The 70,462-nt window shown below is 43.6% G+C and overlaps 5 protein-coding genes, 1 long non-coding RNA gene and 1 other non-coding gene across 11 annotated transcripts in view; 6 read left to right on the top strand and 1 right to left on the bottom strand.

Moving 5' to 3' along the window:
* The window catches only part of LOC139549086 (calpain small subunit 1-like), a 4,599-nt gene extending 2,262 nt beyond the window's left edge, over window positions 1–2,337 (top strand). Inside the window, exons 5-11 of the mRNA XM_071359204.1 lie at window positions 323–380; window positions 723–787; window positions 889–957; window positions 1,232–1,310; window positions 1,484–1,600; window positions 1,705–1,763; window positions 1,900–2,337. Of these exons, the coding sequence (XP_071215305.1) occupies window positions 323–380; window positions 723–787; window positions 889–957; window positions 1,232–1,310; window positions 1,484–1,600; window positions 1,705–1,763; window positions 1,900–1,926 (474 nt within the window). The 3' untranslated portion in view covers window positions 1,927–2,337. The remainder of the gene's footprint in view (window positions 1–322; window positions 381–722; window positions 788–888; window positions 958–1,231; window positions 1,311–1,483; window positions 1,601–1,704; window positions 1,764–1,899) is intronic.
* Window positions 2,338–18,047: 15,710 nt separating this feature from the next.
* On the top strand, window positions 18,048–28,355 carry LOC139549082 (synaptosomal-associated protein 25-like). 2 transcript variants are annotated; one of them, XM_071359197.1, is made up of 9 exons: window positions 18,048–18,353; window positions 22,166–22,240; window positions 23,009–23,188; window positions 24,024–24,065; window positions 24,296–24,344; window positions 25,216–25,327; window positions 25,632–25,769; window positions 27,169–27,313; window positions 27,409–28,355. In XM_071359197.1, the coding sequence occupies exons 3-9, from the start codon at window positions 23,105–23,107 to the stop codon at window positions 27,472–27,474; spliced, it is 636 nt and encodes a 211-aa protein (XP_071215298.1). In that variant the 5' UTR covers window positions 18,048–18,353; window positions 22,166–22,240; window positions 23,009–23,104; the 3' UTR covers window positions 27,475–28,355. The 2 variants fall into 2 exon arrangements, with proteins under 2 accessions (XP_071215298.1, XP_071215299.1); XM_071359198.1 differs by lacking the exon at window positions 18,048–18,353 and having other exon boundaries at window positions 21,137–23,188.
* On the bottom strand, window positions 27,995–29,349 carry LOC139549083 (uncharacterized). Its single transcript, XR_011669827.1, has 2 exons — window positions 29,274–29,349; window positions 27,995–28,924 (listed from the first exon to the last, which is right to left on the bottom strand). It is a non-coding gene; the product is annotated as an uncharacterized lncRNA (long non-coding RNA).
* On the top strand, window positions 28,410–28,482 carry trnar-ucg (transfer RNA arginine (anticodon UCG)). Its single transcript has one exon. It is a non-coding gene; the product is annotated as a tRNA-Arg (tRNA).
* Window positions 28,830–32,516, top strand: LOC139549079 (uncharacterized). 3 transcript variants are annotated; one of them, XM_071359193.1, is made up of 5 exons: window positions 28,830–28,959; window positions 29,927–30,144; window positions 30,352–30,813; window positions 30,934–30,987; window positions 31,079–32,516. In XM_071359193.1, the coding sequence occupies exons 2-5, from the start codon at window positions 30,006–30,008 to the stop codon at window positions 31,555–31,557; spliced, it is 1,134 nt and encodes a 377-aa protein (XP_071215294.1). In that variant the 5' UTR covers window positions 28,830–28,959; window positions 29,927–30,005; the 3' UTR covers window positions 31,558–32,516. The 3 variants fall into 3 exon arrangements, with proteins under 3 accessions (XP_071215294.1, XP_071215295.1, XP_071215296.1); XM_071359194.1 differs by having other exon boundaries at window positions 28,852–28,959; window positions 29,261–30,144; XM_071359195.1 differs by having other exon boundaries at window positions 28,886–29,402.
* Window positions 32,517–32,644: 128 nt separating this feature from the next.
* On the top strand, window positions 32,645–35,117 carry LOC139549081 (ras-related protein Rab-1A-like). Its single transcript, XM_071359196.1, has 6 exons — window positions 32,645–32,803; window positions 33,258–33,330; window positions 33,608–33,703; window positions 33,825–33,920; window positions 34,035–34,166; window positions 34,353–35,117. Exons 1-6 carry the CDS (start codon window positions 32,790–32,792, stop codon window positions 34,575–34,577), a joined length of 636 nt encoding a protein of 211 aa, XP_071215297.1. The 5' UTR covers window positions 32,645–32,789; the 3' UTR covers window positions 34,578–35,117.
* A 656-nt stretch (window positions 35,118–35,773) lies between these two features.
* On the top strand, window positions 35,774–65,352 carry LOC139549078 (mitochondrial import inner membrane translocase subunit TIM50-like). 2 transcript variants are annotated; one of them, XM_071359191.1, is made up of 11 exons: window positions 35,774–36,101; window positions 37,158–37,317; window positions 37,868–37,899; window positions 46,367–46,388; window positions 53,659–53,717; window positions 54,729–54,848; window positions 55,745–55,849; window positions 57,030–57,128; window positions 63,771–63,927; window positions 64,027–64,133; window positions 64,374–65,352. In XM_071359191.1, exons 1-11 carry the CDS (start codon window positions 35,805–35,807, stop codon window positions 64,470–64,472), a joined length of 1,257 nt encoding a protein of 418 aa, XP_071215292.1. In that variant the 5' UTR covers window positions 35,774–35,804; the 3' UTR covers window positions 64,473–65,352. The 2 variants fall into 2 exon arrangements, with proteins under 2 accessions (XP_071215292.1, XP_071215293.1); XM_071359192.1 differs by lacking the exon at window positions 55,745–55,849.
* Window positions 65,353–70,462: the final 5,110 nt, after the last annotated feature.

Below are 70,462 nucleotides of genomic sequence, written 5' to 3'. Positions count from 1 at the left end.
GTCACGTAAACACACAAATACACAGAGAACTATGTATTTGGTCCATGATTGTACACATAAAACACCTGTGGAAATGACCTATCATTTATTACTAAATGATAAAAATCTGTCGTTCTGCCCCTCAACAAGGCAGTTAACCCACTGTTCCTAGGCCGCCATTGTAAATAAGAATTTGTTCTTAACTGACTTGCCTAGTTAAATAAAGGTTAAATAAATAAAAAAGTTGTTTCAGTGTCCTTTTGTGAGCTGAGTTGTGACCCAAATACATGTAGGCATATACAGTGTATGAAGATTTAATTGTGTATCTATCTGTGTTTTATAGGACATGGAGGTGAGCCCCACTGAACTGATGAACATCCTCAACAGGATCATTGGCAAATGTGAGTCCTATTCTTACACAAACACTGTGCTTGTGTCTACAGTATACTTGTCATTGCATTCTTTTTATAGTGTTTATACCTCTGTGTGCATGTACCTTTTGTTTGACAGCATGTCTATGCATGCCTTTTTGTATCTATGTGCTCTCTGTACACACACACACACACACACACACACACACACACACACACACACACACACACACACACACACACACACACACACACGTTTTACTTGTATTTAGATTCCTCTTGCACACATAATGGAGTCTAAGCACAAGACTGGTTCCATGGAATGGTTTACGTTGTTCTATTGAAGCAGTGGTCTGTCTGTGTTCATTTCAGGTTGTGACCTGAAGACTGACGGCTTTAGCATCGAGTCATGCAGGGGCATGGTGGCTGTCATGGACGTATCCTTCCACATCAGTGTTTGTATTAGGATGGAGAACTATACTACACTATACTATCAGAGTAGTTGATATTAAGTTTTACCTTAACCCTGAGCACACAGAGCGACAGCACAGGAAAGCTAGGTTTCCATGAGTTCAAGTTTTTATGGAACAACATCAAGAAATGGCAGGTGAGTTTCAGTTCTCTTGTTCCATTTTTCACAATCGGCACTGTATTAACAATTGTGTTAAATCATGGGCATTTTTGTGAAACGTTTGCCTTGAACTACAAATGATTTACATGTATTTGCAAGGCATTCATATAACATCCCATACAACTTACAATAGTCCTCTTACTCCACTACTGTAAGAATGTTGTTTATAAATGTCATGTTAATACACTCTTAATAAAAGGTGCTGCCAACTTTGACCTCTCGGTGTAACCTTATTTCCGCTCTGTTGCAGGGCATCTACATATCAAATGATGCAGACTGCTCAGGGATCATCTCCTCACGAGAGCTGTCCGCTGCCTTCAAATCTGCATGTGGGCTTAGAAATCATGACAACCGGAACATAGAATTGCATATTTCTTTATCATAAGGGCTTTATAACAGCGTCATAACAGTGACAACAAACAGCTGATGAAAGCTAGCTTTTTCCCCTGCATATATGTATTTGGTCTCATTGGTGTCTCTCTCCTGTTATGTCCGTGTGCAGGTTTCCCTCTCAACGACCAGCTCTTCCAGTTGATTGTCCGCAGGTACAGTGACGAACAGGGCAACATGGACTTTGACAACTTCATTGGGTGCCTGGTCAGACTGGACGCCATGTGTCGTAAGTGAATCCTCAACATTCCCCTGCTCAGGCTAATTATGTTCTTGATTTCAGACTATTTACTTTTCATTACCCTTCAGTAATAGTGTTTTGTGCATTTTCAGGAGCCTTCAAGACTCTAGACAAAGATGGTAATGGAAGGATCAAAGTCAACATCCAGGAGGTAAATTAGTTTTCACTATTTGCTCTGCATTTAAACGGTGTGTTTAGGGACCATTTTTAAGATTAATGACTGGATATATGCACTGAAATTAAACCTAAATAACCACACCTCTTATTGTGTTTTGCTTTCTCCGCAGTGGCTTCAGTTGACCATGCACTCATGAAGCATCAGGGAAGGCCTACAAAAAGTCTGCGTTCATCTCTCTCTCTCGTTTTAAGATTTTTATTTCAAAGTACCATTGTTATTGTTTGCAGACATTCATACGTCGTTCAGTCATGAATGTTAATTAAATTCATCACTAGATGGCAGCATTTGAAGCAACACCAGGAAAGCACCAATCTACTTTCTCTCCATTAGGCCAAATGAAAAAAATATAGAAAGGGAGTTCAGTTTTGTGTTTTCCTTTTTTTCTGGCAACACATTTTTGGTCAAACATTCCATACTGCTATGTAATATATACATTCTAGTGCTTAATAAAGGGCCAATATTACGCAATACTTACATCCGTCTCATTACCATTTCTAAATTTTCTGCCTTTGCTCATTAAAGAATTGACCTCTCGTGTTTACTTTAATCTTTTTGTTGTATTGTGGTTATTTGGCTGACTTTTGAAAACCAAGTCAATAATAAAGTTGATTGTTATTCAGTTATCAAGGACAACAACCACCCGAGCCACTGCCTGTTCTCTCCGCTACCACCCAGAAGGCGAGGTCAGTACAGGTGCATCAAAGCTGGGACTGAAAAACGGCTTCTATCGAGGTCATCAGACTGTTAAACAGCCATCACTAACACAGAGAGGCTGCTGCCTACATACAGACTCGAAATCATTGGGCACTTTAATAAATGTATCACTACTAAATTTAATAATGTTTACATATCTTGCATCACTGATCTCATATGTATATACTGTATTTTATTGCATCTTGCCTATGCCGCTCTATCTTTGCACATCCAAATATTTATATATTCTTATTCCATTCTTTTACTTAGATTTGTGTTTATTAGGTAGTTGTTATGGAATTGTTAGATTACATGTTAGATATTGCTGCACTGTCAGAACTAGAAGCACAAGCATTTCGCTACACTCGCAATAACATCTGCTAACCACGTGTATGTGACCAATACATTTTTTGTTATTCATCAGCACCACTCTTGACTTCCACCTCTGCCGACTAATAGCCTATTGTTGGCTGCCTATTAACTTTATTTACACACTGCATGGGAAAAAGGAGAAGCACAGTGAACAGCGACTGATGATGTGAGAGCAACGAGAGAGCCGCTGTTCAAGGATAGGGCCACGAATTGGGTGAGCAGATGGTGATCGGGGCATGTCATCGACTGGGGACAGAGTGGACCTTGAAAGACCATAAATCTCAACGATGATGCTGAGGGACCGGGTCGATCAATGAACAAACAGGTGACGGATGTGCTCTGTTCATAAAGATTGGTGGACAAAGTCGAGGCAACCCCGACCACTCATAAGTTAAAGGTAAGTTTAGAGGGGAATTTAACTGGGTTTATCACTTTATAGATGTAGGCTTAAGTTTTGAGTGCTAATTCTAAGCTTGACCCATCGCATCAACACTGTTAATCTATTTATAGTGAACAAAAATATAAATGCAACATGCGACACTTTCAACGATTGTACTGAGTTACAGTTCATATAAGGAAATCGGTCAATTGAAAGAAAAATCATTAGGCCATAATCTATGTATTTCACATGACTGGGCAGGGGCACAGACATGGATGGGACTGGGAGGGCATAGGCCCACCCACCGGATGGACGTACTGCCAAATTCTCTAAAATGACGTTGGAGGCGGCTTATGGTAGAGAAATTAACATTTAAATCTCTGGCAACAGCTCTGGTGGACATTCCTGCAGTCAGCATTCCAATTGCACACTCCCTTAACTTGAGATATCTATGGCATTTTGTTGTGTGACAAAAGGCACATTTTAAAGTGGCCTTTATTATTGTCCCCAGCACAAGGTACACAAGAGTAATGATCATGCTGTTTAATCAGCTTCTTGATATGCCACACCTGTCAGGTGGATGGATTATCATGGCAAAAGGGAAATGCTCACTTACAGGGATGTGAACAAATTTGTGCACACAATTTCAGAGAAATACGTTTTTTGTGTGTATGGAAAATTTCTGGGATCTTTTATTTCAGCTCATGAAACGTGGGACCCACACCCTTTCATGTTGCATTTATAGTTTTGCTCAGGATATTTGATTATGATATCAGAGGGTGTTTGATTTGTTGATTTACCTCCCCGGTGCTTCTTTCCTCATCCCAGAGACAGTCATTCATGACACCTTGGTGAATTACTGTGTTACTATACGCACACGCATGCTCTATTGTCAACTTCTCTAACAAAACAGATCATCTGTATCTATTTTTTTTTTTAAAGATTTATGTATATAGAAGGATTTGTATGCAAACCCTGTCTGTTTTAGCCGCTCACCTGTTCATGAACTGGCTCAGTAAGCCTAGTCGGCTCCTCAAATTTGTTGAGGAAGAACTGTTACAGAAAACAAAGCAGAGTAGCAACCATTAGACAATGATACGCCATGAACACCTCCATAATATAGCCTCGCCATGAGCTGCATTGTATACGAAAATACTTACTCAGAATTACAAACACTTCCTAATGATCAGTTACAAGCTGCTATATTCAGGTCACACTTTAGTGAACAAACAAACTCAGGAAGACAACATGAAAGAGTGAGGTGGAACATATAATGAGGTTGTGGTATTTGCGGTATGCTTTTTTCCTGCTACTAGCGAAGTGCTTTTATTTAGAAACAAAGAAGTAATGCATAGGTCATGAATGTGTTATTAATCTCACAAAACCAGTCTCACAAAACCAGACGTGCAGCTTTGAATATTGCATTATGTGGCATTGCTGTAGAGTCTGGCTTTACTGTGTAAATAAAATGTTACCATGTAAATGCCGGGATATTTCTGTAAGGTACTGTAAAATAAAGTGCCACCATGCTTTCTTATGAGACCCTCCATTGCCACATACTGTACCTCGCTGAGGGTCATGGTCTATTTTCACTCAATGGCAGGGTACTGGTGGAACACATAGAACCCACTTCCTCCTTCCTGTTTCACATCTGTCGTCCTGAAGTAGCTCCCTGCCTTCAGAGGCTGCAAATCAAACAGGTATGATAAACTTAATAAGTATTTCACAAACAATCATAAAACATGAATGACACTGCGCTCCCTATCGAGACCCAAAATCTTTCATTGCCTGTTGTTAAATTGACAACAAGGAACTAGCTGAAAAAGGGAAATGTTGGAGTTTATGGAATACAACAGGTACAGTGTGAATGTCCAGCATGAATGAGCCCATTCAGAGTGCAGTTAGTTTTAAACGAGAGAGAGGAACTCACGTCGAGACCGAACACCTCGTCGAAGCAGCGGGAGCTCCTTAGGTACCAGGAGATGTTGAGTTTAACTGGAGGTTCACAGTGTTCCGTCAACCCTGAAACAGTAGACACATCTTATGAAAACAACTTAGTCACAGAGCTCTCACCAGATCTGTTCCTGACTGAGGGCCAGAGTCAGGGCCAGAGGCTACTACTTCCTCCCCCTACTACTTCCTCCCCCAACAGGTTTTCCCATGCTCTTACTGTATACTCAATAAAGTATCATCTTGTATACAGTAATGCTATTGTAACAGTATAACTTTAGTACGTCCCCTCGCCCCGACACAGGCGCGAACCAGGGACCCTCTGCACACATCAACAACTGACACCCACGAAGCGTCGTTACCCATCGCTCCACAAAAGCCGCGGCCCTTGCAGAGCAAGGGGAAACCCTACTTCAGGTCTCAGAGCAAGTGACGTAACCGACTGAAATGCTATTAGCGCGTACCCGCTAACTAGCTAGCCATTTCACATCCGTTACACTCACCCCCCTTTCAACCTCCTCCTTTTCCGCAGCAACCAGTGATCCGGGTCAACAGCATCAATGTAACAGTATAACTTTAAACCGTCCCCTCGCCCCGACACGGGCGCGAACCAGGGACCTTCTGCACACATCAACGGTCGCCCACGAAGCATCGTTACCCATCGCTCCACAAAGGCCACGGCCCTTGCAGAGCAAGGGGAAACCCTACTTCAGGTCTCAGAGCAAGTGACGTAACCGACTGAAATGCTATTAGCGCGTACCCGCTAACTAGCTAGCCATTTCACATCCGTTACACTATCATACAAATATCCTGCACTGACAGTATACCATCCTACATATTCTCGTCAGAGGAAGGGTAATCATTGTCTTACTATATGATATTCTATAAGGTTCAGTAAATAACTGAGTTTTATCCTAACTTGTAGAACATAAGAGAGGCCTACTTATATTTCAACTGAATGACAGTATTGTTAACATTGTCTTGATGAAGAGAAAAAAAACAGCTTATTCTAAGTCTCCTCTTTACACAAGCTGTGGCAAAATGTCAACGGTATTAGTACTTGGGGCCCACAAGTGGCACAGTGGTCTAAGGCACTGCATCTCAGTGCAAGACGTGACACTACAGTCCCTGGTTTGAATCCAGGCTAAATCCGGCTGTGATTGATAGTCAATATTCTGGTAAAAAGAACTGTTGGGTTTCAAATGATCTGAACAAAATAGCTGAATTGCTAATAATGAATTTAGCTAGACATGAGGGCAGGTAGTCTATGAATGATTGGATTAGATTACTTGTATTGTTTAGTCGTGAAACAAAACCCCATTGTAAAACCCCGATATGGTACAAGAATAAGGATACTTTGGCAGGCCTAATCAAGACAGAACGATAGTGTTACATTGTTTATAATATAGTGGAAGCTGTTACAATGTTACATTGTTGTTGTTACAGACCTTTCCAGAATGGTGCATAGGGCGTAAAACTAAAGAAAGGCAAGTGTTGTCTCAATGCCACCTTCTGTAGATTGCGACAGCATATCAACTATTGAAATAGATTAATCTGGCTAAGTAGAGAATGTTCTAAACAAGCTCTAAATATATGCCGATTATGTTTTGGTAGGACATGATGATACGCACAAGACAATACTATTTACACTGTTGACGTTTAAGATCCATTTTCCCGGCTCTGACTGCATGTAAAGGGCGTGTAAAGTGAATTAAAACGAATACAAATAGCACTTTTATCAAGTGCCCCGTCATTTAACACTGTTTCCATGGCGCTCGCCATTTGTACCAAGCGCTCCTGCTTGGTTGACACTAGTTACCACAGCCACAAATTTAAAATGGGCTATATCGTAAACATTTATGAAAATAAAAATGTATGTCTTGTCTTAATGTAAGGTTAGGCACAATGTTGGAAGTGTTGTTAAGGTCAGGGTTAAGGTTAGGTTTCAAATTAGATTTTAAGAAGATAAACTGTAGAAACAGGAGGGGTTTAGACATAATTATGACTTTGTGGCTGTGTTAACTGTGACGACCCTCCTGGTTGGGTCCTTGTTCTGACGTCATCATGTAGGCGGTCTTCTGTGGACACCAAACGGAAGAAAACGTTTTCAACTGGGGAACGAGAATTAAAGTTCACACAGTCTAGCTTCTTCTTTTTCAAACGCTTTCCCTCGTTTCAGACATCAACATTCCATGCAATTTGTAGGTTAGGCAAATAGGTCTATAGTCTGAATGGAAAAATGCCATTCTAACTAACATTTATTAGGGCATGAAATCACATGACAATTTTTTGTTAAACAGCATCAGTAAATCACTAAACATTAGGCCTATCGTGTAGGTTACTTTATGAAGACACGGACTACTTCTGTAAGTTTATACTGTTTAATATAAAGTAATAAAAGGCTTTTATTGAACACCCTTGCTGGCTAAAACATCCTTATTCTTATCCGCCTTCTCCCCGTGACCTCCTTGCCCCCTATGTTACTGCTCAACATTAACATTACCCCACATCTCCCTTTCTGGACAACAAAGGGTAGTCTAGCTTTGTCTCAGCAGGTCATAAGGGGTTATTCTGCCCATGTAAAACAGGCCTGTTCCTAGTCTGGCTTTTTAACTAAAACTCAGTATCAGGTGAACATTTAAAGCAAACTATTTCTCTTGAACTGTCCCCAGCACTATAAACTTTTATACAAGTTACTTTCAGTCACTCAAAAATCAAGCCTCTGGTTTTATCACTTCTCTGCCTGATCTCGTTCTCACAGAGGCAGGTGTGACCTGACAGTACATAGAGGTAGACACCTGAGTCTGCCTGGGAAGGGTAGGCATGTCCTCCTAAGGTAGTTGCAACTGTTGGCTGTTTTCACAGTTGGTCTTTGAAGCAGGCATAGGCACCAAATGATGGCAGTTTCTCCTGAGGGTGCCTTGTGGCTCGCTGATAAGGTAATAGCGGGGATTGCGATGTGCAAATGTCACTGAGCCCTGTGCTTTTGCTTCAATGATCCACACATTGTCTCCTGGTGACAGTCTGGAAAGGTCTCTCACCCGATGTCTCTTGTCGTAGCATTTTGCATCCATCCACTTCTTCTCTCTTTCCTTGACTTTAACTTTCCTGAGGTCTGGAAGTACTGGTTCCAATGTAGCTGGAAAGGTAGTGTTAGGTTCTGAATATCAGAGTAAGAACTCGATGGACACTATGAAAGCTTAAACCAAGTTAATTCATCCCAAAGTATCGAACAGCTGAACAGACAAAGACATGGTTCTACCAGTGGTGGTATATATACCCCCATTTGGGGTGGAGTCTTCTTCTTCTCGCTAAACATTGCATCTTTATTGCTAGGCAGGAAATTAAGTGATACGGGCAATAAACTGTTCCTTCTCCCTTAATGTGACCTGACCCCATCCATCACTAATCCATGGCTTTCTCCCCTTATCAGTGCCTGCCACATGTGATAATTTTTCCTACACTCAGTACATTCCAAGCTTAATTGCACACACCATTTACCTTCCTCCTACAGATAACCATTCACTTCTGATGTAAACCCTCTAGACCATAGCACTCAATGTTTCAATAGGATACCTGATAATTAACACTATTCCAAGTTTTAGGAGTCAGAACCCAGAATCCATCAGTAGGTAAGGTAGTGCGCGTAGGCGATGCCCCATAAGAAGTTCTGCTGAACTGTATCCGTTGCTCAGAGGTGTGGGCCTGTAGGCGAGCAATGCCAGATATGGATCAGCAGCCTTCTTCAGCAGGTTTTTGACCGTCTGAAAGGCTCGTTCAGCCTCCCCGTTGCTCTGGGGAAACCGAGGGCTGCTCGTCACATGCTCAAAGCTCACTAACCTAGTGCCCTGTGACAGAAGAGCCTCATGCTCAGCCAACAGAGCTCCCTCACTCCAGTAGTGCTTTAGTGGCCTGTCCAGTCTGCTGCCATGCCTCTATGCAGTGTTTCATCACTTCTGAGCAGACACTGTTGGCTATGTGCTGCTCCCTGAGCTCCCTCAGATAGTGACCACTCGCAGGTAAGTTCTCCATTATTGTGTCAACATAGATGTCTGTATCCTCCATCAGTTCCCCGTCTGTTTTTATAATGCACACCAGATGTGCACTGAAGACTGCAAAAAAAGGCAGAATAACTTGTAACAGGTCATAGTGTATTACAGTGCAATAATTGTATCCTTTTATCCTTAATGAACATTTCAGATAGTGAGTGATCACCACGAGGTAGCCAAGCGTTACATTAAACTAACATTGCTTCTGTAACCATTCCCTTCTGCAAACATTCAAATCATTGATTCTTAAGTTTTTATTTCGGAAGTTTATATAGTCGGGGGCCATAGTCGGGGGTCACACACACACACGCGTGCGCGCGCACACACACACACGCACACCTAGTCCTACTTGGCCTCTGCTTAATAAATTATCCTATGGATGTGGAACCTGATGGCTGCTTTTTTGACAATGGTCAGCCTTTTCATGGATGGGAGTAAGCTTTAAAAAGAAAAAAAAGCTTGTCCTCATCCAGAGGGGCCTGGATAGGGTCCTGGGTGGGTGGTGTTGATAGTGGACCCTCCGATGCCTTCCTTGCTACAACAAGGACCCCATTTCTTGAAAAGAGTCATTGGTTTCTGGGGTGGGACTCGTCTCTTGACAGAGGCTTGTGGCTCAGAACTGGGAGGGAGCACTGAGTTGCTTGTGGTTGACCACATCCCTCATCATCACTATCCTCACTCTCTGATGCTGCGGCTTCTCCACCGTCTCTCCCTCTTTTTCTCTTTGCCCTGCCGCTTCTCCTCCTCCTCCTCCTGCCCATGCTACTGCTGCTCCTACTTCTCCTCCTCCTCCTCTCCCTGCTACTGCTGCTCCTACTTCTCCTCCTGCCGCTGCTACTGCTGCACCTACTTCTCCTCCTGCCGCTGCTATCGCTGCTCCTACTTCTCCTCCTGCCGCTGCTACCGCTGCTCCTCTTCCTGCTGCTGCTACTGCTGCTCCTCTTCCTGCTGCTGCTAATGCTGCTCCTCTTCCTGCCGCTGCTAATGCTGCTCCTCCTCTCCCTGCCACTGCTACTGCTGCTCTTACTTGTCCTCCTCCTGACGCTCCATGGCTGTCCGTTGCTCCCCTACCCCCTTCAGCCATGTTGGAAGTGGTTTGGCGGGACTCAAGGAAGGGGTTGAGGAAACTCATGACAGCCATGAAGCGCCATGACTGGTGTTGCACTGCCCCTGCCCCACTCATCCTCAACTCCTCCTTGTTTCTTTCCTTGACGAAAGTGTCCCTGAGGTTCTTCCACTCGCTCCTGCAAAGTTCCTCTAACGAAAACAGGTGAAAAATGTAATTAAATGAAAGTATAACATTATCAAATGTAATGCACTGAATATTTTACCAGATGTATTATATGATCTAAATGATTCTTATTGTGGTAATAGATTGAGCATATGTTCTCACCGAAGAATGACATGTAAATGCAAGGTGATATCTGAAACTCATTAATGGCATGTAACACAGAGAATAGACTACATGATCAGTGAATATATTCCATGTATAGGCTACAATGTGGGGAACTCATGCTTGGTAACAACTACATGTAGCTACAGTACAGTTGAAGTCGGAAGTTTACATACACCTAGGTTGGAGTCATTAAAACTCGTTTTTCAACCACTCCACAAATTTCTTGTTAATTAACAAACTATAGTTTTGGCAAGTTGGTTAGGATATCTACTTTGTGCATGACACAAGTAATTTTTAAAACAATGGTTTACAGACAGATTATTTCACTGTATCACAATTCCAGTGGGTCAGAAGTTTACATACACTAAATTGACTGTGCCTTTAAACAGCTTGGAAAATCCCAGAAAATGATGTCATGGCTTTAGAAACTTCTGATAAGCTAATTGACATAATTTGAGTCAATTGGAGGTGTACCTGTGGATGTATTTCAAGGCCTACCTTCAAACTCAGTGCCTCTGCTTGACATCATGGGAAAATCAAAAGAAATCAGCCAAGACCTCAGAAAAAAAATGGTTGACCTCCACAAGTCTGGTTCATCCTTGGGAGCAATTTCCAAATGCCTGATGGTACCACGTTCATCTGTACAAACAATAGTGTGCAAGTATAAACACCATGGGACCACGCAGCTGTCATACCGCTCAGGAAGGTGACGCGTTTTGTCTCCTATAGATGAACGTACTTTGGTGTGAAAAGTTCAAATTAATCCCAGAACAACAGCAAAGGACCTTGTGAAGATGCTGGAGGAAACAGGTACAAAAGTATCTATATCCACAGTAAAACAAGTCCTATATTGAAATAACCTGAAAGGCCGCTCAGCAAGGAAGAAGCCACTGCTCCAAAACTGCCATAAAAAAGCCAGACTACGGTTTGCAACTGCACATGGGGACAAAGATTGTACTTTTTGGAGAAATGTCCTCTGGTCTGATGAAACAAAAATAGAACTGTTTGGCCATAATGACCACCGTCATGTTTGTAGGAAAAAGGGGGATGCTTGCAAGCCGAAGAACACCATACCAAACGTGAAGCACGGGGTGGCAGCATCATGTTGTGGGGGTGCTTTGCTGCAGGAGGGACTGGTGCACTTCACAAAATGGATGGCATCATGAGGGAGGAAAGTTATGTGGATATATTGAAGCAACATCTCAAGACATCAGTTAGAAAGTTAAAGCTTGATTGCAAATGGGTCTTCCAAATGAACAATGATCCCAAGCATACTTCCAAAGTTGTGTCAAAATGGCTTAAGGACCACAAAGTCAAGGTATTGGAGTGGCCATCACAAAGCCCTGACCTCAACGCTATAGAAAAATTGTGGGCAGAACTAAAAAAGCGTGTGCGATCTAGGAGGCCTACAAACCTGACTCAGTTACACCAGCTCTGTCAGGAGTAATGGGCCAAAATACAACCAACTTATTGTGGGAAGCTCATGGAAGGCTACCCGAAACGTTTGACCCAAGTTAAACAATTTAAAGGCAATGCTACCAAATACTAATTGAGTGTATGTAAACTTCTGACCCACTGGGAATGTGATGAAAGAAATAAAAGCTGAAATAAATAATTCTCTCTACTATTATTCTGACATTTCACATTCTTAAAATGAAGTGGTGATCCTAACCTGCCTAAGACAGGGAATTTTTTATGGGATAAAATGTCAGGAATTGTGAAAAACTGAGTTAAATGTATTTGCCTAGGGTGTATGTAAACTTCCGACTTCACCTGTAGTTATCATCTGAGATTTTTATATTCACGTTAACGGATGGTGACCACAGCTAGGAGCGAAAGAGCAGTATGGTTTGCCAGGTCTCGCCTTCCTTTCTTCCTTCTTCCAAGCCAAGTCATCTGCCCGGATGTCAAATCACTTGATCCCGTTGATTCTCCTCCGGTGGCTCTCCTTCTGTTCTTCCTGTGCCTTATCCAAATTCAGTCTCACCTTGATTGATAATAGAAATAAATGCAATTATATTTCATATTATTACAAATACATCTCTTACATGTCTCTTGAAGGGCCAGAAATTAAATTAACAGCAGACAATAATTTTTACCTTGTCAAAAACCTCCACTGTAACGAACGTCGTCGGGAGAAGGAGAAGAGGACCAAGGTGCAGCGTGGTAAGTGTTCATATTTTACTCAAATAAACTGAACACTGAACAAAACAACAATGAAACGACAAACGAACAGTTCTGTCAGGTGAACACACAAAACAGAAAACAACCACCCACAAACACAGGTGGGAACAGGCTACCTAAGTATGGTTCTCAATCAGAGACAACGATATACAGCTGCCTCTGATTGGGAACCATACCAGGCCAAACAGATAGAAATACAAAAACAAGGACAACATAGAACACCAGACATAGAATGCCCACCCAAACTCACGCCCTGACCAACCAAAATAGAGACATAAAAAGGATCTCTACGGTCAGGGCGTGACAGTAACCCCCCCCCCCCCCAAAGGTGCGGACTCCGGCCGCAAAACCTGAACCTATAGGGAAGGGTCTGGGTGGACATTTCACCGTGGTGGCGGCTCTGGTGCGGGACGTGGACCCGCTCCACCTTAGTCTTGGCCCACTTAGGTGGCGCCTCTGGAGCGGGGACCCTTACCGCCAACCCCGGACCCTCGGACAGGAGGGAGACTCTGGCTGCTCCGGACAGGAGGGAGACTCTGGCTGCTCCGGACAGGAGGGAGACTCTGGCTGCTCCGGACAGGAGGGAGACTCTGGCTGCTCCGGACAGGAGAAAGACTCTGGCTGCTCCGGACAGGAGGGAGACTCTGGCTGCTCCGGACAGGAGGGAGACTCTGGCTGCTCCTGACTGAAGCGCGTCGCTGGAGGCTCCGGACTAGAGGGCGTCGCTGGAGGCTCCGGACTAGAGGGCGTCGCTGGAGGCTCCGGACTAGAGGGCGTCGCTGAAGGCTCCGGACTAGAGGCTCCGGACTAGAAGGCGTCGCTGGAGGCTCCGGACTAGAGGGCGATGCTGGACTGACCGGACTGACGTCCTTCGTTAGGGACCTCGTGCCATAACTCCTCACTGGAGGTTTTGTGCCATGGATCCTCACTGGAGGCTTCGTGTCATGGATCCTCACTGGAGGCTTCGTGACATGGATCCTCACTGGAGGCTTCGTGCCATGGATCATCACAGGAGGCTTCGTGCCATGGATCATCACAGGAGGCTTCGTGCCATGGATCATCACAGGAGGCTTCGTGCCATGGATCATCACAGGAGGCTTCGTGCCATGGATCATCACAGGAGGCTTCGTGCCATGGATCATCACTGGAGGCTTCGTGCCCTGGATCCTCACTGGAATGGAGAGACACACAGGAGGCCTGGCTCTGGGAGAAGGCACAGGACTCACCAGGATGGAGAGACATGCAGGAGGGTTAGGGCTTAGCACAGGCATAGAACTGACCAGGCTGGGGAGACATGCAGGAGGCCTTGTCCTTGGCCGAGGCACCGGATGCATGGGACCGTGGAGGCGCACTGGCGGTCTCGAGCGCAGAGCTAGCACAACTCGTCCTGGCTGGATCCCCCCTGTAGCCCGGCAAGTGCGGGGAGTTGGAACAGGCCGCACTGGGCTGTGCTGGCGAACCGGGGACACCGTGCGTAGGGCTGGTGCAGTATACCCCGGGCCGAGGAGACGCACTGGAGACCAGATGCACTGGGCCGGCATCATCCCTCCTGGCTCGATGCCCACTCTAGCCCGGCTGATTCGAGGAGCTGCGATGTAGCTCACCGGGCTATGCGTGCGCACTGGGGACACCGTGTACTTCACCGCATAACACGGTGCCTGCCCAGTCACTCTCTCGCCACGGTAAGCACGGGGAGTTGGCTCAGGTCTCCTACCTGAGTCCGCCAATCTCCTACCTGAGTCCGCCAATCTCCTACCTGAGTCCGCCAATTTAGAAAAAAATATAAATTACTGGAGACCTATGTGAAACAATGCATCAACCACTACATTATTAACCACTAATGTGTAAGCTAACATTGACTGAAACAAACTAGCCTAGAGCTAACTAGTGCTTAGCCAGGCTAAATTTGGTTAGCATCAAATTAGCGAACTGATAAACACTATTTTCGTAAATTCAGATGACATCTTAATCCCTTCTCTTAAAACGTTAACGTTACATGTAAACCATTAGCAATCTAGCCAAACTCCATTACTTACAATGGGGAAAATACCAACCAGTTTTTCACTTCACATTAAAACTCCCTTCAATTGCCTTCAAACGTCACCAACCTCATGGACTATGTAGTTAACCATGTTACCTCAATATTTTGAGAGTCATATTGCACTTTTGTACATTACATACCTGAATTAATAGGTTCAATTTATAGTTCGTTTTCAGTAGTAGTCATTCTCCAAGATTGAAGAAGAAACCTCCAAGACCTGACGATCTCACTAATGATCTCACTAAAGTATTTCTCACTAACGCATTTCAATTGATGTCACAGCTCCCCCTTAGCGACAGTAATCATATACATACATTAAATGTAAATACCTGGGAGGCCTAGAAAATAATACAAGGGATGGCTCCATAAAATAACAAACAAAATAAAACATAAAAAATATGACCATACATATTTGTGTGTGTACACATGGCATATGCTTGGGTACCACCTTGACATCTCTGATATGCTTGCATCAATAAATGAATGATAGAACAGCCAGGATTAGCTGTTTGTATCTAGTCTCTTAATAATTGCATAACGGTGCAAGTTAGACACATGTTATCTTTTGTTTGCATGTGAGCATGTCTTTTTTTTTGTCGGTCCTCTCAATGTTCAGTGATCACACATGCCTCAGCACACAAAGAAGGTTACTTGCCAGCTTGCAAATGTGTGCTAAAAGTGGGGATGTTTCATAGTATTTTCGATTATCTTAACTCCCCACCACCAAAGAACTGACTATTTACTTTTCATTACCCTTCAGTAATAGTGTTTTGTGCATTTCCAGGAGCCTTCATGACTCTGGACAAAGATGATAATGGAAGGATCAAAATCAACATCCAGGAGGTAAATGTTTAGGTTTAGGGACCATTTTTAAGATTAATGACTGGATATAGGCACTGAAATTAAACCTAAATAACCACACCTCTTATTGCATTTTGCTTTCTCTGCAGTGGCTTCAGTTGACCATGCACTCATAAAGCATTAGGGAAAGCCTACAAAAAGGCTGCATTCATTTCTTCATTCTTTCTCTTTTAAAATGTGTATTTCATATTACCATCGTTATTATTGTTTACAGATGTTCATACGTCATTCAGTTGTAAGATGCCGTCGATAGAGATGGCAGCTTCGCTTCAAGTCCTTGGGAAACTGTGCAGTATTTTTTTTTTAAATGTATTATTTCTTACATTGTTAGCCCAGAAAACCTTAAGTGTTATTTCATACAGGTAGAAACTAATACAGGAAGTGCCTGTGCCTAGGTCTATCCAACGCTGGTCTGACCAATCGGATTCCACGCTTCAAGATTGCTTCGATCACATGGACTGGGATATGATGCGGGTAGCCTCAGACAATAACTTTGACGTATATACTGACTCGGTGAGCGAGTTTATAAGGAAGTGTATAGGAGATGTTGTACCCACTGTGACTATTTAAACCTTCCCTAACCAGAAACTGTGGATTGATGGCAGCATTTGCGCAAAACTGAAAGCACGTACTACCGCATTTAATCATGGCAAGGCACCTGGAAAAATGGCAAAATACAAACAGTGTAGTTATTCCCTCTGTAAGGCAATCAAACAAGCAAAGCGTCAGTATAGATACAAAGTGGAGTCGCAATTCAATTGCTCAAACACGAGACATATGTGGCAGGGTCTACAGACAATAACGGATTACAAAAAGAAAACCAGCCCATCTTGCTCCCAGACAAGTTAAACAACTTCTTTGCACGCTTTGAGGACAATACAGTGCCACCGACACGGCCCGCTACCGAAGACTGTGGGCTCTCCTTCTCAGTGGCTGACTTCAGTAAAGCATTTATACGAGTTAACCCTCGCAAGGCTGCTGGCATAGACGGCATCCCTTGCCGCGTTCTCAGAGCATGCACAGACCAGCTGGCTGGTGTGTTTACCAGCCAATCAATCCCTATCCCAGTCTGCTGTCACCACATGCTTCAAGGTGGTCACCATTGTTTCTGTTCCCAAGAAAGCAAAGGTAACTGAACTAAACGACTATCGCCCCATAGCACTCACTTCTTCATGAAGTGATATCACCTCCACCCTACCTGTCACCCTAGACCCACTCCAATTTGCTTACAGCCCCAATAGATCCACAGATGATGCAATCGCCATCACACTGCACACTGCCCTAAACCATCTGGACAAGAGGAATACCTATGTAAGAATGCTGTTCATTGACTACAGCTCAGCATTCAACACCATGTACCCTCCAAACTCATCATTAATGTTGAGACCCTGGGTCTCGACCCCGCCCTGTGCAACTGGGTCCTGGACTTCCTGACGGGCCGCCCCCAGGTGGTGAAGGTAGGAAACAACATCTCCACTCCACTGATCCTCTACACTGGGGCCCCAGAATGTTTACATATCTCGCATTACTCATCTCATTTCTATATACTGTATACTGTATCCTTCACTATCTATTGCATCTTCGCGGCTCTGTCACTGCTCATCCATATATTTTGCACGAATATATCCTCATCCCATTCCTTTACTAGATTGTGTGTATTAGGTTTTGTTGTAGAATTTGTTAGATATTACCTGTTAGATACTGCTGCACTGTCGGATCTAGAAGCATAAGCATTTCGCTACACTCGCAGTAACATCTGCTAACCATGTGTATGTGACCAATAAGATTTGATTTGATTTGAATGTTAATTAAATTCATCACTAGATGGCAGAACTGCAGCAACACAGGGAAAACACAAATCTACTTTCTCTCCAATAGGCCAAACTCAACTCCCTTTTTAGATTCCAAATATTTTATAGTTTTGTGTTTTCCTTTTTTCCGGCAACACACTTTTGGTCAAACATTCCATACTGCTATGTCATGTAATGTAATATATAAATTATAGTGCTCAATATTGGTGTAATATTACCTAATACTTAAAGCTGTCATTTATTATAATTTAATTAAAGAAATGTTCTGTCATATGTTTGTAAATAACTTTAATATTTATTTTTATTGTACTTATTTGATTGACTTTTACAAACCAAGTCAATAATAAAGCTGATTGTTATTCAGTTATTCATCAGCACCACTCTTGACTTCCCCCTCTGCCGACTAATAATCAAATCTTGGCTGCCTGTTAACTTTATTTACACACTGCATCGGACAAAGGAGAAGGACACTGAAGAACAGCGGCTGATGATTTGCACAGGTACCAGGGCCGTTTCCAGAGCAACGAGAGAACGGCTGTTCAAAAGGGCGTGATCGAAGAAGAAGGACTTGGAGCAGAGCCAAGAGAATTAGAGAGTCCCTTGTCGGGGTGTAAAGTTGTAGACAGAGCCACCAATTGGGTGAGCGGATGGTAATCGGGGCGTGTGATTGGACTTACCTCCGGGCAAAGCCGACTTGGAAGGAAGGAACAAAAACCTCCGAGATGATGCTGAGGGACCTTGTAGATCAATGAACAAACAGGTGACGGATGTTCCAGTGGATTGTTGGGCAAATTCGAGGCCAACACGACCTCTCATTTAAGTTAAAGGTAAAGTTACAGGTTTGTTTAACTGTGTTTATCACTTTATAGACGTAGGCCTAAGTTTTGCGTGATTTTTATATTATAATATAGGCTATGTGGAGGCTAAGCTTGACCCATCACATTGACACTGTTTAGCTATTTATTTATAGCCTAAAACAGTTACAACAAAGTATGGCAAAATCTATTGTTTGATAAAGGGAAAGTTATATAGAAAATCTAAAATATCAGTATCTAGTATTGATGTAAACAAACATGCAGGTTACTTGATATTATGTAAACATTACAGTAATAGGTCTTGCACAAGACAATGTGCTGAATCCTCCCATGCCTTGTAGCTGCACCCCGTCCTGTTATCAATGCTCTTCCTGAAAAAAAACAGGTTTTGATAACATAATATTCTCTTATTAGTGTTTTAGTGTAGGGGGTAGATTAGTATTCTAGTGGGGATGTACAATGAATGGTATTTACTCATCAGTGGTAATTACTGTGGCATAGCATTTTCAATGCGCCCTCCACTCGGCAGTCCTCTTCAGTGGGTAACCATGATCCATGATGTCAGAAAACAGGTCATGCTGTGACCAATCATCTCTGCCCTTTTCAGGGGCCATGCAGGTTGACATTTACAGCAGGTTAACGTTAGATGAATATATCGCTCTGAGCATGTTGACAAACACACATGTTGGCAAACAAACACACACTTTGTGATCAGAATCAGATACTGTATGATACTCTCACAAGTTTGTCAGCTGTTGAATTTGAGGGAAATCAAATATTCAGATATGTCCCTTCTGATAGGTTGTGCATTGGTTATGTAATGTACAGTCGTGGCCAAAAGTTTTGAGAATGACACAAATATTAATTTCCACAAAGTTTGCTGCTTCAGTGTCTTTAGATATTTTTGTCAGATGTTACTATGGAATACTGAAGTATAATTACAAGCATTTCATAAGTGTCAAAGGCTTTTATTGACAATTACATGAAGTTGATGCAAAGAGTCAATATTTGCAGTGTTGACCCTTCTTTTTCAAGACCTCTGCAATCCGCCCTGGCATGCTGTCAATTAACTTCTGGGCCACATCCTGACTGATGGCAGCCCATTCTTGCATAATCAATGCTTGGAGTTTGTCAGAATTTGTGGGTTTTTGTTGTCCACCCGCCTCTTGAGGATTTGCCACAAGTTCTCAATGGGAGAAGTTAGGTTGCTTCTTGTGTAAACAAGTTCTCAATCAGTGCTACCTGTCCCAGACCTGCTGTTTTCAACTATCTAGAGACAGCAGGAGCGGTAGAGATACTCTTAATGATCGGCTATGAAAAGCCAACTGACATTTACTCCTGAGGTGCTGACTTGCTGCACCATCGACAACTACTGTGATTATTATTATTTGACCATGCTGGTCATTTATGAACATTTGAACATCTTGGCCATGTTCTGTTATAATCTCCACCCGGCACAGCCAGAAGAGGACTGGCCACCCCTCATAGCCTGGTTCCTCTCTAGGTTTCTTCCTAGGTTTTGGCCTTTCTAGGGAGTTTTTCCTAGCCACCGTGCTTCTACACCTGCATTTCTTGCTGTTTGGGGTTTTAGGCTGGGTTTCTGTACAGCACTTTGAGATATCAGCTGATGTAAGAAGGGCTATATAAATACATTTGATTTGATTTGATTTGATTAAGGTCTGGGGAGTTTCCTGGCCATGAACCCAAAATATCGATGTTTTGTTCCCCGAGCCACTTAGTTATCACTCTTCCCTTATGGCAAGGTGCTCCATCATGCTGGAAAAGGCATTGTTCGTCACCAAACTGTTCCTGGATGGTTGGGAGAAGGAGGATGTGTTGGTACCATTCTTTATTCATGGCTGTGTTCTTAGGCAAAATTGTGAGTGAGCCCACTCCCTTGGCTGAGAAGCAACCCCACACATGAATGGTCTCAGGATGCTTTACTGTTGGCATGACACAGGACTGATGGTAGCACTCACCTTGTCTTCTCCGGACAAGCTTTTTTCCAGATGCCCCAAACAATCGGAAAGGGGATTCATCAGAGAAAATGACTTTACCCCAGTCCTCAGCAGTCCAATCCCTGTACCTTTTGCAGAATATCAGTCTGTCCCTGATGTTTTTCCTGGAGAGAAATCGCTTCTTTGCTGCCCTTCTTGACACCAGGCCATCCTCCAAAAGTCTTCGCCTCACTGTGCGTACAGATGCACTCACACCTGCCTGCTGCCATTCCTGAGCAAGCTCTGTACTGGTGAAGCCCCAATCCCGAAGCTGAATCAGCGTTAGGAGACGGTCCTGGCACTTGCTGGACTTTGTTGGGCGCCCTGAAGCCTTCTTCACAACAATTGAACCGCTCTCCTTGAAGTTCTTGAAGCAATGAGGATGGCACGTGTTTCCTTGCAGGTAACCATGGTTGACCGAGGAAGAACAATGAATCCAAGCACCACCCTCCTTTTGAAGCTTCCAGTCTGTTATTCGAAATCAATCAGTATGACAGAGTGATCTCCAGCCTTGTCCTCGTCAACACTCACACCTGTGTTTACGAGAGAATCACTAACATGATGTCAGCTGGTCCTTTTGTGGCAGGGCTGAAATACAGTGGAAATGTTTTTGGGGGATTCAGTTCATTTGCATGGCAAAGAGGGACTTTGCAATTAATTGCAATTCATCTGATCACTTTTCATAACATTCTGGAGTATATGCAAATTGCCATCACACAAACTGAGGCAGCAGACTTTGTGAAAATTAATATTTGTGTCATTCTCAAAACTTTTGGCCACGACTGTACATTGGCTATGCATCCATAGTTGTCACTCAGTTTATAGAGCATGGCTGGGGGTCTTCTTAGGTGTTGGTTACAGGTGGCTGGTGGGTGGTATGACAACTTGCACTTCATCAAGCAACTGTGCACTCATGGAAGATAATAATACACGCTACACTACCAATGAATCAGCTTTTTAAAAGGCATCAAAAGCGTGCCCTCCCCACGGTACCAATTTTCCCCATGGCTAAGCTATGAATCAGCGTGCTTGTCTCATTTCAATCCTTCTGTTTTATTCTTTCGTCAAACGTGTAATGAGGACACGCTAACTTTACATACTGTGCTGTTGTCTGTGCCCAATAATGTTTGTACCATGCTTTTTCCGCTACCATGTTGTGCTGCTGCCATGTTGTGTTGCTACCATGTTGTTGTCATGTGTTGCTGCCATGCTATGTTGTTGTCTTAGGTCTCTCTTTATGTAGTGTTGTGGTGGTTCTCTTGTTGTGATGTGTGTTTTGTCATATATTTAAATGTTTAATCCCAGCCCCCGTCCCGCAGGAGGACTTTTGCACTTTGGTAAGCCATCATTGTAAATAAGAATTTGATCTTAACTGACTTGCCTAGTTAAATAAAGGTTAAATAAATCAAATAAAAAAATAACTACCTTTGCTTGTCATATAACTGTGCTGCTTGCGACTGTGACTTTTCTTTTATATTCGTTATTTCCTTCTATTTAAGCATACAAAAACAGGCACGTTACACACAATACTTCAGTTTATTTAATAGAGTAAGTTCTGTGTCTGAAAGATAGGCAACCCTGTTATGTCTCCTTCATGAGTTGTGGAAATGGCTGTCATTACCATCAACGATGTGATGCGTAGGTGGTGCAGTAGGAGTGCAACAGGAAGCCTTTGGTCAAGATGTATTGTATGTCTCACTCTCATCTGTCTATCTGGTACAGCAGATACCATTCTCATTGAATCATGGCAGGAGACGGGGAATCTGCATTGAGATAAAAGAGCTCTGGTTTTTCTTTGGCAATTAAGTTCTCAAAGTCTCCTTCCAGGTGTGACTCCCCAGAAAACCAGCTTTTCCTGTGGGTCTCCTTATACAACAACTACTAGCCGTCATCATATATACAGTACGTGTGGCAATCTTTGCAGCACAAAACATACTGTTGTTACTTCTGGTTGCCTCTTTTCTTTCCTTCGGTCTTTCTTCCTCCCCCACCTCTCTCACTCTTCTTCTCTCTCCATTTCTTTCTCTCCCTCTCCTCTTGCCTCTCAGCATGTTGCCTGGGTGAGGCAGGTGGTGATTAATGGTAATTATAAGGATGCTGCTCCATGGTGCACTGTCAACTCCCTCACAACAGAATGGAAGGAGTGTAGGTGGGATGCATGTAGGTGTGAGGGTCTGAGGAACAAGAGAGGTTTTGTGAAATGAGCAGTAATTATGTTAAGCAATGAATGGAACATGATCTGAAAGGGTTGGCAGCAGAGGCACAGAGTCGAGTGGGGATGGGAGGGGTGAGGAGAAAACAAAGGGGTGAAAATTCAGTCATCAAACTGACATGCCAGGTGAAAATGTTCAGGTTTTCAGAACTATGGGGCTCCAATTGCGCACGACAGAAAGACTGTGTAGCCACAGAGTTGAACCAACAGACCATGTTGAAATCATGATTGATCCCATGTGTCCTTAATAGTACTGTTCCATGTCCTCAAGCTCACTCAACGAGAAATTGTAATTAGAGGGCAAATTTCATTCAGTTAATGTCATTCCCTTCCTGAGTCAATGTTAAACCACATTACTGGGTGTTAGGGTTACCATGTCAGAGTTTCTGGATGATGCTGCCTAGATTTTCTATTTACTGCACTCTGTACTGTTGCACTGTTTTCATTGTCTTAACCAGGACTGTTGTCAAAGCCACCTGATGCACTAGCCTTGCCTCGTGGGAAAGAGGCTACTGAGCAAACCAGACTGTGCTGTCCTCCCGCAGCTGCTGTAGATGTCAGGCAAGATGGCTGCCGACTCACCCGTGAGGACAGAGCATGAGGAGCTGCAGAGGAGTGCCAACCAGGTGACAGATGAGGTAATGTCACATATCGTCTAAAGAGCACACTTATTTAACTTTGAAATATCAACAACAGAAGGTTCAGTTGAACTTTTAAGATCAATACACAATGTCCCCATAGCCATTGGCTGTTGACCATTGGCCCCCACAATAAAGGGTAAATCATGCCAGGAGCTATAGAAAAGGTTACCTGCCATACCCGGGCATTGTTTTCAGAGTTGGAACATTCAGAGATTACACAGTGACATCACCCTAAGCCTCTCTCCCAGAGGGTTTCCCCTTGGGTAAAGGTTACTTACTGCACATCACAGCCATTTCCCAGTCCCATTACCTCAGCATCAGGAAATACCGTGGAGAATGTCCCCAGCTATCTGTACAAACACATTCTTGGCACACAGACCACTGAAATGAGTCTGTTTGTTTATAGCCTAAGCCTTGTTGTGTGGAAATATAACAGGCCATTAGATCAGTACAGGATGTTTCAATCTCCACAGAAGTTCTATGAAAAACAGGGGGAAGGGGCAGAATTCAATGAGATGATGTCACAGTGTGTCTTCTAAGATTGATTACCAATGGAAATACTTTCACCGAGAGAATAGTGTTGTAATTTGTTTACTGTTCCATATTTGGGCAATACAAATACTGTTGTAGCTTTAAAGACAGAGCCCTAAGACAGTGCAACATGTATAGTATTAAATATGACTCACGCGGAGTGATCTTGATTAGTGCCTTTCATCTGTGGAAGTGGACAGGTTTTCAGCCTCACCCTCAGGATTTGAAATGTTTTTAGTCCTGTATCTAAGGTAACTCAATCCTCTAATGGTGTCCTGTCTCTCTGTCCCTCCTCATCCAGTCCCTGGAGAGTACCCGTCGTATGATGCAGCTAGTAGAGGAGGTATGGGAGTCTCAGCACCTGCCACTCACTCTGCCTCTGTTGACCAAGCCCTAATAATGACACGTCGTCGTCATTATAATCACATTATCTCTGGTTGATTTTTTTGTGGGAGGCTGCCTATTGATAATGAACTACATTTTAACTGAAGAGTCTTCATTTGATTCAGTTGAAATGCAAAATCATGAACAACAACATTATGGTGAATCTAATGCCGTTTCTGATCTCAACAGAGCAAAGATTCGGGAATCCGGGCCCTGGTCATGCTGGACGAACAAGGAGGTAATGGAATGGACGTTATATAATCGTTTTCTCTCATTGGAAGATGTGGACATAACATCAAGGTCAATCGTACAACAGCAACCTTAGATGGTCCTTGTTCTTGTATGTATATCCATAAGTGAGTGCTCATGTTTTTGTCAGTATACTAGATGTGTGTAAGCTATGTGTGTGTTTGCTTTTGTGTGTATGTACTGTATGTGTGTGTTCCCTTCTGTGTCTCTCCTATCCACCCTGCTCATGCTCCCCACCTTCCCCATATGGGCAGAGCAACTGGACCGCATCGATGAGGGGATGGATCAAATCAACAAGCATATGAAAGAGGCTGAGAAAAACCTAACTGACATGGCCAAATGTGGCCTGTGCATCTGGCCCCGCATCAAGTAGGTCTGGCCTGTTCTGAGGACATCTGTCATCTGTGTGTCACCTGCGTGCCCGCCAGGCCAACCGGCAACTAGACCGTCTGTCTGTCCATCCATCCATCCGGCCTCTGCTCCAGGCCATGATTTATTTTGTTTTGTGTTTTGCTCCATTGTGAGATTGGGTGACTAGAAGTCTGCACCAAAGTTAACCACAGGAAAATGATGGTCATGTCCCAAAATATGTGTGTTTTACAAACGGTACATCTTCTACCCACACAATACCAGGCATTTTATGGACTTGTGCAGACCATTATTAAATAATTTGTGTCCTGTTCCCAGTTTTGGGGTTTGCACCATATTTGCGCAATTGCATTATATTTGAACGCTGGCTTTTGTCAGTTGGGTGCTTTGGTGATAGAACAGTTTTGTGTTATATTACGTTCTCCCTCATTCTCCCCACTTTCCTCCACCTCTCCCATTCCTTCCCTTCCCTCACGTTTTGCGTTGTCCAGAGCAACTGGAGCGGATTGAGGAGGGCCTGGACCAGATCAACTCGGATATGAAGGAGGCTGAGAAGAACCTCACAGACCTGGGCCAATGCTGTGGTCTGTGCTCCTGTGATAAGTAGGTGTTGGCAGGTGGGAGGGGTCATGAGTGTCAGGAGCAGATTGGGAATACATGGTTCCTTCCTCAAGTATTAATGCGCATGTTGGTGTGCCAGTCTTTACACTTTGTTTGCCAGTTGCCACGCATCAGACTCCTACTCGCTTTCCTTCCTCAACATGCCAGGGCTTAGATCAGGAGTTTGTTTATTTCATGCAGGTGACCCTTTGTTGTACTCTGAGTTAACACAATGTACTGTGATATGAAGCTCTGTGTGTATGGCTGTGTGATGTGCTCTATCCTGTCTGGCTCTGCCTCTGCATAGGCTGAAGGACTTTGAGGAGAGTGGGGCCTATAAGAAGGTGTGGGGGAACAACCAGGATGGGGTGGTGTCCGGCCAGCCGTCCTCACGCGTGGTGGATGAGAGAGAGCAGATGATCATGAGCGGAGGCTACATACGCAAGTAATAATGGTCAAAGGCATGACGAACCCAATAGCAAGGCAACAAATCCCAACCAATGGAATATACTCAAAGACGTGCAAGTGAACCTCAAAATTCCTAAGGGAACGACAGCTTATTATTGTTGTACACCCACAGTAGGCATATATCACACCATTATGGATATGGGTTTCTTTGCACAGAAAAGTCTTGGGCGGGCCGCCTAAGCCTTTTTTTGGGACGCTAATTCCAAACAGTGTAAAAAAAAAAAGTAATCTAGACAAAAATAATGAATTCTGGAGTATTGATTTTGTTGTAATGTTTGAGCATAAGAACACAAAAATGTGCTTTAAATCGGCTAAATTTCTCTCAGCTCCATGAAAAAATGTGTAGAATCGCTGGAAAGTGGCTTTAAAACACCAAAATCCTTTCCGCCACCAAGATAGCCTAATAACAATTCTTGCCCAGGGCCTTGACCGATAGGCTGACCACACCCATTGCCATGCCCCACCATACCCACCACCAAAGCCCCTTTTTGATGCAGAAAAAACCCTGAACTGTCTGCCTGCAGTCTGCACATATTTTTTTGGTTTACAAATATTTTATGATGAATCTGGCCCTTGCTGTCACGCCCTGGCCTTAGTTATCTTTGTTTTCTTTATTATTTTAGTTAGGTCAGGGTGTGACATGGGGGATGTATGTGTTTTGCATTGTCTAGGGGTTTTGTATGTTTATGGCGCAGTGTCTAGTCTAGGTGTATGTATGTCTATGGTTGCCTAGATTGGTTCTCAATTAGAGACAGCTGTCTATCGTTGTCTCCGATTGGGAACCATATTTAGGCAGCCATATTCATTGGGTAGTTCGTGGGTTATTGTCTATGTCTATTGTGTGTGTCAGCACTATGTGATTATAGTGTCACGTTCGTTCGTTTGTTGTTTTTGTAGTTTGTAAAGTGTTCTTCGTTTCGTATCATTAAACGAGGAAAATGTATTCACTTCACGCTGCGCCTTGGTCCTCCTCTCTTCCACCATATAACGATCGTGACACTTGCATTGATTTGAGATAATCCAGCTATGTCCAAAAACAGGTTAGAATCTCTACAACTACAACTTGCTCATTTACTGTATAGCTTCAATGACTATGTACATAACAGAGGCTGTGTGTGGCAGCCAGGAGATATTTACTCTTGTCTATAACACATTGACATGTAGAATCAGTCACTGGTCATGTTCTGTAGGAGCACCTGGCCAAACAGACGACATTTATAAAAACCTAGCGCACCTCCCTGGATGCAGGGAGAATACTCCTTCCAAAAACAACAATGTACCGTAAACTTTTGTTAAATGTACAAACTGACGACTGCAAATTATACATTCTGTTGATGTGTTTTCTCTTTATCTATATCTGTCTGTCTATCTATCAGGGTGACAAATGATGCACGCGAAGATGAGATGGAGGAGAATCTGGGACATGTAGGCAGCATCATAGGCAACCTGAAGAGCATGGCACTGGACATGGGCAATGAGATCGACACGCAGAATGTCCAGATTGACCGCATTCAGGGCAAGGTCAGTGCTAAAGTACCTGCCATACAGCCATTTATTCAATAACAATAGATGACCAATTCTGTATTGAACATTAATCTAATGTGTTGTTTTTACAGGCCATTCACAATGTATACCGCATTGATGCTGCCAATCAGAAAGCTAACAATCTAATGAAAAGATAGAGGAAGATTGTCCTTCTCTGCTGTGTGATCTTATCTACTCCCTGTCTGTCTTTCTGTGCCAATATGCGTCCAGTGACCATCCACCTACATAGAAAACCTGCCAAATGATTGTGTATGCAGTATCATAAAGCCTGAGCAGCAGGGTGCACATCATTATTCATACCTGGCTCTAGATTGACCCTAGCCTGTTTGCCAGTCTCTGCCACATGACTAAGAAGAGTACAAGGAGTGGAATGCTACCGAGACTTGTACCCAGATAGCCTGGAGACCACACTGCTGCCATCTGTTGGCTAGATTGTTTTCTAAAAACTAGATGCACATCCTCTCCGCTCTTTCAACATCCTCCGCTATCCTTCCTCCTTCGATGCGGAATGGAGCACCAGTGGAATTGGGTTGCTATGCTTGTTGTCACCAGGAAGACTAAAGTAAATAGGAAAGAATCAACATTCTGTCTCTGCTTTGCTTTTAACACTTGAATGAGGTTTGCCTGTCAATGATGACTATAGTTTTTGAAATGCACTTTATAGTTTTTCAGTTTTCGTTTTTATTTATTTAACTCAACAGTTGCATGATGGTAAACGCATTCTCCCATGTAGGCTGTGTTGAGATTGTGAACTGGACTTAACATCTACATGTGTCTAGCAATTGATATGTTTTAGTTTTGGTTAGACTATATTAGCGCTTCAATATAGCTGATGTCAAACTTGGTTTCCATCACACAATTTCCTAATTGTCATAACATCAAGTAGACTCACCCCCCCCCCCTGATGTTGTGGTGTTCAACTATATAATTTTGTATACAAGATAAATATGGACTTATATTGTAATTCTGTATATAAAATATTAAAATGCATAATTATTTATGTTAACACAGGTATGTTTTTGTTACATAGCTAGCTACGGTTAATTTGAGAGTAAAGAAACTAGAGTTCATAGACCGCGTGGCCTAATGGATAAGGCGTCTGACTTCGAATCAGAAGATTGAGGGTTCGAGTCCCTTCGTGGTCGTTTAATTTCTCAAGTCTTACTTATTGAAACAGGTTCCCAATGTGGTCATGTTTCTTGTAGCCAAGAAAAGGAAGCATCATATAACCCATACTTTGTTTTAGATGGACTAGTATACGATTTCCGCTCCTGTACGCTATTTTCTTATAATTAAGTAGCCTAGTATTTAAAGCCGTCGTGTGTTTTAGTAGCAACATGAGAAATGTCACCACAGGTTGTGTACTCGTTCAACCAATGACTGTGCGTTATTCTGTAACAACAGTAGCAGTGATTGATGCACGTTGAACTGTAATGTGGCCATTCCTGGTATCATACCAAATTCCTATTCTGGTAAGATTTCGTACATGTTGCGCTCGTGGCCGCCGTGGGTCATGGAAAAAGCGCGATCAGAGTCTGCGCAACTCAGCGTTCTTCTCGTCGTCTGTGCGAAGTTTATGAAGCTACACTGCAAGAGGAAAAAAAAAACATTCGTCAATATTGGTAATTCCTGCTATATCCAATGAAACACAACTTCACATTTGTTATTGTTAATTACTAAGCTAGTTAAAGTCATATATATAAACAATCTGCAAACAAAACGCGGACGACCTAGCTAGCCAGCCAACGTTAGCTAGCTAGCTAGCGACCGACATTAGCCAACGTTCCTTCAAAATGTTAGCTACTATAGTTAGGCAGAATGCATAAAACGCTCGCAATTGTCTTATCAGTTTATCTATAACACATTGGTAAAGATCTGCGTTCGTTTTCTAATTTGTATTTTGTCCCCTTCGTTGCATGGCAGGATGCACGTTTACCGTGGTTGAAAACACTGGCCTTCGACGTTGTTCCGCAAAACATCAAAGCAAAATAGCTACTGTAGCTGGTTAGAAGGGGGCTCAACAAAGAACCAGGAAGCATAATGCTCATTGGCCTAGCAAGAGAGTGTGAGATTGAAGCTACTAATTATACAAATGGTTAATTTAAAGACAAATACTCACATTTAATTCCCATGCAGAGTTGTATTTTTATTTTTTACAATGAACTGTTGTCAGGTATATTCGTCAATAGTAAATCATGGTGTCCTCACTACTGAAATGTATACCTAGCCTACATTTCTTTAATAAAGTGATTGATTCATTACAGAAGTATTGTTTTAGGCACACTTAGGGATGGATCCCTGGAATACCCATTGATTACGGCATATTCTTTTCCCACAGAATAAAATCTCCCCCAAAACATTCTATATGCCATTTAGCAGATGCTTTTATCCTTTTATCCATAGCAACTTACAGTCATACGTGCATACATTTTTACAAAGTTATGGTCCTGGGAATCAAACCCACAACCCTGGTGTTGCAAGCACCATGCTCTACCAACTGAGCTACACGGTCCTTTATAACCATAACGTCTTTACACAGGGATTCCTATCAGTGGAGTGCAGTGTGGTTTACATTTTGTTCTCCTGCAGGCTGGCAGTGCCAGGGGTGGTGCCCTCACAGGTATAGGTGGCTATCTCTTGGGTGTGTAAACAGGCCTAGGGGTGCAACATGAATTTCAAATTCACCTATAGCGAAATAGAGGAACTTGGGGGCAACTTGCCCATGAAGAAAAGGAAGTCACGCTTCACCTTCGATGAAGTCCATCTGTTGCTGTCTGAGGTCAAAAGAAACAGGCACATCCTCGTAAGTAAGTACCTCCACTCAGTGTGTACTGTGTGCACAAATCACATGTGATCATTTGCGAAGTTTATGCATGGTATTGTGTGAGGCCTTTGATGATCAGCATGAAGCACTCAATAGACATATGTTCACTTTGCATTTGTTTGTCTCTTTTATTCTCTGCTTGCCTTTCATTCCTTGGAGTGCTATTATCTTCCTTTATTCATCGCCACAGGCAAGTTCAACCAAGGCGCCTCGTCAGACCTGAGGAAGCGAACATGGGCGGACATCGCTATTTGCATCAACAAAATCAGCGAGTGCCAACGGGAGGTCATGGAGATCGTCAAGAAGTGGGCGGACCTAAAGTGCGACGCCAAGCGCAGGATGGTGGCCATGCGAGGGCCTAATGGTGTCCGTATCTCCCAGAACCTGTCGCCGGTGGAGAAAATGGTGCACGAAATACTAGCCACGTCCCCTCCGAACAAGGCCATCATGGGCAGTATGAATCATGAACCTGAGGAGAATGACTTTGGTGACATGTCAGAAATGTCGACTCGCTCCTCTGGCACCTCTAATGGTATGGCTGGCCTTCATCATATGGGTATGCCTGGCACCACCCCCCACGCCATGGGCTTGTCTATGTCACCTTTCTCAACTCAAAAAGATATTGGCATGTTTTCTCGGATGCCATTTGGCCGTGAGTCTTTCCTGTATTCACAACAACATTTCTCCTCTTCTCTTCGCACTCAACACAATATGTTGTATTGATTTTTATTATCTCCCCTTGTCATATTTTCATTTATTTTTGTCCTTTTAGGGGATCCTTCTCAGTCGTCTCATGATTTTTCATTCATGACACCAGTCGATGAAGGTAAAACTCTTTTCTCTTTCGCTTTATTGTTGGTAAATGTGTTTGCACCCATGTTTCTGTGTGTATCACATTGTTTGTGTATTACTCATAGACAACAGTCTAGGATTTGAGGACCTAGAAGAGGAGCTGCGGCACATGGGCTCCTTCCGCCCTCCTGCTGAACCTCGTCGCACCTACTCCAGATTCGCCGCCTCTTCCACCGCTGTGTCTTCCTCCATGGCTACTTCCTCGTCCTCCCTCCCAGCTCCCTCCTCTTCCTTTCTCCCTGCTGCTCCCTCCTCTTCTACCTCTCCAGGGTCAGTCATGGGGCAGGGGGCAATCCGGAAGCAGCTAGCCCACAGTGCCTCCCTCAGTCTCAAGGAGCAGAAGGCCACTACTGCCCTGCTAGGGGCCGTGTCGGGGTCTCTGGGGGCCCTGGCCCAGTCCGTGCAGCAGCTGGTGGAGTCGCAGCAGGAGTTTGTACGCGACTCCCTGGAGATGCAGCGAGAGACTGTGAGCGTCCTGCGAGACTTCTCCACCAATGCCCTGGCTCTCCTGCGGGACAAGGTCAATGGCCACCCGCCTTCTTAACTCCCAGTTCACCTACAGAACACAACATACACACGGACCCTACCTGTGAAGTGCTTGCCCGTGGACTGAGATCATGTCATTAATACTGTTTGCGGATTCACCTAGAGAATGAGTATGCTGCCACTAGTATAGAGTACTGAATAGCAGGAAGCCAAAATAAAATTATGAATATCTTTATATACTGGAGATGAGCTTTCTAACTAGTGACTGTTTTGTGATACTTTTGATGATAAAGAGCAATGCATCCACGTGTCATGGTTCCAGAACTATGGTAAATAAAATTAAATAAATTACTGAATGGAACAAGAGTGGACATAGCAAGGATGTCTGTCGAAGAAAAACTTGTGCAATACTCTAAAAATGCTTGTTGACGGTAAGCGAACTTTATCTGAGCCTGTTTTGTTTTACATGGCCTCATTTGTAGGTTTCCTCTAACAAGTATGCAAATACTGGTCATCCAAACACTTCAAGGATAACCAGCCACATTTCTAGATTAATTTGGGTATATCGATTAGATTACCAAAAAAAAGAGCAGCACATACATGTGGAAAGTATGAATGAGTTTTTGTCTGCCAACCTCACATATTACTATCCAAAGCTTAGGTGGTTTGGTTTTTTAACTGGCAATAAATCCCACTACAACTACGAGACGACTAAATAGAAACTGGCCATATTTGTAGCATTTGCACTTCAATTTAATGTATTTTCATTTTGTATTGAGTTTAAATTATATTGAGTGTCCAACTTTTTAGGAAAGTTTTGAGAATGTTTTAGATATATTTTGTCAATGCTGAAGAAATGTTTTTATGAAAAAGTAACCTTTTCACTGAACTTCAATTAACTTTTGTTTTTCCAGACTGAATGATTTTTAAAACATTCTCTAGACTACTGTACTGTAACATGTAATATGTGACTCCTTCAACCAAATCTTGAGAATAAAACAACCTGTTTTGAACTTATTTGTTCCTGGAGGCAGTGAATGAATGTATGGGTTTTGTGATCAGTCAGTTCCCAAGCTAAACCAGGCTACAGCTTTAAGACTCGGGTAATGACAGCATTGAAACATGATCTTAGGTTTTAATAAATGATAGGACTCCCGGCTCATCATACAAGGTGCTGTCTGAAGAACGTCAACACAAAGCATCTGTGAAAGGCCCAAGATAACAGGCATTCTGTTCACAGTTGTTTTTATTTTATTTTATATTCTGCCCTCTGGATCCAGCTATCTGGCCATGAATCCTGAATAGTAAGTAGTGATGAGTTGTGAGTGACAATGGTGTTGTGGTATTATTTGTACGGTTGTTGAAGCATGATGTGTCATGTTTAAGTAGGCTATTGTCTTGGATAACATTGTAGCTACATTTAAAGGCCCTTTTAGGTTTGTGGGACAATAAAAGGCCCTCTGAATTTGGGACACATTTTCCCAGTTAGGGCAATGGATGTGGTGCAATGGGAGTCAACCCAAACAAATGTTTTATTTTGTTGCTTTGGAAAAGCACAAAGAAACTCTTCGGCCCTCGATAACTTGGCCGAACCAACCAATACTAAAGAGATGGGAGGCCGACAGTTGTGTGTGTGTGTGTTTCTGCAGAGCTTGTATGCAATAACAATAGTGCATCTTCCATTTATCAATGGTGTGTTTCTTTATCCTACTTGATGATATATAATCAACCTAAATAATAATGTAATGTATTCCTCAGCGACTACCTGTTCAAACTGCTTCTTATTGGAGACTCTGGTGTCGGCAAGTCTTGCCTGCTCTTGCGGTTTGCGGTAGGCAAAGCTTTTCGCTACACCCGCAATAATATCTGCCAAACGTGTATTTGACCAATAAAATTTGTATTTGATTGTGTTAAAACAGAATACACACAATCCTTTGTGTTGTCCCATATGGCAAGGAGTCTAGAGTAAACAGAAAGCGAAGGCCATTTCCTTTGTGGAAAGGACCCTGCAAAACGTCATCCAAACCAGTAATTAACCACTGTGAAGGTTTGTTCAGCCATTCTCCCATTGTAAATAATAACACTGCTCAGTTGTCTCTACACCTCAGGATGACACCTACACAGAGAGCTACATCAGCACAATCGGGGTCGACTTTAAGATCAGAACCATTGAAATGGATGGGAAGACTGTCAAACTACAAATTGTAAGTACATGTTTATAAGACAAACTCTGTATAGCTCTGTAAAATGTATAGTTGTACATTTTGGTAATGGGGATGTGGTAAGGCTTGTTTGTAATTTCTAACTGTTTGATCTCTCTCCTAGTGGGACACAGCCGGACAAGAGAGGTTCCGGACCATCACATCCAGCTACTACAGAGGAGCACATGGGATCATCATTGTGTATGATGTCACTGATCAGGTAATACAGTGTATTTGAACTCCTCTCTATGGGCTGGATTGACCATCTATTGCATCAAAATGTACTGGAGTTAGAGATAAAACTATATGTATGAGATTTCAACTATTTTGCCAGGAGTCCTTTAACAACGTGAAGCAGTGGTTGGAGGAGATTGACCGCTATGCGTGTGAAAATGTCTCCAAATTGCTTGTGGGAAACAAGTGTGACTTGGTCTCTAAAAAGGTAGTGGACTCTGCCACTGGTCAAGTAAGTGTCTGTTCTCACTCATAAAATGCTTGTGCCACCAATGCACAATCGATTCTTCATTAACTACAAATCACTGTTAATCATAGATAGACATGCTAATCACACATTATTGTGCTTTTGTTCTGGTGTGTCGTGATAAATGTCATACAATTCTGCTCTCTCTTTTTCTTGGTACAATTGCTTCAGAAATTTGCTTCATCCCTAAAGATTCCATTCCTGGAGACCAGTGCAAAGAATGCTGATAATGTAGAGAAATCATTTTTAACCATGGCCTCTGAAATACAGAAGCGTGTTGGAAGTGATGGTGTTCAAAGTGAGGCTGCTAAAGTGGGCAACAAGATAAACAGTGCACCCCTTTGGCCCGGGGGGAAAGACGAGGCTGCTGCAGAGGAGGGGAATTCTTGTTGCTAGTGCCATACACAAATTACAGCATATGAGAATCAATGCGTTTGGACACTATGCATTTCCTTTTGTTTTGTTCAGAGATGGTAATTGATCCCTGTGAGAACAGCTATGCAATAGTTATGCAGTAGCCTGTTCCAACAGTGCAGAGAATGTGACCCGCTGAAAGGCACCCTTTGAATTAGTGTGGGTACTAGTCTATGTAACATTCCACTCCTTGTTATATTCCAAAGAGTGTTTGGCAAGGAGTGGAATGTAATAGCTGAACAGAGACAGCAACCATGCTATCTTTGAATGGCCTGGGTATCGGACATGTGACAAAAATCAACAGTTGATTTGCCCATGTGGGGATCCAGGATAGGTGAATGTTTGCTTGATGCTTTGAACTTGTAAGGTGAATTTAGGGTGTCATTTTATCTGTACCATTTGTGAAGAACTGATTGTTTTGGTTACTATCGGTGGTCAAAAAGTATTATTTCTAATGTTAAACACTTTTTGATTAACGTTTGTTGTTTAATGATGACAATAAATTATATATTTGTGTCTTAATTTGTTTTCCAGATTGTTTTTATGCATAATGCACTGTTGTTCCATAATGAATGCACTGTTGTTGCATGAAACTTGTTGTTGTATATGAACAATTTGATCAACTGAACACTTAAAATAATATGATGAGTAATGTGTAATGTCCACAAATAGAGTGGTGCACAGGTACAACTGTGGCAGGTCACTCTGGTACCGTCGGTGCAACCGTAGAAATATAATCGTTCTAGTCCTGCGGGTACAACACCCAAAATCTGAAGCGGATGCTGTGTGTTGTTATGGCTGCCCTCTAGTGGTCATTAATATTAGATATAGAAAAGCAAAATAACCAACATGAAAGGATGAAATTATGATAATGATTGTTGCTATGCTCTACGAAAATCATAATTTATTACATAGGGGCCTAAAAGTTTAACATTTGAAAGACAAATCAGTGCAAACTTCCATGTCTTATAAAATACAAAATTAATTTTATACAATTCAGACTGGTCGAAGTTGTGTGTATTAGGCTACAGTAAAAACCTACAGGGCAGGTGATATATTTTTAACATACTTTGGGCATTGCCATCAGTAATGATGGACATTTTGGGGTGCATTCGAAGGTCAATGAAATCTTAGTTTCGATTGGAGAAAAAGCTGTAAGTACCGCCCTATTTTGTTCCACATGACCTTTAACGATGTTTATTGCACCTTATGGATGTTGCTCAGAGTAGCATAAGCCAATCAGGCGCCTTTGTCCTTTTCACTCGCGCTATGTTCACCGGCTCTTTCCCATTCAAGATGTCGGCGACGTCGATGTTCCCCATGTGTGTCCGGGCGAGTAGGGGCCTCCTCACGCTCAGGAGCTGGAGCAGACGTGGTTCAACCCCTGCAGTGGTGGACTTGATTCGGGCAATTTCCACGGAGAAGCCAACAGGAGAGGGCAGTGCTACAGGTGGACTCGCTCAAGCAATCTTGCAAGAGAGGCTTAAGCAGCAACAGAAGAGTCAGGTGAGTCAAGCAGGCTAGGTAACGTTAACTAGCTAAATGACACCCCCCCCTGCCTGGTTGGGTAACGTTAGCTAGACCGCCATAATCATGCAAGGCTACAGAAAAACCAAAGTGACATTCAATAAATCAGCTGGTTTGGTTTTCATGTTGTAATTTCCAGTTTGTTGAACCTCCGGTCTCTCACGACACTTTCCATTTACACCCTATTATTTGTATGAATGAATGAATTCGTCCGATTAGCACGTTGAGCTAGGCTAGTTTGTCGTCCAGGTCAGTGCAATCCGGGATCCTTGACCATACCCTAACCCTTAACTAAACCATTTGAATTTCACCTTCAATTGGGTAGTGACGTCCGGAGGATCCCGGATAGCACGGACCCTGTCAGTCAGCTAGCCAGCCTACCAACAGTGTATTTGCAACTCGCCGTAATAATTAGCTAGCTGCATATCATTTATCAATTGCCAGTGAGTTAGTGTTAGCTTACTTTCACATGTCACACACCGAGGCATATTCCAGGAGATGTACTAGCCAGCCAGCTACCAAGGAGGTAGTGGATTCATCCCCTAGCCAAGTAGATAACTAGCTTTACCTAGATATCCAGCTAGCTAGCACTTATACTCCCATGTTCAGCCACCGTCTATTATTTATTTATTTTTTACACATCAAAGCTAACATTACATTATATATATGGTAACATTATCTGTCAAGGTTTTTCTAGGTTTTTGAAGGTCAGGCAGACCCTCCACGCCCCCAATGCATTTCCTGCAGACACACTGATTAATCTTATTGTCACAGTTTAATAACAGTGCAGGATATTTTACTTTAACTTGAATCTCAATCTTTTGAATCTACGATCACGGTCTTATATCACTGAGTTTGTTTTTATTGATTTGGCACTACCTGCATGTGTGCACATAATCTCATTTCCCTTTAAATTATTTAAATTCCTTATTTTCCAAGCTATTCTGTATTATAGCAATGTATTCCTAATATAATGTCTAGCTGACTTATGTGAGGAAATAAAAAGGAATCTGACCTGGCTATTTGCTCTGACAGGGCCAGCTCCCTCCAGAAGGGGATGGGGACTCGGAACAGAAGCAGGACCAGGGAGAGGACAAGAAACGGAAGGAGAACACAGCCTATGCCAAGAAGATGGTGATGCGGCTAGCAGGCCTGATGGGGGTAGGGGGTGCGGTCGGCATGGTGTACGTATTCGGTGAGTCTGCCTGTTCCCTCCACTCTGTCAGAGCAGCAGCTTGTCAAGGGCTGACACTGAACCAGCAGCACTAGTGAAGGTCATACTGAAGATAGTGGAGTGATTTGGGGCACCCTCCTTGCTCGGTGGAATATTTCCTTTTAGGAGGGCATTCTTGGTAACTTGTTTTGAGCTTTAGGTGAATGGGCAGATTTGTATACTTACTCGCCTCTCATCTCAATGGTGTAGAATTTTGATTGGCTGTTTCTTTGCACTCGCGTCTTTCTCAAATGTGTTTTCTCAAAATATGCCAGACTGTCATTGCTGTCAGCCTAGATGGATGGTTGAATTGTAGAAGACATGACCGTACTTGTCAAAAGGAATGGTTGAATGTTTCATGAGTCTCTCTTTTCTGAAAAGCTTGACACTGCTGTGCCATATGCTTTTCAGAAGTAATTTGAATTGTGAATACATGGCATCTGATGCATGTAATGCAATAAATGTGCATGTTTTTTCAAAGCAAGTAGATGTGTTATATTATCATATGTAATGTATTTCTCCCTGTCTACAGGTAGCAATTCAGTGGATGAACAAGGAAACACGGTATGTTTTCATTAAAACATGTTTCGGTGCATGTGGTTTATTTCTTTGTAGGACCAATTATTGAAAAGTAGAGGTGAAAGATTGCCAGATGACATTATGTAAAAATTCTAAGCAGACTGGCTTGTGCCAGTGGGTTTTAAAGTGTGCAAAATGAAAGGTGGTTACTTCAAGTGACACTTATCACACTTCTCAGGTAGATCCCATGTAGCTTGTTAATTGGTTCAAGCTAGTGCTTGCGGTGTGAATTGTTTCCCACAAGGCACATCAGGGACGAGAGGTGTGAGTCTGGGAAGGTGGCTACTTCAAAGAGCACACTTCTTTAAACTTTCAGGTGTGGTCCTGTTGTCTACTTCAAAGGGCACACTTGTCAGCCTACTGTAAATAGTCTGCTAACTGCCAGGGGTTGAAGATATGGGGTTGAGAAGGTGGGCATTTGAAAAAGCACACTTCTCTCACTTCAAAGGGCACACTTGTCAGGCTGTTGTGAGTTGAGTGTGCCAGGCCTCTTGGTGCTGGATCCCATACTTGTCCCCCTCAGACTGGAGGAGCTGTGTTCATTTGAGGTGTTTGGGTGTCACTGTGAGAAAAGGAGCTAGATCCTGTTCTCATCTCTATGGCTTCCTTTCAGGGACCAGAGGAGCCTAAGGTCTGGAACACCTTTCCAAGGCTCAGCCTTCATGATGTGAATTGTCGATCTCTGAGTGAATTGATGTCCATTTACTCAACACTTTTTGAATGAAACTGATCCATGGTGCTTGCCTACGGAGCTGTGAGGGGAACGGCACCTCCGTACCTTCAGGCTCTGATCAGGCCCTACACCCAAACAAGGGCACTGCGTTCATCCACCTCTGGCCTGCTCGCCTCCCTACCTCTGAGGAAGTACAGTTCCCGCTCAGCCCAGTCAAAACTGTTCGCTGCTCTGGCACCCCAATGGTGGAACAAACTCCCTCACGACGCCAGGTCAGCGGAGTCAATCACCACCTTCCGGAGACACCTGAAACCCCACCTCTTTAAGGAATACCTAGGATAGGATAAAGTAATCCTTCTAACCCCCCCCCCCCCTTAAAAGAGTTAGATGCACTATTGTAAAGTGGTTGTTCCACTGGATATCATAAGGTGAATGCACCAATTTGTAAGTCGCTCTGGATAAGAGCGTCTGCTAAATGACTTAAATGTAAATGAAAACCTTATTATGAGATGACTGGCTACTTACCTAATATTACATTTTTTTGTGCTTACAGCAATGCATCACAATTTTACTATAAGTTACACCCATAATAAGAGGGTAAAATATAATCTAAAAGCCACCAAAGGAGCCTGTCGCAAGGTGAACATACTGTAGTTGGCTGAGATGACTCTTGTGGTCACTGTCTATTTTTCAGTGGCATTTGTTAAGCCAGGTTCTGTGGAATGAGAACAGGATTTGGGGCAATGTCCTCCGAAGGGCACATGTCTCAGGTAACTGATATGTGCAAGGGGTTAGAGCTGTGGGTTTGGGAACATGGACACTTCTTTTGGCGACCCTCATCACCAAGACCCTAGTTTGGTCTTTCATAGTTAAATACCTGTGGCCACATCAAAGGGCACATTTCTCAGGCTGCTGTGATTTGAGGGATGTAGTCCTTACGTGATGTGTGGCCTTCTGCCGCAGGTTAGAGGTGAGGGTTTGGGAAGGTGTGCACTTGAAAGAGCCCAGTTATCTTACTTCAAAGGGCACACTTGTCAGGCTGTTGTGAGTGGAGTGTGCCAGGCCTCTTAGTGCTGGATCCCACACTTGTTCCCTTAGACTGGAGGAGCTGTGTCAATTGGCGGTCTTTGGGTGTCACTGTGAGAGAAGGAGCTGGATCCTGTTCTCATCTCTATGGCTTCCTCTCAGGAACCAGGAGAGCCTAACGTGAACGTCTGGCCCACCTGTCCAATGGAAGAGTCCCAAGGTAGATTAAGGCACTTACATACCAAGGCCAGTCTTGTACAGCCACATATTTGGGCTTTGCATTCATCAGTAGGTTCTAAGGCTGAACATGCTAGTGAACTTGACTAGTCATCTACCCTCGAGTTTCTGTGGGGAGGAAATGAGGTGTTCATTCTGCCTGTGACATCAGTAGCTCTACAGCCAAGTCTTAGGTTGTGGTCGCTTTGGATTTGGTCCTGTTTGGTCAGATGATATCCTGGTCTGCGGTTCTACACCTCTGGCACACTTCCTCATGAAGTGTTGCCCATCATGTCCTGCCTTAAGTGAGACTAAGTCTCCAAAGGGCACACTTTGTGGTGCCAGAGGTGTAGAACCTCTGGTTCTGTGGGAGATTGTGGTCTGTGGGAATAGGGCACTTCAAAGAGCACACTTATTTCACTTCTGATGCCCTGTTGTTCACTTTACAGTTGAAGCTTGTTCCCACTTCAAAAGGCACACTTTGAGCTGTGTTCATTTGAGGTGTTTGGGTGTCACTGTGAGAGAAGGAGCTGGACCCTGTTCTCATCTCTATGGCTTCCTCTCAGGGACCAGAGGAGACTAACATCAGACAGGTGGTCCAGACATTAGAGTGCAAAGGTAGATTCATGCAGCTACATTTCAAGGCCAGTCTTGAACATCAGCATTTTTTTGTCTTTGGATTAATGCAGTTGCCACAAGGTTCTAAGGCTGAACATGACTAGTCATGCTTTTACTAGCATCTACACCGAGTGTCTGGGGGGATAAAATAAGGAGGTGCTCATTTTTGTACTGAGTGACATCAGTATCTCTAAAACCTTATCGTAGGTCAAGTAGCATTTCGATTGGGTTCTGTTTGGCTCCCATTTTCCCCTGTTCAAATGAGATTAAACTGTCTTGGAATATGAGAACAATTTTGTCATTCCAGGGCAGTGGTCACCAACCGGTCAATCACGTTCTTCAAGGCATTCCTTGTTTAAAATAAATAAATAAAAATGATTATGATCCCTATTAGCTGAGGCCAATGACCAGAGAGTGTCAAATACAGCAAAGAACTGCTGTTTTAATGATTGCGTTCATGTCTAAGTTTTTATTCAGCACTGTCAACACAGTTTTTGTTCAACACTATTACAAAACATAAAAGTGCTTGTCCCTACTACAAGGGTATTGATAGCCCTGCAATTTTTATTAATTGTAGCTCGTTGTGTCTTTTAATATCGAGAAGAGAAATATTTCACTTTCTCTGGTCCTAGGAACAACATGAATTTGTGCATGAGGCTGATGTGGTGCGATTTTGAGTTTCGCCATCAGGTGGAAGACTGTGTCCCCTCTGGTCAGTCTACCCCTGTTTAGACTAATGCCATGTTCAAAACAACTGGGAAGTTGGAAATCTCCCACTTCAGTGCATTCAAGACAACTGGGTACTCCGGGGGAAAGAAACAAGATCCGACTGGGGGGGGGGGGGGTCTTTTGGAACGGTCATCAAACTTGGAATTTCAAGTTTGAAACTTGCATCTTTCTAGAGCTCTGATTTTCCGACCTGAATATCACGGACGTCATGATTTGACCTAGGTTTTAATTTTTTTTTTTTAACAGAGTTCCCATTTGTCTTGAAAGCACCATGACCATCCGCTGCAGGTACCATCAGTCCAGCAAATTATTTGCAGATTTCAATTTACCCTCAGCTGTGCCTCGCAAGTGCTACACCAACTGATCTACTTTATCAAAGCTTGAGTTTTGAAATATAGCCAATATGCTGCGATGTATTAGGCCTACTGCACAAACCTCATGCCTACAGAACTGTTTATTAGGTTCATGTTAAGTCATGTTTAATAATTTTGAGCAGTAGATCTCTGCTTGCTTTTTGATTGCGAAGGTGATCTTGACTGGGTGACCACTGCTCTAGAGGTTGGACTAGGTTGTGCTGCATTTCCAAAACAGATGAGTGCATTTTGGAACTTGGTAGTGACAACAAATTCTCATTCATTTCACTAGCTAGAGCAACATCTTTTATAATGGGATTTGCCCTTCACCAGTGTGTTGCTGTGAGGGTCTATGTTCTCATGCATCCATATTGTACACGGCTATCAGTGTGGGAACTATTTTCATCTCTCAGAGCAATGAGTGGCCACCTCTGTTTGGTGAGAGTTCCCATGGCCATCCTGTAGCTGGTTTGGGAACAGGGCCTGCCCCTGGTCTCCCGGGCCTCTGCCCCATTGTTGTGCCGAGGTGTGAATTACCCCTAAATGAGCATTCGCACACCTCGTACCCTGTCAACCTCCTCTGAAAGTCCAATTTGGAAGACCCAAGTCTTGTTATAAGTTAATTCACTGCTCTGTGTTATAAGAAGTGGTTCTTGAGAGTGATGGTTTAATGGGCAAAACAATCTGTTCTAGCAAGATTCTATGTGTTTTTATAGTTCCATATTTAGCTCTTTGCGATTAACCATGACTATCATGCAATTACATTAATTAGGCAAATTATATTATCTGAGACAGGGCACTTACATAAGATCAATTAATTAATGATTTGTTCATGAATTTCAACAAATTTCCTGAACTGACTCAAACCCTGACTAGCTTACGTGACACTATTGGTTTAGGAAAGGAGACCGGAGATGCTAGACACTACCGACATAGGGGTTGATACGACTCAGTCATTTGCCTGCCTGCCTTTCCTAAGCATAAGCTTATGTCTGACTGAGATGTCTAGTGTTTTAAGAGGATAGCACCCGATTCCAAGGTTGGCTTCCAGCAAAGTACATCTTAAGGGCTCTACACAGTCTACGTAAATGGAGCTGAAGGAGATCCGTTTGCGTCACATTCCAAAGATTCTGTCAGCAGCCAACCTTGGAATCCGGGGCGATCCTCTTTAAAACAACTCTAGGCCTATTTCATTCTCCTTACACAGCCACAAGAGGGCACTTGGCCGACTTCATGGCTGTGTTTACCTCTTCCCCACTGGCCCATCCCCTTACCTTTGCCCTAATATACAGGTTTACCTGGCACATTATGAAACTAAGCTGATTGGCAGTGTGCTTTATCAGCTGTTAAATTAACCTTTATTTAACTAGGCAGGTCACTTAAGAACAAATTCTTATTTACCAAAAGGCTTCCTGCGAAGACGGGGGCCTGGGATTAAAATAAATTACTAAATACAATATAAATATAGGACAAAACACACAACACAACATGGAGACCTAAGAAGACAACATAGCAAGGCAGCAACACATGACAACACAGCATGGTAACAACACAACAACAACATGGTAGCAGCACAACATGGTACAAACATTATTGGGCACAGTCAACAGCACAAAGGTCCAGAAGGTAAAGACGACAATACATCACACAAAGCAGCCACAGCTGTCAGATTGTCTGTGATTGAGTCTTTGAAAGAAGAGATTGCGAAAACTGTCCGGTTTTTGTTGTAGCTCGTTCCAGTCACTAGCTGCAGCGAACTGAAAAAAGGAGCGAACCAGGGATGTGTGCTTTGGGGACATTTAACAGAATGTGACTGGCAGAACAGGTTTTGTATGCTGAGGATGAGGGCTGCAGTAGATATCTCAGATAGGGGGGAGTGAGGCCTAAGAGGGTTTTTATAAATAAGCCTCAACCAGTGGGTCTTGCAACAGGAATAAAGAGATACCAGTTTACAGAGGAGAATAGAGTGCAGTGATGTGTCCTATAAGGAGCATTGGTGGCAAATCTGATGGCCGAATGGTAAAGAACATCTAGCCGCTCGAGAGCACCCTTACCTGCCGATCTATAAATTACGTCTCCGTAATCTAGCATGGGTAGGATGGTCATCTGAATCGGGGTTAGTTTGGCAGCTGGCAGTGAAAGAGGAGCAATTACGATAGAGGAAACCAAGTCTAGTTTTAATTTTATTCTGCAGCTTTGATATGTGCTGAGAGAAGGACAGTGTACCGTCTAGCCATACTCCCAAGTACTTGTATGAGGTGACTACCTCAAGCTCTAAACCCTCAGAGGTAGTAATGACGCCTGTGGGAAGAGGGGCATTATTCCTACCAAACCACATGACCTTTGTTTTGGAGTTGTTCAGAACAAGGTTAAGGGTAGCGAAAGCTTGTTCGACACTTAGCAAGCTTTGTTGTAGAGCATTTAACACAAAATCATGGGAGGGGCCAGCTGAGAATAAGACTGTATCATCTGCATATAAATGGATGAGAGAGCTTCCTACTGCCTGAGCTATGTTGTTGCTGTAAATTGAGAAGATTGTGGGGCCTAGGATTGAGCCTTGGGGTACTCCCTTGGTGACAGGCTATGGCTGAGACAGCAGATTTTCTGACTTTATACACTGTACTCTTTGAGGTGTAGTTAGCAAACCAGGGCGAAGACCCCTCAGACACCAATACTCCTTAGCCGGCCCACAAGAATGGAATGGTCTACCGTATCAAAAGCTTTGGCCAATAGAAATAGCAGCACAACATTGCTTAGAATCAAGGGCAATAGTGACATCATTGAGGACCTTTAAGGTTGCAGTGACACGTCCATAACCTGAGCGGAAACCAGATTGCATACCCGAGAGAATACTATGGGCATCACGACAGCAAGCGGGTTGATTATTGACAAGTTTTTCCAACACTTTTGATAAATGGGGAAAAATAGAAATGGGCCTATAACAGCTAGGATCAGCTTGATCTCCCCCTTTCAATAAAGGACGAACTGTGGCTGCCTTACAAGCAATGGGAACCTCCCCAGAAAGGAGAGGGGCGTGGCGATGATAGGGGCAGCAACCTTAAAGAAAGGGTCTAAACTATCTGACCCAGATGTTTTTTTGGGGGGGGGGATCAAGTTTTTAAGGAGCTCCTTTAGCACCTCGGACTCAGTGACTGCCTGCAGGGAGAAACCTTGTAGCGGGGCAGGGGAAAAAGAGGGAGAAGCATTGGGGATAGTCACATTAGAAGGGGTGGGAGATGAGGAAATGTTGGACATGCAAGGAGGCATGGCTTGAGACAAATAGGAATCCTGACTTAATAAAGTGGTGATTTAAAGAGCTTAGCCATGTGCTTCTTTCTTGTCAGTAACAACCACATCAATATTAATGGACATGGGGTCCTACCCCGTCCAAACCCTAACCCGGATGACGCTGGGCCAGTTGTGCGCAGCCCGATCACGGCCGGTTGTGATACAGCCTGGAATCGAACCAGAGTCTGTAGTGACACCTCTAGCACTGAATCTCAGTGCTAGAGGTGTCGGCCTTCCCCAACGCAGTAATGACCAACACAGTGAACTGGATCACTGATCAAATGATCTACGTTTATATAAGAAAGACTCATAACCATGCACAGGCAGCAGGGGGCGTAGTTGAGCAGTGTCTCTTCAACCACTGCAAACCCCTCAGGACAGCCTTGATAGGGAGGGAGGGGTGTTGAGGGGGATGAAACAGCTCCAGCCTACCCCATCGGTTCCCATGTAGTGGCCCCAGCGTGCAGCATGTGGTGTCCCACTCGGCCCCCGGCTGGCTCTCTCTCTCTGTCTTGGGCAGGCAGACCCCCAGGTGGGCCAGGCCAGGGACCTGCTGGCAGATGCAGCTGAATATTCATCAGCTGGGAGATTAATTGGTGGGCTGGTGTGGGTGTGCTGCTGAAAGTGTTACTGCGAGGGAGGGGCCAGGTCTAACATGTAAGCATGACAGCATGTAATGCACAGAGACAAGCGACAGGGGCTCCCGAGTGGGGCTGCGGTCTAAGGCACTGAATCTCAGTGCTAGAGGTGTCACTACAGACCGCCTGTATCACAACCGGCCGTGATCGGGCGGCGCACAATTGGCCCAGCGTCGTCCGGGTTACGCCGTCATTGTAAATAAGAATTTGTTCTTAGCTGACTTGCCTAGTTAAATAAATATATATACTGGACACTACTACACAGTGCACGATGCCTGGACAGCCCAGCATCTGTGTGGAGAGTAGAACGTGAGTGGTTTGGACGGTCTTGGTGTCTGTGCGCTCAAGGAGAAAACGGCGGTCTCTTTTTAAAAATGTTGGTACCTTAGTCCCTGCTTAAGAACTGTTTATAAGAGAGTATGTCAAACATGGGTACAGTATTGATGTTTAGATCAGGGGTCGGCAACAGGGGGCCCCTGGGCCGAAACCGGTCTGCGAGTGATTAACATTTTTGTTCAAAAGACTAAAATCAGCAGGAATTCAGCTAAAAACGTGTTTTTAATTGAGGTAATCTGTTCCCAAGTATCCCCACAAACAAAATGTGATCGTGTTTCAAGGTATGAAATTATTATTTTCAAATACTCTCTATTTTGGCTTAGTCAATTTGCAGTGTACAAATGATTGTAATTTTCTGGTCCACTCAACCATTTGCGCTGAGAAATCGACCTGCGTCTGAATCTAGTTGCCTACCCCCAGTGTAGATGCATAGAGAGATGTCATGTTATTTACCTTATGCATTAGGCCATAGTGTAATGCATGTCAAGTTCTGTCAACAGTACCATCTGACACTGACTTTGCATTCACAAGCGTGTGAAGTGGACTATTTCTCACCTTCCTTCTGTCTTTTACAGATTCCAGATGAGTTTGATAACGGTGAGTTGTTTTCCTATTTTGTTTGACACTACCTGTGGTATTTTGGAGAGGTTTTCTTTTCTCAAAGTTGAGTTAGCTTAGAGATGTTGAGTGCTGTTTGTTTGCACCCTCAGGCAGACCTCTAGCATTCTAATACCCAACATATCCATACATCGTTTACAACTTGACCACCGATTTTCACCCATTCACTGATAGTGGTCCAGATGACCCCCCCCCCGGCTTGCCTGTTCTGCTGTTAGCCTAGGACGAAGGGAGGGGGGCGTATGATCAATCAACCCACTGAGAAATGCCACCTTGCAGGCGTCCCACACCCAACGTACAGGCAATGCCAACCGCCCCCCCCCAATTATGTGTGCGACTACCACCCTGTACCCACCCAGCCGATAGCCAACTCCCCCATATGCCTCTGTCATCCCTATAAACTGCCAGGCTGACAACCTGGTGAAAAGGGCCTCATAAGACCGACAAACAGGAAAATTGACATTTGATTGTGTCTCTCCATTTTAATTTAATAGTATTAAAACACATTGGTTTCCCCAATAGATTTGTAGTCCTAGCTGTGTGTTTCATTGGTATTTTGATTGACATCTTCTCTCTCCCCTCTGAGTGCACGTTTGGCCAGTGTGGAGCTGAGAGGGAATGTGTAGCGTTCTAGGACTGGCTATGCTGTTGAAATGACAGAGCAGGGGGACTGAGTCGCGAGGTGCCTCCCCTCCCTGCTTCAAAGCTATGCTAATGCCGGGGACAGCTGTGGCCCTTTTCCAGAAGTGTTGATTTTTATAAATGCTTAACAATCACCCTGTTATACCAATAATTGCTTCATTAATTCTTCACACTGTCACGCTCCCCAAAGTCCTCTGTCTTTATCTGGCACTGCTGCTGCGTCCCTTTATTTCCGTCAGTGTCCAGAGTGCTGCTTCGGCTGCTGCTGTTATTGGCCAGCCCTGATGCACCCACAGCGTTCAATACCCCTAATGAAGGCCATTGATGGTCTAAGGGGCCCACGGGGGAGCGTAGAGGGAGCATTCCAGCCCCCTGCCCACGCGCCCCTCCACCCCAAGTGGCAGAAGGCTAGTGGAGGGGATTGGGGGGGCAGCCTGGACGCCTCCGCTGGATGGGTCCTCAGGGACCCGGGGCGATGAGGTCAGGCGTGCTCGTCCAGATCCGTGTCGCCATGCCAAGTGATGGTATTCAGAGCCAGGGGCGTTATGCTGAGGAGGAGCGTTGGACGCTGTGGCGGTGATGATCTCCCCAAAGACCACGCTGTTGAGGTCACACTGGGGTGTGACAAGTGCGGGACTGCTTTCAAAATACTCACTGAGGTTGGAAGTTGTTGATTTCTCCTAGTGTGTACTGTGGGTCTATGAAACGGTCTTGATGCAGTATGGAATCAATCAGTACACACACCAGATGTTTTGTGTTTAGGGGGAGAGAAAATACATTTTTATCTTCAAGCACTATTATTAGGCTTAAATAACTGACTTGTAATTTTGGGAAGCGTATCAAGACTTGGAAGACCTGATCTCTTTCGGTCCATTTTATCACATCATTCATCCTCCCATGTGTCCCAGTTAGTATCCTGCAGCTAGGATCCTCAGAGCCCGTATCTGGCTTTGACTTGATGAGGGGCCGTTCTGTACGACCTCCATGTTTGCTCGCTCTGACAGACTTACAGCCCCTAGGAGGATAGAGACCACCAGTGCTCCAAACAAACAAACTAACCAATCCAGCCTGCCTCCTACATCTACTGGCCCAACCAATAGCCTATGTCCCTAAACAGATACTCCAATAGAGCCCCACCGCAAAGAGCGAGGCCCGGACGACCGTTTGTCACGGCCCAAGAAAGAAGCGATTGACAGTGCGGGCCAAAAGAGAAAAAGAAAAGCAAGAGGCCCCCCCCCCCCCAAAAAAAAAAGAGAAGAGGGAGAAGAAAGGCAATTGAGTAATAATGGCCTTAAGCAAACTAGCGGAGCATATGCCACCCCGGTCGTGGATTAAAGGAGGCCTTTGTTGTGTCCGGAGGCACGGCCATCGATCTTTCTCGCCCTTCCTCCTTTCCTCCCTCGTTCCCTCCCTACTTCTCGCCTGTTTAAATGGACATCCCTTCCGAGAGCAACGTAGCCTTTCCACTGGCCGCAATGGCCTGCCTCTATTACACTGGCAAACAAGGTTAGGACAAGAGGCTGCCTGACCAGAGTGCTGCTGCTTGTCAAAGCCTTTTCTGGGGGCCTTTGTTTTTGTTAGTTTGTAACGGTCTTCCTTTCAGAGTTGATGTCAGTCCCAACTGTTTTTGCCATAATGGGAGTTCTGCTTTTGATAAGACTGAATGTGATCACAGTCATAGTGACAGCCAACAGTTACCAACGGAGAAAATGGAATGCCTATGTCCCTGACTAGCCATATAGATCCTTTGCCGCTTAGAGGTAGCTTCCCCACCTCTCACATCATTCGAGGACCCACTGTGGCCTGGCTGACACATTAATCTCGTCACCATCCTTTACCTGTCATCCTCCTTTCAATCTCATCCCACCACTACCAACCCCCAGCCCCTTTATTACCATAAAAGCGTTCCTTGATCCATCCTATCCTCACAGTGAGGCACAAACACAGGGGCACGCGCACAGACACAAACGTATTACACATTTTGCGCACACATACTTGCATGCATACACACGCCTCGGCAACCCCCGTCCCTCTCCAGGGGGTTGTAATGATCACCACCCACCCCCAGCCTGGCTTGGCTCTGCTTTCCCAGGGGAGAGGTTTGTCAAAAGGGCCGGTCACAGTCCCACGCTCTCTGGAGGAGTATGTTCCGCCCAGGCCTTATAAAACACACATACGCAGGCAGGCCCGGAGGGGTAGGGGGTGTTTCACCAGCGCACCCACTCCCAGGCCTGCTATTACTGGGCTGGGGGACCCAGAGGGGCCTGCCTGGTTATACACACTGGCCGGATGCTATAGGCCCATAGAGAGCCACTCCATCTCTCTCACTCCGTCTCTGTCCCAAAGGACTTCACATCCCAGAGGTCCCTGGCTGCATGCTTTAGCTGAGTGGAGAACTAACCTCATAGCATCTGCCATCAAATTGCTGAGATGTTATCTGTTGGGACCAATGCTGCAGTCCCCTACAGAGATGCCTTTCTTAAAGCAGCAATCAGCTGTAGATACAATAAAGCAGTCTCCCTGGTTCGTTAAAAAGCTGGAGAATTTTAACCACTCTCAAATTCAGCTATGGATGCGAGGACTAACCATCCATGATATTAAAATGATAGTTTTAACCATGTTTTGAGGCTGTCATTTTAGATTTTGTTTACTAACATTGGAGTAAAACAAGCTTATTTTAGATTCTGATGGGAAATGACTGAACTTAGCTCATGACGTATTTGTATGTTATATTCCTCAAGAATCAATGGGTATATATCATTTATGTCTAAAAATGTATACTGAACAAATATGAACGCAACAATTTCAGACTTTTACTGAGTTTCAGTTCATATGAGGAAATCAGTCAATTTTAAATAAATTCATTATGCCCTAATCTATGGAATTCACATGACTGGGTAACACCCCCTGGGCTCCCGAGTGCCTTAGACCGCTGCGCCACTGCATCTCCGTGCTAGACGCGTCACTACAGACACCCTGGTTCGAATCCAGGCTGTATCACAACCGGCCGTGATTGGAAGTCCCATAGGGTGGCACAGAATTGGCCCAGTGTTGTCCGGGTTTGGCCAGTGTAGGCCGTCATCGTAAATAAGAATTTGTTCTTAACTGACTTGCCTAGTTAAATAAAGGTTAACTTCTCTGCGCTACGGATCCCTTTAGCGGGATCATTTTCCTAAACAACCGCTGAATTGCAGGGCGCAAAATATTACTAAAAATATTTATAATCATGCAATCACAAGTGAAATATACCAAAACACAGCTTAGCTTGTTGTTAATCCACCTATCGTGTCAGATTTTGAAAATATGCTTTGCAGCGAAAGCAATCCAAGCTTTTGTGAGTGTATCAATCAATGCTAGAACAGCTAGCCCCAAATTAGCATGGTCACAAAAGTCAGAAAAGCAATCAAATTAATCGCTTACCTTTGATAATCTTTGGATGTTTGCACTCACGAGACTCCCAGTTACACAACAATGTTATTTTTGTTCGATAAATATTACTTTTATAACAAAAAAAACGCCATTTGGGTTGCGCGTTATGTTCAGAAAACCAAAGCCTTGTTCGATGAAAATTCCAAAAAGTATCCGTAATGTTCGTAGAAACATGTCAAATGTTTTTTATAATCAATCCTCAGGTTGTTTTTAACAAACATAATCGATAATATTTCGACCGTAACCTATTCAATAAAAGAGAGAAAGAAAATGGAGAGCTACCCCTCTCGCACGCAGGAACTAATCAAAGGACACCTGACTCGTTTTGAAAACTCTCGCTCATTTTTCAAAATAAAAGCCTGAAACTATGTCTAAAGCCTGGTCACAGCCTGAGGAAGCCATTGGAAAAGGAATATGGTTGATACCCCTTTAAATGGAAGAAAGACGGGCAAGGAAACACAGATTAAAAAAATAAAAAATAAATCACGTCCGGGTTAGATTTCCTCAGGTTTTCGCCTGCAGAATCAGTTTTGTTATACTCACAGACAATATTTTTGACAGTTTTGGAAACTTTGGAGGGTTTTCTATCCTAATCTGTAAATTATATGCATATTCTACGATCTGGACCTGAGAAATAGTCCGTTTACCTTGGGAACGTTTATAAAAATAAATAAAAAGATCTGACCCCTGGCGTCAAGAGGTAAATAAATAAATCTGTTGGTCACAGATACTTAAAAGAAATGGGCCTCAGGATCTCGTCACTGTATTTTTGTGCATTCAAATTGCCATTGATCAAATGCTGTTGTGTTCATTGTCCATAGCTTATGCCTGCAAATACCATAACCCCACTTGCCGACATGGGGCACTCTGTTCACAACGTTGACATCAGCAAACCGCTCTCCCACACGTGGTCTGCAGTTGTGAGGCCGGTTGGACGTACTGCCAAATTCTCTAAAATGACATTGGAGGCGGCTTATGGCAGAGAAATGAACTTTCAATTCTCTAGCAATAGCTCTGGTGGACATTCCTGCAATCAGCATGCCAACTGCACGCTCCCTCAACTTGTGACATGCACATTTTAGTGGCCTTTTATTGTCCCCTGCTCAAGGTGCACTTGTGTAATGATCATGCTGTCTAGTCAGCTTCTTGATATGCCACATCTGTCAGGTGGGTGGATTATTTTGACAAAGGTAACATGCTCATTACCACGGATGTAAACAAATTTGTGCATCAAATTTCAGCGAAATAAGCTTTTTGTGTTTGTGGAACATTTTCTTAGATTTTTTTTAAAATTTCAGCTCATTAAACATGGGACAACACTTTACATGTTTTATATTTTGGTTCAGTGTATGTAGAAACTGCTGATTGCCCCCTTTAAAATTGTCATTCATTAGGACTACAGCTATGTACATTCTACCAGCACCGGAGTTGGCTTGAGATGCTCAATAACTCCTATGGCCAATACATACAGTGGGGAGAACAAGTATTTGATACACTGCCGATTTTGCAGGTTTTCCTACTTACAAAGCATGTAGAGGTCTGTAATTTTTATCATAGGTACACTTCAACTGTGAGAGACGGAATCTAAAACAAAAATCCAGAAAATCACATTGTATGATTTTTAAATAATTAATTTGCATTTTATTGCATGACATAAGTATTTGATCACCTACCAACCAGTAAGAATTCCGGCTCTCACAGACTTGTTAGTTTTTCTTTAAGAAGCCCTCCTGTTCTCCACTCATTACCTGTATTAACTGCACCTGTTTGAACTCGTTACCTGTATAAAAGACACCTGTCCACACACTCAATCAAACAGATTCCAACCTCTCCACAATGGCCAAGACCAGAGAGCTGTGTAAGGACATCAGGGATAAAATTGTAGACCTGCACAAGGCTGGGATGGGCTACAGGACAATAGGCAAGCAGCTTGGTGAGAAGGAAACAACTGTTGGCGCAATTATTAGAAAATGGAAGAAGTTCAAGATGACGGTCAATCACCCTCGGTCTGGGGCTCCATGCAAGATTTCACCTCGTGGGGCATCAATGATCATGAGGAAGGTGAGGGATCAGCCCAGAACTACACGGCAGGACCTGGTCAATGACCTGAAGAGAGCTGGGACCACAGTCTCAAAGAAAACCATTAGTAACACACTACGCCGTCATGGATTAAAATCCTGCAGCGCACGCAAGGTCCCCCTGCTTAAGCCAGTGCATGTCCAGGCCTGTCTGAAGTTTGCCAATGACCATCTGGATGATCCAGAGGAGGAATGGGAGAAGGTCATGTGGTCTGATGAGACAAAAATAGAGCTTTTTGGTCTAAACTCCACTCACCGTGTTTGGAGGAAGAAGAAGTATGAGTACAACCCCAAGAACACCATCCCAACCGTGAAGCATGGAGGTGGAAACATCATTCTTTGGGGATGCTTTTCTGCAAAGGGGACAGGACGACTGCACCGTATTGAGGGGAGGATGGATTTGGCCATGTATCGCGAGATCTTGGCCAACAACCTCCTTCCCTCAGTAAGAGCATTGAAGATGGGTCGTGGCTGGGTCTTCCAGCATGACAACGACACGAAGCACACAGCCATGGCAACTAAGGAGTGGCTCCGTAAGAAGCATCTCAAGGTCCTGGAGTGGCCTAGCCAGTCTCCAGACCTGAACCCAATAGAAAATCTTTGGAGGGAGCTGAAAGTCCGTATTGCCCAGCGACAGCCCCGAAACCTGAAGGATCTGGAGAAGGTCTGTATGGAGGAGTGGGCCAAAATCCCTGCTGCAGTGTGTGCAAACCTGGTCAAGAACTACAGGAAACGTATGATCTCTGTAATTGCAAACAAAGGATTCAGTACCAAATATTAAGTTCTGCTTTTCTGATGTATCAAATACTTATGTCTTGCAATAAAATGCTAATTAATTACTTAAAAATCATACAATGTGATTTTCGGGATTTTTGTTTTAGATTCCGTCTCTCACAGTTGAAGTGTACCTATGATAAAAATTACAGACCTCTACATGCTTTGTAAGTAGGAAAACCTGCAAAATCGGCAGTGTATCAAATACTTGTTCTCCCCACTGTACATGCACCACAACTCCCCTTAGCCTAAGTGTTCAGTCTTGAGTATGGCGTGTTGAGAAACGATGCTCGCTCCACAGTGTTTATAGCTGATCTCTCTTACAGATGCACCGGTTATCCAGCAGTTGAGAAGGACGTTGAAGTATTTCCAAGACTACAGACAGGTGGGTGATAAGAAACGAACACAAGACGGTTAAAACGGCCTTTGCCACTCCCACTGTTCAATGTAACCTGATCAATGGATGGCTCCACTCTACAGTTGGTAGTATTTGCTATGATCTAGTCAGCCTTTATCTCCTGAGGCTGGTGTGGTTGATTCAGGGTGCTAGAATAGAAGGTCCTTGTCCACTAAACCCCTGGGTTAACCGCTGGATTGGGATAGTTACACTGGGAGCCATGTTAGGCTGCTTTTCTGTCTTTACTGAAGCAGGTGCAGCCAGACTGCTTAGAGCAGGAAGGCCTCTCTGCATGGGCCTGCAGCTGCCGTTCAGTTAGACCCCCCTCCACCCACCCACACACACACACGCACACACCAAAGTCCATCTCCCTCGTAGCGCTTTGATCTCTTCAATGGAGCGTGAACAGCCCCCTGTCTCCTTCGTGTGTGTGTGTACACACGAGCGCACACCCTTTCCCCCCCCTGCATATTGACAACACACACACCCTCTCCTTCCTGGCCTCTGGTCTCTTGAACATGTCAGTTCTCTCTTCCACGCGTTCCATCTCCCTCTTGCAGCTGGTTCTTACAGGATTCTGGTTTTCTGGGGTTTGCAGTGATGAGGCCAGCTAAGAGCAAACTAATGAAATAAGGAAGCGGACCACCATCTTTTAACGCTCCTACATTCCCACATAAGCAGCCAAATACAATCCCCTCCAATTTTACTCCTGCGAGCCGGGAGTGATGGCCTCCGTGTGTTTTACTGCAACTTGCTTGTGACCATGTTGACATTAGACTAGTCTTCAACTCTTAGGAAAAACACCCTTATGAAGGACCTCAAGTATTAAAGGGATAGGCCTCGTTCACCACAAAATACAAATTGCCTACTTTTTTTATTTTATTGGAGCTTGGCTGTTGTCAATTGACCCACATAGTTCTGATGTGCCACTTGTTCCTCCCACTGCAGCCATGTGTTTTTGTGTAGTTGTGTGACGACGTCATATCTGTGTGCCCCCAGATGATCATTGAGCCCACGAGCCCCAAGCTGCTTCCTGACCCCCTGAGGGAGCCCTACTACCAGCCTCCCTACACCCTGGTCCTGGAGCTCACAGACGTCCTGCTGCACCCCGAGTGGTCGGTACGTACCACCTCCATCTCACCCAGCACCTCACCCTGGCCTCCTGGTACCAGTGACTAGTTGGGTGACCTGGATGCCTTCTCTCAGTATAGCCAAGAACACAAGATAAAACATGTATCATCTCATTCCTTGGGTTTTGATAGTACATTAATCATTCATAAGTAGAATCGTTTTTTTGTTGTTTACTTAGGATTTTACCTCAGCCTCCCCCGTCCCTCTGTGGGTGGCCATCTGGCCTGTGGGTCGCTGGGGGCCCACCACCTGTTTACCTCCACTATCTGTAAAGACACTCCCATTACCTGTGGCTTCCACCTGGCCCCCTCAAAACCTGTCCCACCCCTACTCTAACACCACCTGCCCCTCCTACCTGAGACCCTCCTACCTGAGACCTTACCTACTTGTCCTTACCTGAGTGGTATCATACTCCCTCCCTCTATGACTCCCCCCTACGAGTGGCGCGTGCATAGACAGGTGCGGACGTAACCCGACACCAGCAGACAGCCACCTGGCGGCCCTGCACAGGCTTTGATTTCTGAAGAAAAGACCACAAGTGGCCCAGGAGGTCATCCAAACGCTTCATCTGCCATAAGCTGCTCCGTTTAGGCTGTGGAAAAAGCAAAAATGTATGCCTGTGAATATACCACTTTATAACGTGACAAAACTAATGAATCAATCGTTCACTGGTTATTTGTGCATTGGATAGTGGCTGTCAAAAGATACTCTAAATATAACGCTCTATAACATGATAAACTGACTTTTAAATGGATTATTCACTGACTATTTTTGTAGATAGCTTTCAGTGAGTATTCCAGCCATAATACACGTAACCCATTGTAGTTGGGAGTAGTTAGTATGTCTTTTAGCATGTGAAGTGGACTGGTTTGTTCTCCCCACAGCTGGCTAAAGGCTGGCGCTTCAAGAAGAGGCCAGGCATCGACTACCTGTTCCAGCAACTAGCCCCTCTCTACGAGATAGTCATCTTCACTGCAGAAACAGGCATGGTGAGTGACATCACTCTGCAACACGAGGGTTTGAACGCTGTTCTGGCCCGGGCCAATGAGGACTTTTACAAGATCTTGTCACAGTGTTATTGTACCGTCATTGTTTCAAGTAACACTTTGCAAGTCGTATGTTGACGAATAGTCTTCTTTGAGCCAGAATTTCCCTTAAATCCCCCACTCACCCTTTTGTACCTTTCTGACCTTCTCGTGCCAATCAACACTGCAATTCTATAGGTGTTGCAACGGACAAATCATTACCTGCTACCATATGTCACATTTCAGTGAAGAAGCATTCTGGATTGGTTAAGGCGTAGACCTGCCTGCCTCACTTACCTACCAGACACCTGCCACAGCCTCCCTCCACCACAGCCAATCAGGGCCGCTCTTACCGCTGGGTGTTGCTTATAACGTTTGTTGTGACTGCACCTGTCACCTCCTCGATTCCCCTTTAGACCTTTGTTCTAATGGTCACCTCAAAACAAATCCATGACGTTTGAATGTGTTATGCCACTCAACTCTCACTGACTCTTCATCTCAAACAACATCCCTAGTGTTGTTGCGTTTTGACTTTTTTTGTTTTGGCACCAATACGCCTCGCCCCTATTGTTTGTCCTAATAACCTACGTCTTGGCCGACAGGCGAGCTCAGAATGGGTTTCCTTTTGGGCTCCAAAGGCCCTTTTTTTTTATTCATGCCGACATGTATATGCAAATGATCCATGCTCCGCTCAGGGTCTAATTGGCCCCTTGTTTAGATGTGGGACTGTGTTTTGTTTTCTCTCGGTGAAGGTCAGCCTCAGTGTTGTTGACCTGCAGCAGTGACTGTGCCAAGTCAAACTGAAGTCTGTTCTGTAACTCCGCTAGCTGCAGATTGCCCTACGGAGTATGGATCATTAACCCATCCAAGTTTCCTGTGCTTCACATTGCCACACGTATTCTCCACCTGCCCACTGCATTGGTGCTGACTAAACCATATAGTACTATGAGAAGCTGTTACTTCAGAGTTTCTAATGCGAAGAGATTTTAAGTGGGCTTTTATGAGTAGTAACCAGAAAGCTAGACCCCATACAAAACAATCAAAGGTCTGTCCCAATCCTCAGCCCAACTCTAGCCATGTAACCGATGGCCATCATGCATATGCAGAAGCAGGTTGTGATGTGATGCGGGTTCTCTCTCACCAGACGGCGTACCCTCTGATTGACAGCATCGACCCCCAGGGCTTTGTCATGTACCGCCTCTTCAGGGACGCCACGCGTTACGTGGAGGGACATCACGTCAAGGTAAACAAATCATCAGGCTGACATTCCACCATGGCCACCGTGTGTGTGTGTACACACAGTTTAATGTACACTGCATAAGCCTCCAATAACACAGCATTCTGTGAATTGAATGTTTTCCATATTTCTGAATATAAAACAGAAATGTCATGTTGGTGTATAAAATCCATCATTGTTCAGACAAATGCCCTGTTTATTGTTGGATTTGCTTTAGTTTGGCTAGACCAGTGTATGCGCTTTCGCTTTCTCTCACTCTTTCACTGTCTCCGTTTCTTTGTTGTTATCTAAGACATGAGTTGAGTTTAAGACTCTGAGATGTTAGTGTGCTCCTTTTCAACCCCGCTCCTCTTGGGCCAAGCCCCCAGCCCAGATCCCCCGGTGCTCCCCTCTCCACTGTGACCCAGTCGGCACAATGGAGCCATACCCCCCCGTGTCTCCGCTGCATAGCCGCCTTCTGCTCCAGCATTGATTCTCCTATGCTCCGACTCCATCCCTCTTTCTTTCTCTCGTCCTCGCCCCCTGACAATAGGGGGGTTCTCTCCCCCCCCCCTTTCTGGGCCTCATTAACCTTATGCCTGCCTCTCTCCAACAGCCAGAGTCTGTCTCCATGCATGGCTGAAGTACAGCAGTGTTAACGACTTTGCTAAACTAAGTTAACCTAATTTGTCATCTGAGGGAACTTCTAACGCAATACTTTCTAAGATGGCTACTGTTGCTTTACTCCTATCCAGCATCTATTAAATGGTTGTATATTACTGGCTGTATCAGACTGTAACATGGCTAGCCTACATCACCATGTTTCAGTGGAGGGCTTTTGTAATGCATGGGGAAACTAGATTGGCCTGGTAGTGAAAGTGGTTATGGTCCCTACGTGGCCTAGCTGTTGTGATGTGTATGGCTGAAGTGGTGGGTAGGTTTATAGGTATACCTTTCCTATGTGATGATGCATGGCCATGGGTTATTCATCGGGGTCAGTTTTTTCCATGTTAATCACTCACTACTAAAACTCGTATTCATCGGGAAACATGTGATGAGGGTAACCTGCTACCCCCTGCTATACAGAACCTGAATGTATTTATTTGGTGATTTAGTCCCGATTCTAACGTTACATAGAGGATCTTCTCCTGTGTACTCACCTGAATTCACGTGTCTCCTGTCCTCATCCCCTTCCTTTGGTGACCTTCTGCCCATCTCTGTCTCTCTTCACCCCCTCTCTCCTCCCCCTTCCTCTCCCCTCCTTCGCCTTCCATCTGGCCCTCTGAAGAGCAACAGGGAGGCAGAAAGAGAGTGCGGGAGCGAGAGAAAGGGAGGTCTGAATAGAGAGCCGAGTCCCCCGAGGCCCCAGGCGTCTGTCCAATGGTGAATTTCGATGGTGTTTTCCCCCCCCCAAAAAAAGTTTTCAAACAATGTGGAGCCACAGATGCGAGGTGCCAATAAAATCAGCAGACTTATCTGACGACTCGCATTATCGGCCGGTCTGTCTAATTGACTGTGATAGAACCAGGCTGTGGTAGAATCAGCCATTGATGTTGATGACAAGTCCAACTTCGAGGGAACCCTTGAAGATAGAGGGCAGTTAGTGGAGGGCACGACCTTCTGTCACAGGTGGACTGACTGGATGGAGTTGAACAAGACTGTTGAGTGCTCGACAAATTTGCGTTTCAGAGATCAGTTGTTAAAAATGTATTTTATTTTCAGTTCAAATTGTCGTTCCATTCTCCACGGGAGAGTCAGATTTAAGTTGTCATGCTAGTGCACAGTGTGTTTATCTGCACACCTAACATGTGGGTAGGGGTGTGTCACCCTGTGAGGGTGTGTGTGGGTTGGCCTACTCTGGCTTACAGCCTGTTGCTTTGTTAGGGGATCACGGAGCACGGCTGGCTGTGAAACCGGAGCCCTACAATGCCTTTACAAAGTATTCATACCCCTTATTCCAAATGTTGTTTTACAGCCTGAATTCAAAATGGTAAAAAAAAAAAAATTAATAGCACTTATTTACACAGACTATCCCCATAAAGACAAAGTGAAAACATACATATTTTTAGAGTTTTTTTTTTTTTGTGCTAATTTATTGAAAAATGGAATACAGAAATGTATATTACCGGTCAAAAGTTTTAGAACATCTACTCATTCAAGGGATTTTATTTTACTATTTTCTACATTGTAGAGTAATAGTGAAGACATCAAAACTATAAAAACAAATATGGAATCATGTAGTAAACAAAATATATTTTATCTTTGAGATTCTTCAAATAGTCACCCTTTTCCTTGATGACAGCTTGGCATTCTCTCAACCAGCGTTATGAGGTAGTCACCTAGAATGCATTTCAATTAACAGGTGTGCCTTTTTTTAAAGTTAATTTGTGGAATTTCTTTCCTTCTTAAACACCTCTTAAGGATTAGCCCCTTTTTTTCAAGTTTTTGCCTAAAATGACATACCCAAATCTAACGGCCTATAGCTCAGGCCCTGAAGCAAGGATATGCATATTATTGGTACCATTTGAAAGGAAACACTTTGAAGTTCATGGAAATGTGAAAGGAGTGAAGTAGAATATAACACACTAGATCTGGTAAAAGATAATACAAAGAAAAAACCAACCGTTCCTTTGTATATTTTTTTTACCATTTTTGAAATGCAAGAGAGGCCATAATGTATTCCAGCCCAGGTGCAATTTAGATTTTGGCCACTAGATATCATCAGTGTATGTGCAACGTTTTAGACTGATCCAATGAACCATTGCATTTCTGTTAACATTTGTGTCAAGACTGCCCAAATATGCCTAATTCGTTTATTAATAACTTTTCGTGTTCAAATTTGTGCACTCCTCAAGCAATAGCATGGTATTCTTTCACTGTAATAGCTACTCTAAATTGGACAGTGCATTTAGATTAAATTCTTGTTAATCTTTCTGCCAATATCAGACATCTATGTCCTGGGAAATTTTCTTGTTACTTACAACCTCATGCTAATCGCATTAGCCTACGTTAGCTCAACCGTCCCGTGGAAGGGACAACGATCCCGAAGAAGTTTTAATGCGTTTGAGCCTATCAGTTGTGTTGTGACAAGGTAGGGGTGTATACAGAATATAGCCCTATTTGGTAAAAGGCCAAGTCCAAATTATGGCTAGAACAGCTAAAATAAGCAAATAGAAACAACAGTCAATCATTACTTTAAGACATGGTCAGTCAATATGGAACATTTCAAGAACTTTGAAAGTTTCTTCAAGTGCAGTCGCAAAAACCAAGCGGTATGATGAAACTGGCTCTCATGAGGATCGCCACAGGAATGGAAGACCCAGAGTCTGGTCACTCACAGATGGTGAAGTGCTGTAGAGACTTGTCCTTCTGGCAGGTTCTCTCATCTTTGCCAAGGAACTCTAGTTCTGTCAGAGTGGTATTTGGGTTTTTGGTCACCTCCCTGACCAAGGTCCTTCTTGCCCAGTTGCTCAATTTGGTCAGACAGCCAGCTCTAGGCAGAGTCTGGGTAGTTCGATTTTAGTAATTTTTTTATTTCCCAATGATTGAGAACACTGCGCTCTTGGAAACTTTCAACACTCTAGAAGTTAAAAACATTTTTTTTTTGCCCTTCCCCAAATATATGCCTCATCACAATTCTTTCTCTGAGATCCACAGACAGTTCCTTGGACTTCATGGTCTAGTTTCTGCTCTGACGTACTTTGTCAACTGTGGGACCTTATAGACAGGTGTGTTTCATTATAAATCATGTCCAAACAATTGAATTGGCCACAGGTGGACTTCTAAGTTTTAGCTACATATCAAGTATGATCAAAGGAAATTGGATACACCTGAGCTCAGTTTGGAGTGTCATAGCAAAGGTGTTTCTGGGTTTCGTTTTCAATACATTTGCAAAAATGTCTAAACATGTTTTCACTTTGTCGTTATGGGGTATTTTGTGTTGATGGGTGAGAAATGCACATCTTTTGAATTTAGGCTGTAACACGCATGTGCAATAAGTCAAGGGTTATGAATACTTTCTGAAGCACTGTATGCATCACACGGCCAACCAGCCCAACTCTCAACTACGCACGTGCCAAACGCACACACTATATTTATCCGACTGAAATAGTAAGCTATCATAAAGGTTGACCAACTCTGTAAGCACAGACGTCAATACATCACTCACAAACTTGTTACTGCGCCTCACACGAGGGCTAATGTAGAAACGCACACGAGTCAATATACACACATCCACACACATTCTCTTGGGGATTGAGCCCTGTCTCAAAAGGCAGATGGTGATTATTTATTGAGAGTGTGCTGGTTCGTTCCTATACCTCTTGGGACACACGCACACAGCGGGCCCCTCCCACTGCTCTGCCAGGCTAGTCAGCAGCACCTCGGGGGGGGGGGATCCAGATAACCTCAGTTAGGTGGAGAGCGTCCCTCCATCTGCTCCCCAGGTCCACCACTGAATGAAACTGACTGCACAGGGCAGGCCAGCGGAAGTGGGTGTGTTCTCCCCTCTACAAATGTGTACAGTGCATTTGGAAAGTATTCAGACCCCTTGACTTTCCACATTTTTGGTATGTTACAGCCTCATTCTAAAATCGATTAAATTGTTTATTTCCCTCAGACTACACACTACCCCCATAATGACAAAGCAAAAACAGGTTTTTAGAAATTTTAGCAAATGTATAAAAGAATTGACATTTACATAAGTATTCAGACCTTTTACTAAGTGCTTTGTTGAAGCACCTTTGGCAGAAATTACAGCCTCCAGTCTATTTGGGGTGTTTCTCCCATTCTTTGCAGATCCTCTCAATTTCTGTCAGGTTGAATGGGGAGCGTTGCTACACAGTTATTTTCAGGTCTCCAGAGATGTTCGATCGAGTTCAGGTCCGAGCTTTGGCTGGGTGACTCAAGGACATTCGGAGACTTGTCCCAAAGCCACTGCTGCGTTGTCTTGGCTGTGTGCTTATGGTCATTGTCCTGTTGGAAGTTGAACCTTCGCCCCAGTCCGAGGTCCTGAGCACTCTTCATCAAGGATCTCTCTGTACTTTGCTCCGTTCATCTTTCCCTCGATCCTGACTAGTCTCCCAGTCCCTGCTGCTGAAAAACATCCCCACAGCATAATGGTGCCACCACCGTGCTTCATCGTAGGGATAGTGCCAGGTTTCCTCCAAACGTGATGCTTTGCATTCAGGCCAAAGAGTTAAATATTGGTTTCATCAGACCAGAGAATCTTGTTTATGGTCTGAGTCCTTTAGGTGCCTTTTGGCAAAGTCCAACAGGCTGTCATGCCTTTTACTAAGGAGTGGTTTCTGTCTGGCCTGATTTGGTAGAGTATTGCAAAGATGGTTGTCCTTCTGGAAGGTTCTCCCATCTCCACAGAGGAACTCTAGAGCTCTGTCAGAGTGACCATCGGGTTCTTGGTCACCTCTCTGACCAAGGCCCTTCTCCCCCGATTGCTCAGTTTGGCCAGGTGGCCAACTCTATGAAGAGTCTTGGTGGTTCCAAACTTCTTCCATTCAAGAATGATGCAGGCCACTATGTTCTTGCCAGTACAAGCAATATTACTCTCAGTACATGTCGCAAGTGTACCTCAGTTTATTTTTTTGTTTTTATTGCTACTATGGTGTGTTTCGTGTGTATGCTTTGAAAGTAAATGTGTATATCTACATGTTACCTCTTGGTGGGTTGGGGAGAAAAGATAAGCCATTCTAGTTAATTTTGTCTTTTGTTTCTGTTAGTCTTTAGTGACATGGATAGAAGTACAGTCTGCTGTCATTCTGATCTAAGAATATTACTCCTGCTTATTATGAAGAAAAAATACATCTGTTTAACTTTGTAAACTAATGGTGTGTTTAGAATTATTTTTGTTGTATTAATGCTATTTAATCTCTCCTCAGACTAATATTATTCTGTTTGTCCTGTGGGTACCTTTCCCACTGTTCCACCCCTTGTGTATTGCGCTGTCATGGTGTATTTGTTTCTGTAGAAATGTATTGGTACCCTTCCCCAGAACTGTGCCTAAACACCATCCTGTCTCGGAGCTCTATGGACAATTCCTTCAACCTCATGGCTTTGTTTTTGCTCTGGCATGCACTGTCAGGGACCTTTTTATATAGACAGGTGTGTCTGCCTTTCCAAATCCTGTCCAATCAATTGAATTTATCACCAGTGGACTCCAATTTGTAGAACCATTTTAAGGACGATCAATGGAAACAGGATGCACCTGAGCTCAATTTCGAGTATCAAGGGTCTGAATGCTTATGTAGATAAGGTATTTCATTTTTTTTTTTTTTTTTTATACGTTTGCAAATATGTCTAAACCTGTTTCGCTTTGTCGTTATTGTGTGTAGATTGATGGGGGAAAAAATGTTTTAATCAATTTTAGTCTAAGGCTGTAACGTAACAAATTTTGGGTGGGATAAAGTCCAGGCGCCTGAATACTTTCCAAATGGCTTGCAATCATCTTTTTTCATCAATGAATGTAATATTTGCATAGTATATGCAAACATTACATTCATTGATGAAAAAAGATGATTGCAAGCCATTTGTGTATTTCTTCCAATTGTCACAATTACCATTAAACAATGAAAGGATAGATTTCTTTTTTTTTTTATCGAAACTTTAGATAAATTCCTTCAGTGTCTTGTAACTCAACTCTTCCACCCCCTGTAGGATGTGTCGTGTCTGAACCGGGACACTTCCAAGGTGATAGTGGTGGACTGTAAGAAGGAAGCCTTCAGCCTGCAGCCTTTCAACGGCATGGCTCTGACGAAATGGGACGGCAACTCAGAGGACCGAACACTCTACGACCTAGCTCATTTTCTCAAGAGTAAGTGTGTGTGTGCACGCAGTGGCGTGTATGGTCAGTGTGTGTCGAACAACCTGTTCCTTCCCAGACACGCTATTCATTCGTGTTTCTCTCTGGCAGCCATTGCTCTCAGTGGAGTGGATGACGTCCGCTCTGTCCTGGAGAACTATGCACTGGAAGATGACCCCGTAGAGGCCTTCAAACGCAGACAAGCGCAGCTAGCACAGGTACAGTCTAAACAAACCCAATATATAGGAGCAATGGATGACAACTAACAAATACATTAACATTATTAACATAAGAGAAGTGTCCTCATCCTCAAGAAACATGACATTTTCTGAAGAGGAAAAAGCCTTTTCACTGTTGATAACTTGATGCCCTTTCTCCAACTGTTTTGCGAGAGCTTTGGCGCAATAGTCCATTGTACTGATGTAACTGTAGATATTGTTGTTTGTGTGTGGGGACAGGAGGAGGAGCAGAGGTTGGCAGAGCTGACCAAGCAGAAGAAGCAGGGCATGTCCTTGGGCTCCATCGCCGGAAGGTTCTGGCGTTCCAAACAAGAGTGAGTGGTCCTCTCACTCGCACCCACCAATCGCAGCCCACCCCTCCACAGTGTCAGGCCAAAAGGATGGCGGGCCACAGTCACTCGGCGGGGTGGGCGGCGGGCGTCTGGACACGTGGGGGAGGAGACAAGGAGGCGAGACCATCCAATCAGCTGGACTTTTGACTGTCGCAAGCATGTCTTTGGGACAAGCTGGACATAAGCTGGACATAAGCTGGAAAGGAGCAAGGCTCCAATAGAATGTTCTGGTACCTCTGTTGGCAGCGACATAACTTCCTGGATCTCAGATGCTCTGGTGTAGGCAGAGACCCATCGGTCTTCTGTTGGCACTGACGTATACAAAATGGTGCTGAGTGGTTAGACATTATTGATTGAACCATTTCAGTCCACATTAGTACATCCACTTCTACCCACCAGCCGGTCATACAGGGAACTGACCCGAGAACAGTGCTCTTATCTGCAACTCCCATGCACTTGGATTTGGTGCTCTGGAATGGAGTTTGATCAGCTTTGAACAACAGTGAATTATTTGTTTTGCTTCGTGTATATCTAAGACTGAGCTGGTCAGGGTAAAGGATATTAAACATGTTGCACTCTGAGACTCTCTAAGCTTATCTCCACCAATGAGAAGTGATGCCTTGGACAGGCACTGCCGATGCCAACGGGACTGTGTGCAACAGAGGCTGGAGCTTGCGCTGTAAGAATGAGTGGGAGAGACATTTTCAGCAAATCAAGCCAAGGCAAGCCATGTGAAATTGGGCTGATGCCACACATACTGAGTGAAAATGGATCGACATGTCTGAATATATACTTGTGGAATGTTCTATTAGATTCAGTTTGTGAACCATTCACAGTCGCAAATAAATAAAAAAATATTAAATCTAGTATCTTGTGTGATTTGGCACAAAAGAACATGTCATGTGAACTACGTCAGTCAGGTGTTTTCATGGCAATATGTTGAATCTCCTCTAAATACCCTGGAATCTATACTGAACAAAAATATAAACGCAACATGTAAAGTGTTGGTCCCATGTTTCATGAGCTGAAATAAAAGATCCAAGAAATGTTCCGTACGCACAAAAAGCTTTTCTCTCAAATGTTGTGCACAAATTTGTTTACATCCCTGTTAGTGAGCATTTATCCTTTGCCAAGATCATCCATCCACCTGACAGGTGTGGGATATCAAGAAGCTGATTAAACGGCATGATCATTACATAGGTGCACCTTGTGCTAGGGACAATAAAAGGCTACTAAAATGTGTTTTGTCACAAAACAGAATGCTGCAGATGTCTGAAGTTGAGGGAGCGTTAAATTAGCATGCTGACTGCAGGAATGTCCAACAAAACTGTCGCCAGATAATTGAATGTTAATTTCTCTGTTATAAGCCGCCTCCAACATTGTTTGAGAATTTGGCAGTACATCCAACCAACTGCAGGCCACGTGTAACCACGCCGGCCCAGGACCTCCACATTTGGCTTCTTCACCTGCAGGTTTGTCGATGGGGGGGTGCTGAGGAGGATTTCTGTCTGTAATAAAGCCTACTATGAACTGTAACTCTGTAAAATCTTTGCAATTGTTACATTTTTATTTTTGTTCAGTATAAAGAACATACCATAGACTCACTCCAAAGCTAGCTTGAAATGTCGCTGATGGAGCCATCCAAAATGTACCTTTTTGTATGGCCCAATCGGTTTGTATGTTGTCAAGGAGGGCAGTAAAGTGTCTTTCAAACCAGAGGATCACTGGTTTGAGCCCAGTATGGGGCAGTTCGACAGTGGAGGAAGCTACACTGTTAGCAGCACACTGTTAAATGGGATGATATAAGCCAAATAAAATCTGAGATATTTAATGCATTTACAACTGGTAGAAGACATTTACAATTTGACTCTTGTTTGTGAAAGAGGTCATCATGGAAATGTTTACACCACATTTCAATATTTTTTTATGTAGTTAACCTTTAACTAGGCAAGTCAGTTAAGGACAAATTCTTATTTTACAATGATGGCCATACCCGGACGACACCGGGCCAATTGTGTGCCGCCCTATGGGACTCCCGATCACAGCCAGTTGTGATCACGCCCGGCAGCGAACCAGAGCATGTAGTGATACCTCTAGCACTGAGATGCAGTGCCTTAGACCGCTGCGCCACTCGGGAGCCCAATATAGCTACAGTACCAGTCAAAAGTTTGGACACACCTACTCATTCCAGGGTTTTTCTTTATTTTTACTATTTTCTACATTGTAGAATAATAGTGAAGACATCAAAACTATGAAATAACACATATGGAATCATGTAGTAACCAAAAAAGTGTTAAACAAATCAAAATATATTTTATATTTGAGATTCTTCAAAGTAGCCACCCTTTGCCTAGATGACAGCTTTGCACACTCTTGGCATTCTCTCAACCAACTTCATGAGGTAGTCACCTGGAATGCATTTAAATTAACAGGTGTGCCTTGTTAATTTGTGGAATTACTTTCCTTAATGCGTTGGAGCCTATTCGTTGTGTTGTGACAAGATAGTGTTGGTTTCCAGAAGATAGCCCTATTTGGTAAAATACCAAGTCCACATAATGCAAGAACAGCTCAAATAAGCAAAGAGAAAAGACAGTCCCTCATTACTTTAAGACATGGTCAGTCAATCTGGAAAATTTCAAGAACTTCAAGTGCAATCGCTAAAATGACCCAAAACACACCTCCAGGCTGTGTAAGGGCTATTTGACCAAGAAGGAAAGTGATGGAGTGCTGCATCAGATAACCTGGCCTCCACAATCACCTGACTTCAACACAATTGAGATGGTTTGGGATGAGTTGGACTGCAGAGTGAAGGAAAAGCAGTCAACAAGTGCTAAGCATATATGGGAACTCCAAGACTGTTGGAAGAGCATTCCAGGTAACTACCTCATGAAGCTGGTTGAGAGAATGCCAAGAGGGTGCAAAGGGTGGCTACTTTGAAGAATCTGAAATATAAAATATATTTTGATTTAACACTTTTTTTTGATACTACATGATTCTATATGTGTTATTTCATAGTTATGTCTTAGCTATTATTCTACAGTGTAGAAAATAGTAAAAATAAAGAAAAACCCTTGAATGAGTAGGTGTGTCCAAACGTTTTACTGGTACTGTATATGGCTCTGGTAAATTGGAAGGACATCGAACGTTTTTTAACCATAGGCCGGATTGAGTGAGTGTTCCTTCACCAACTCCTATTTACAGTTGTGGGTCAGACAATGGGCTGGAGGTAGTCAATGGCCATGTGCCAGAGCATCTCATGTAGGACTTTAGTAAATTACAAATAAGGTCGTAATTAAGTATTGTGAGTATTGTGATGATTAACTCCTGATAAACACTATGAGCATCTTCAGTATTTGGCACTAGGGGATTTGCAGTTCAAGCGCAGCTGATCTCGGCACAAATATTTGCAATACCAGATCAGGGTCGATCAATGCGCCTCGTCCTCTGATGGATATTTATGTTTGGTTTTAAGGTGTCTAAAATCCTTCTTTACTTCTCTATTTGAGAATGATACTTGTTTAAGCGAGGATTTAAAATCTATTTGTTTTAGGGATTGTACGTCATTTGTGAAATCGCTAAGCCTGAAGTCCCTGTTCTTTGATTTTGCACAAACTAGGAGAAAATGGGTTCGTTTGACAAAGTGTATTGTTTTATTGTATTGTCAAAACATATTTGCTGTAGCCTGTTACTGTAAAATAGCATTGCGCATAGTGTGGGCAATTAATAGAAAATTCATCAAGAGGGAGAAAAATTGGTTTGAATAGACTTTACAGAAACGCATGACTTTGTGTGACGCCAATTGGAATACAACTAGATGATGCCACCCGTTTGAGAGTAAGGTGTGAAGGGAGCAGCATGTGATGGCTCAATTCACAAATACCTGCAAATTGTGAGGTGTCGGGGCTTTTTGGTTTACCCCCCCCCCCCCCCCCCAGACAGACGCACACGTGCCACAATACAAATGGCCACAGGCTTTCTTGTGAAAATGAGGAGACTACCTCATGAAGCTGGGAGTTAATATTTATTAGAAATACCATGGTTATTTAGTTATATATTTAACGAAGTATTGATTTAATCTGCATATTTTAATAGAATAATATCTTAATAATTAGTAGAATTATCAGAAGTAGGCTACTGGGTTGGAAGGAAACGAAATTCGATTGAATGTGTCACATTTTAAATTGAATTACACTTTCCCATGCGTTATAGTTCAAGTAATAAAGAACTAGTACTACCACTGAAATTACTATAGTGACATATTGGTTTGTTGTTTACTAAGCATGTGACAAATACAATTTAATTTGAAGTGACAATTACGTAATGCACTAGGTAGGTCATTTACATAGATCTGGACAAAAGTGAGTTTTTTCTGTCTGCTTTTTATTACCAGCAGAGTTTGACCTTATTTGAGTAGGCTGGGACAAGTTGGGGGGTAAGAAATGAATAGGCCTGTCCATGTGTCCTGCAAAGGGCAATGTGCTATTTCATTTGGACCAAGCAAAATCTGCTCGTGGAAAGGTGCGACCAAACTCTACGAACATAAAGTGCCACCTTAAACTGCTATTTAATGAACATGCACGTGGCAGAAAGCCTGGGAATCGACCTGTGGTGTTGCACTTGACACCTCTACAGAATGAGCAAATTCACATTTATATGCGCCCTATGCCTTCTGCCACCGAGTAACACCTCTCCAAATGTTCTCGCAGTGCGTCTTTCCGCTCCTCCAGGTTGTTCCCTCTTTTTCTCCACCCAGTTTTAGCACCGCAGGTCAAACACACGCCACACTATGGCAAAAGCGACGAGTCCTACACCATTTGGACATTGGGCACGTGAGGCGAGTTGAGTGGCAAGTGCTAGAACATTTGCCCAAAAGCTGTTCCAATATGGTTGAAGAAATAGCACAACATTTAGATGCAAATCGACCAAATATTTTTAATTCCATAACATTCACATTTCTGACAAGCTCGTTCCATGGACATTATGCATGCTAAATACTTGTTAAATGCGTGCTGTGTCATGTCCTGTCGAATATCTGCCTCTGCAAACACAGGCAAATTACAATTATGCACATATTCGATCGTGCCATCTGGTCATCGACTTATTTTACCATTCTTTCTCCCTTCGTCGAATTCCTTTCATGACAAGCCACGCGCGCGACACCTGCGTAGGCCTATCCCTAACAATTGTATCTGATATTCATTTGCATAATATTAGTGCTTGACTTGAGAAGGAAGAAGTGCAGGAGCTGTCTTTCCAAGTCTGTCCATTTGTTCACCGAAATTCACAAATGACATTATGGTATAGAGAGAGACCTCTGATTATTCACTGTTAACGGTTTATACACATTTCCATGACCTCCATGGCTTTTAACCAAATTTCCATGACTATTATTTTAGCCTACATGAAAACGTAAGCATTATTGACACTGGAAAGCTGCTGTGTCTGATCCCATGTAGACCTATAACCTCCTGCCGTTGTGTCCTTGATCAAGGCACTTAGTCCCCCACAGAACTGCACTGTTATAGTCACATGTAACCTGTGGTCAACTCTCCATCTGGAGAGCTCCTGGGTGTGCAGGATTTTTCAACATTAAGGTATCTATCTAGACATGTTTATATATAAGGCTCAAATATTCATGTTTCATGGGAGATCTATGCACAGCAAGTTATTTGTCTATTAGGCTATTCTTAGAATATGTTTAACGTTGCCGCAATTGCATGGCTACTATTTCATCTTGGGGGAATCCCAGCTTTCCAACGGTGAAGATTTATTTAGGCTCTACAGTGCTGGTGGAAAGGCAACAACAAAATTAATGCTTAATTAGCTATAGTTACCTACCGAGATAACTGCTACAAGTTATGTTTTGAATTGTTTAAAAAAAAAAATGATTGATCCTATTTAAGTGTGTTTTTATGAGTTACATTAATGACAATTATAAAACTAATTTCCTTGACTTTTCATGACCTTACAAACCAA

The sequence above is a fragment of the Salvelinus alpinus genome, chromosome 22 (genome assembly GCF_045679555.1).
Source record: "Salvelinus alpinus chromosome 22, SLU_Salpinus.1, whole genome shotgun sequence".
Taxonomy (NCBI): Eukaryota; Metazoa; Chordata; class Actinopteri; order Salmoniformes; family Salmonidae; genus Salvelinus; species Salvelinus alpinus.
This window is presented reverse-complemented; position numbering and strand designations above follow the sequence as displayed.

Bases quoted from the DNA above. Each gene is read 5' to 3' on its own strand.
- LOC139549082 (XM_071359197.1), top strand. From the start codon at position 23,105: ATGTCAGGCAAGATGGCTGCCGACTCACCCGTGAGGACAGAGCATGAG. The intron at 24,066-24,295 runs GTATGGGAGTCT...TGATCTCAACAG, and splicing joins TGATGCAGCTAGTAGAGGAG to AGCAAAGATTCGGGAATCCG. The intron at 27,314-27,408 runs GTCAGTGCTAAA...TTGTTTTTACAG, and splicing joins TTGACCGCATTCAGGGCAAG to GCCATTCACAATGTATACCG.
- LOC139549078 (XM_071359191.1), top strand. From the start codon at position 35,805: ATGGATGTTGCTCAGAGTAGCATAAGCCAATCAGGCGCCTTTGTCCTT. The intron at 37,900-46,366 runs GTATGTTTTCAT...TGTCTTTTACAG, and splicing joins TGGATGAACAAGGAAACACG to ATTCCAGATGAGTTTGATAA. The intron at 63,928-64,026 runs GTAAGTGTGTGT...TCTCTCTGGCAG, and splicing joins CCTAGCTCATTTTCTCAAGA to CCATTGCTCTCAGTGGAGTG.
- LOC139549081 (XM_071359196.1), top strand. The intron at 33,331-33,607 runs GTAGGCAAAGCT...TCTACACCTCAG, and splicing joins GCCTGCTCTTGCGGTTTGCG to GATGACACCTACACAGAGAG. The intron at 33,921-34,034 runs GTAATACAGTGT...CTATTTTGCCAG, and splicing joins TGTATGATGTCACTGATCAG to GAGTCCTTTAACAACGTGAA.
- LOC139549079 (XM_071359193.1), top strand. From the start codon at position 30,006: ATGAATTTCAAATTCACCTATAGCGAAATAGAGGAACTTGGGGGCAAC. The intron at 30,814-30,933 runs GTGAGTCTTTCC...TTGTCCTTTTAG, and splicing joins TTCTCGGATGCCATTTGGCC to GGGATCCTTCTCAGTCGTCT. The intron at 30,988-31,078 runs GTAAAACTCTTT...TATTACTCATAG, and splicing joins CATGACACCAGTCGATGAAG to ACAACAGTCTAGGATTTGAG.